This window comes from Xiphophorus maculatus, chromosome 10 (genome assembly GCF_002775205.1).
Source record: "Xiphophorus maculatus strain JP 163 A chromosome 10, X_maculatus-5.0-male, whole genome shotgun sequence".
NCBI lineage: Eukaryota > Metazoa > Chordata > Actinopteri > Cyprinodontiformes > Poeciliidae > Xiphophorus > Xiphophorus maculatus.
Window position 1 is genome coordinate 19,688,808 of NC_036452.1, and position 66,912 is coordinate 19,755,719.

The 66,912-nt window shown below is 41.3% G+C and overlaps 1 protein-coding gene and 1 long non-coding RNA gene across 2 annotated transcripts; both read right to left on the minus strand.

Annotated features, from left to right (window-relative positions):
* Nucleotides 1-670: 670 nt before the first annotated feature.
* LOC111609935 lies at nucleotides 671-51,824 on the minus strand. The gene is made up of 3 exons (XR_002753407.1): nucleotides 51,428-51,824; nucleotides 48,158-48,226; nucleotides 671-789 (listed from the first exon to the last, which is right to left on the minus strand). It is a non-coding gene; the product is annotated as an uncharacterized LOC111609935 (long non-coding RNA).
* LOC102227711 (protein Tob1-like) lies at nucleotides 42,202-46,437 on the minus strand. Its single transcript, XM_005809612.2, has 2 exons — nucleotides 46,198-46,437; nucleotides 42,202-44,341 (listed from the first exon to the last, which is right to left on the minus strand). Exon 2 carries the CDS (start codon nucleotides 44,215-44,217, stop codon nucleotides 43,201-43,203), a length of 1,017 nt encoding a protein of 338 aa, XP_005809669.1. The 5' UTR covers nucleotides 44,218-44,341; nucleotides 46,198-46,437; the 3' UTR covers nucleotides 42,202-43,200.
* Nucleotides 51,825-66,912: the final 15,088 nt, after the last annotated feature.

A 66,912-nucleotide genomic window follows, 5' to 3' on the forward strand; every position in this document is an offset into this window, starting at 1 on the left:
ATCAAAATGCTTATTATGACAAGAAATGTTCACAATAAATGATAAACGATACGATAAATTCCCACCGTAGTTCACCTAATGTACAAAAAACATTCTAAAAGCAGGAACAGTTTCGCAGGCAACTGTAATCAGAAAAAAAATATATGCAGAAACCGATCTTTGCTAAAATATTTCTGTGTGTGAATTTCAAAGAGAGCAACTGATGAATATAAGCTCAGCAAAAGGCAAACACACACACACACACACACACACACACACACACACACACACACACACACACACACACACACACACATTTAGCAGCTCCTGATGATTTACTCAACTCCCCCTCACGCCCCATGCTATATTTGGAATTATCTCCAGGCTTCAACTAAACATCAAATTGTGTGTGTGTGTGTGTGTGCGTGTGCGTGTGTGTGTGCATGTGTATGCGGCGGTGGGGATCGGGTGTGTGTGTGTGTGTGTGTGTTGGGGACATGATTACATTCACAGCTGGGGGACAACTGCTGCTGTTGCCGTCACGCAGAGAGCGTGACATCAGCGGCCTCACGTCAGCGCCGGTGTTCTCTCCGCTCACTTTAACAGTGGAATATTTGTCGGGACGCCGAGCGCCTGGACTCCGTCTCCAGCATAGCAACAGCAACGTGGACTTCCTGTCTGGGCGACTGGAAGCAATAAAAAAGGATTCTGATTGCGCCGCACGGCGGGGGGTTGATTTTTAATCCAACAGCCACAATGTAGGATGAAGTGCCAAAATAAGCAACTGCCTTTGTCCGGTCCAAATTTCACCTGTATTGAAGGAAAGAGGAAAGAGTTTTATTTTTAACACCTGCTCCTGCTTGTCAGACCGTAGCTTAACCCGAACTCTGTACAATACAGACAAAAGCATCTACCTCCTCCGTCCCGCTGCGATCCACTGCTCTCTCATTATTTCTTCAATCTAATTGAATGCTAATTCTTTTTTTTTTTGGCTGAAAGGCCAAAAAAAACCCGATGTTCCTGTCAAAGAATTCACTTGAAAGTCTTTAGAGCACATGTGTCAAACTCGAGGTCCGGGGGCCAAATCTGGCCCGCCATAGTTTTCTTATGTGGCCCTCTGGACTTTAGAGGGACGAATAAATAGAACCGCCCAGATAATAGTGTGCTTAAATATTATTTTATCAATCAATTCAAAACAGTTTTTATCAACTTACTGCCCGATTACATCAATCAATTCTGCAATTCTTGCAGGAGAAATAAAAGGATTTTCTAACTGTTTGTGCAAAGTGACACAGACTCCACATATTAAAAGTTGTGGTGAACTCATCACGCTGTTCATTACCTTATCCACAGACCCCTAAACTAAAACAAACTACCACATAATTAAGTAGTTGTCAAAAAAAATCATACATTTAAAAAGGTTTTAATATAAAGAAACAAAAAATGCTGGTGTTCATTTGCACTTTATTCTGTTTATTCATACAACCCAAAGCAGTAGTCACCAAATGACTAAATCGTGTCTATTTTTGTTTAACGTAACCTCAGTGTAAATCCCTGCATACATCCTTGCATTTTCTGAGGATGTGAATACTTTTGCAAAGCACAAACCAGTGGAAGAAATGCCTTCGCCCAGGCCTGAGCGGTGGTGTTTTCTTTGAATGGTAATAACTCAAACGAACCCTACACCTCAACGATGCATTCAAACCCGACGTGTGAAATGGGATTCCATGAGACTTGGACTTGGTTGAGTAAAACAAACAAACAGCATCTATGCACCACAAATTTGGAACAAACTTCCAGAAAACTGTAAAACAGCTGAAACACTGACTTCTTTTAAATCTCAACTGAAAACCCACCTGTTTAGAATTGTATTTGAAATGTAATCAATTACAAATTTATTGATGTAACTTGACTTAATGATTGATTCTATATTGCATTGTGTTTCTGTGTTTGTAATGATGTAAAGCACTTTGAAATGTCTTGCTGCTGAAATGTGCTATACAAATAAAATTTGATTGATTGACTGAAACAAGAATCCAGACAGTTATTCCATATGGATGCAGCAACTACCGTCTACCGATCTCTAACACCCACCGGGAGCGAGAGACGGAGGAGAAAAATATTCAAGGGCAAGTTTCCACCAATCGATCGCCGCTGCATGAAAAATGCTTGCTGCTTAATTCTGACTCATCATTTCATGTGGGAGGAAGACGTGCCCACAAACAAACGCCTAACGTGTTCGGGACGAGCAACAAGCTGCGGCGTGACATCAGGCGTTCTCCTTCCTTCCTCGCTTTTTCTGCCGCTCTGAGATTTTCCTCTGAGTTCATGGCCATCAGCGTCGCTTGTTACGCAGCGAGGAGCGGTGCTGACATCACAGCCGTTATGCAATTCTGTCTCTAACCTCTGAGCGGGTAGAGGGGTTTGGAAGAGAGGGGAGGTAGAGGGGCTTTTTTTAGCAACCGCTCAAAGAAAATGTGCCGTTCAAGCATGCACATCTGTCCTGAGAGAGAGTGTGAGGGTATGTGTGTGTGTGTGTATGTCTGGACTGGAAATAAGCACACATGGATGACTTTGTCAGCTGTATTTACCCGGAAGATAGTGAGTAAGAGTGTGTTTGATGAAGGGGCCACAGAGGATGGAGGAGAAAAATGCAGCAGCCCCGAGGGTGGCTTGGTGATGAACGTCTTGATTCGGACACAGAGAAGATAACCAAGAAAAAACTCGCTGTTGGAAGAAAATAAAAAATTTCCCCACCAACACACTTCTTCCATTTGGACTATTTTAAAAATACATTTAAAGGGGCAGTATTATGTATTTTCTAGCCCCATTGTGACATTTTATAGCACAACCCAAGGCAACTATCCTACCTTCAGTTGATATAAAAATGCTGGATATGTTAAATGTGACTTAAAATCAAAGTAACTTTGCAATTTAACACCTTGAAATTGGACCTCTATCTCTTTAAGAAGCTCCTGCTCTTTCTGAAATTCAGGGAGTCATCACAACATGGCTCCCCTATTAACCCTTTAACAACGTTTTTACCAGCGTTGCTCTGAAAAGAAGCTCCTAAGAAGCTCAGCAGACGCACCATTCCACCAGGTGTTTGCTAATTGCTGTAGGCTAGTCTGAAGGAACCGAGTGTGGGAGGGCTGCTCTTTGATGTGGGAGCCCGGAAGCTTGGAAACTGCAGCTCTGAGGAGGAGCTGCGCCTCGAAGGTCCCAACAAGCGTTTTGCCCAGCTGAATGGTTGCCGCGGGAGATTAAAAGATTTCTCAAACATGCATGAAAGAATCAAACCAACACTCATGAGGGAATAACATTATAATATGACATAAACCTAAAAAAAAGAGTTGATTTTACACAATACTGCCCCTTTAAATCCTCTCAGAGCATAAAGCGGTTGGTAAAAACGAATTGGCCCTTTCGCAGGTCATAAAGTACCTGGGATTAACCACATTTTTTAAAAGCTGAGTTCAGGATTAATAGGGGACTATAAAATCCAGATTTAAAAAATCTGGTTTCCTGATGCTGCGTAGAATTAATACTCCACATCACATTACATTGCTAACACACTTTTATGTCACAAACCAACACAAGGGAGCAAATAGCGACAGCCGAGATGTGCAACAGACTCACTGGCTTGTGAAGGTAGAGAACATGGATGGGAGACGATTGGTCTGGAGGGAAAAGTCTGTCATTGAACAGATCATTAAAACATTGGGTTTTTTTACACACTTACAGCTGTCACTAAGTGGGCAAGCTTGTTAGAAAATATCACTGTATCGACCTTGTTAGGTCAAAAAGGCGACAGCACAGCATTTTCAGCTACAAGTCACTTATTTAAAAACCTCTATGAGGTCGAGTAATTATCGACAGAAATGATGTTGGGCTGTCGTCATTCGGAGCATTCGGCGTGTCGCGGCTAATTAGGTCAACAAGTGACAGCGCGGCGTTTCTGCTACTAATTACTCACACGTTCATTGGTGTGGCAGCAATCTAAGATTTGATTATTTGTTCACATCCTCTGCCAACCGGGACACCGCTTCTGTCACGGACACACACACACACTTCCTCTGGCGTTAAAGTCACCAAACGAGATGCAGTGTGTGGTCACTGGAGTGAAGTGGTGAGCCTCCCTAGGTTCAGTACCGACATCCAGGAGGTCACAAAGAACCCCACGCAAACAGATACAACACTGCAGGCCCCGAGCTGCCCTAAGTGAAGGTTGGTGTTAATGATTCATCTGTACTGTACTGCTGATCTGAAACCGTTTTGCTGCTTCAGTACCTGTCCACTGATGAAACCATGAGTTCCAGCATCAAATCCTGGAGGAGAACGTCTGGGTGTGAGTTTGTGACCGATACACAGCATAATAATGACCTAAATCACACCATCAAATCCACCTTTAAATGCCTAAAAATCTCACAATTAAAAAATTGGAGTGGCCTAGTCAAAGTATGGACTGAAATCCAATAGAGACGGCATGGCGTGACCTTTCCTAAGAGGTTAATGCGCATTAACTCTTCAATGAAAACAGTTCTGCAGAAAAGAGTGGGCTGTAATTTCTCCATAGCAATATAAAAGACTAATTGCCTGTTATCATAACAGCTTAATAGCAGCTTTTGGATTTAGATGGTAATTATTTTTTTCCAAATAGGGCCAGGTTGATTTGATTTTCTTTCCTCAGTAAAATGATTATTTAAAAATTTTATTTTGTATTTTCTCAGGTTAAATTTGCCCGATACTGAAATTAAACGAAATCTACGTCTTGAGTCACAAAAAACGAAGAATAAACAGACAAAGATTATTTCTCCTTTTTTAGAAAGTATGAAATTTTAATTTTCCAAAAACCGGGATTGATGCACACATTTCCCACCAAATAGGGCTGGCCAGAACTACTCTGATGTTTGAGGGGTGTGACGGCTCCATATATTTGTAACCTGAACATTCAGTGACACATAAAGACAACTATAAAGTTGGCCTTCTATTAACTGAAGATTTCTAAGATTAAAAGACTAATGTCCCGACTAGACAAGCAAACATCCAGTCATAATGCAGCTCCAAGATTGCAAAACCATACAATCTTACCAAGTATTTTTGTTTCTAAGCTTGAATTAAGACAAAAAAAATAACTTATCAGCAAGATATAGAAGCTTGTTTCAAGTAAATAAATCCTTGATATTGATTAAACAGTACTAGTTCCATTGGGAGATTATTTTACTTATAGGGAAATTGTCTTATAAGTAAAACTGTCTGCCAATGGAACTAGTACTTTTTCACTAATATTAAGGAATTATTTACTGATAACACGCTCCTATATCTTGCTAAAAAGATACTTGGAATTTAGTTTTGTCTTAATTCAAGTGTAATAAGATATTTGCACAAGCAAGTAGAATAAAATTACTTAGTAAGATATTTATTTATTTATTTATTTCCAGTTCCCAAAACAAAACGTAGGAACAAGTTAGTCTTAGTGCTTATAGAATGGCTTCGTAATGCGAACCTATAAAATTATGTTGCCACTGTCAGCTGTCATGATTTAAATCATCAATTATGTCCGCTATGACTTCAAACTCCACTCAGACCCACAGAGTGACTAATTCACTGCATCTGCTTCAAAAAGGCAGACTTATATCTATTTCCATTTGCTGCAGCCTAAGTAATTATCAAGTGTGAAATCCGAGCCAGATTAATCTTTCTGAAGGTGTCAAGAGAGACGTGTTCATTATACGGCAGGGCTGCATCGCAAATAATTTACTCACCATTAGTGACCCTTTGGCCTCATTAGCAGATTTCTCATTATTTTTGTCTGAATCCGTCCAGGATGCAAGACGGTTTTCAGACAAATAAACAGTCTCTGCTGGGTTAGTGTCTGACTTCTTTAATATCTCTGAATGTACAAAGAAGGGTGGGTTTTTTTTACACAGATCCTACTTTAAAAGAAATAATGTATCCTAACTTTTACTATCTTAAAGAAAAAGCTTCTAGTGTATGTGTTTGTTCTGAAGTCAGATGTTTGTGGCTTTATGATGTTTGTTATCAGCATCATGTTACAGTCTGTTAAAGGTGTACTCACATCCTGCTAGTTTATACTGCAGAATGTATTTTCTCTGTCTGGGAGTTGACATCAAATGAAACAGAAGATAGCTGTTTGAGTTTTGGGCGTCGTCAGGTGGAGACAGAGCAGTCAAAGCTCAACAGGGATATATTCACGACACGCCTATGTCAGGAACACCGCAGGGATGTAAATATCTTGGACATTTTTAAAATCCTGGTAGGATTAAGCGTGGAAAGTGCAGCACAGACAGACAGAGCTCCTTGTGGTGCCTGAATGACACTGTAACATTAACAGTGTTGGCAGAGAGGCTGCCAGAAAAGTAGTTAGTTTTGGTAGCTGTGACAGAGGAGAAAAAACATAGCTAACAAAAAAAACAAGAGCTGAAACCAAATCTTTATTTGGTGTTCCTGTCAATCGTTAAGCTAGGTTTAGAACTGTGGCAGCACAACTAGCCACTTCAGGAAATTAGAAAAGTGGCAGTTCAAAACGCCAATGAGGCTAAGCCTTAAATAGTGGAAATCTTTAACAACCACTTGTTTTATTTGCCATGTGGCAACTATTTTGGCAGACCACTATTGTAGGGAGTGTTTTTAAGACTTTTAATGCTGGCAATTAGAGGCCAATATAATAAGAAAGACCAAGGTTTATTGAGGCTAAAGCAGAACTAGTAATGTGGATGTAGGCCCCATCAGCCTGGTTAAGGCTGTCAACAGTCTGTCAACAGTCTGTCAACAGGCGGTCACCTATTCTGGAGGATTCATTTTGCTAAAGGTCCATTTCCATTTTCACCCCAAGGTTGATCAGGATGTATTACTACACAGGAGTACCATAATATACTGTGCGATACCTTACTGTACTATACCATACCGTACCGTACAGTACCGTACAGTACCGTACAGTACCGTACAGTACCGTACAGTACCGTACAGTACCATACCATACTGTACCATCCCATACCGTACCATACCGTACAGTACCGTACAGTACCATACCATAATGTACCATCCCATACCGTACCATACCATACCATACCATACCGTACCATACCATACCATCCCATACCGTACCATACCATACCATACCATACCATACCGTACCATACCGTACCATGCCATACTGTACCGTACCGTACAGTACCATACCAAACCATACCGTACCATACCATACCATACCATACCATACCGTACCATGCCATACTGTACCGTACCGTACAGTACCATACCAAACCATACCGTACCATATCGTACCATACCATACCATACCGTACCATACCATACCATACCATACCGTACCATACCGTACCATGCCATACTGTACCGTACCATACCATACCGTACAGTACCATACCATACCATACCATACCATACCATACCATACCATACCATACCATACCATACCATACCATACCATACTATGGTACCAAAGGAAACTGTACCATACTGCATCCTCAAATGCAGTATGGTTGCAATCTCATAAATCTGATAAGTCTGATGATAAGTCTAGTTTTTAATCCACCTGAAAATAATTTTCATCTTAAATTCAGAATTTCTTTGAAAAGTGATATAAGCGGAACCTCTTCGATTCAAGACAGTGTTATCCTTTACTTCTGTAAAAAAAAAATAATAATAATAATAATAATAATAAAGAATGTGACAAACTATTTCAAATGTGTTCTAGCTATTGAAAAAGGAACATTCATCAAAGATTATTTGCTGAACATTTATAGTTGTTTTTTGGAGGGGTAGTTGGGGTTTAAATTTAAAAAAGGTCAAATTATTATTTGAAAAATTGGAAAAAAATGTTATCCTATTTTCTGCCAGTACTGAACTCCAACTGCACGGAGTTGTAAGTGAGTGCCTTTTCTAATTTAATTAGTAGGGAATCAATAATAGCTCTTTGTCTTTTAAAAGTGTATTTTGTATTGAACTTGCCCTGCATAAATAGCACCAAACTGAATAGAAATGAATTTTTCAAACCATTATTGCTTTTGCTAAATCGACATTCAGATCATTAAAATTTGTCAGACAAGGCAGATGTCTTGCAAAATTAATTTGGTGGAATTAAGGAATAGATTAACTGGCTTGTATGCAGCAACACATAAAAAAATAAGACAAAAAAACAATCTTCCAAATGTTCAGTAAATCAGCTATGGAAGTTATTATTCAGTAATTGCCAAGAGGGCTTTCCTTCCCTCATTAAAACGGACTTAGCTGGATCAGTGATCAGAAATGAACAATGTCTTAAAAAGTCATCATTGGGATTTTCTTCAAAGAAATTTTGGCGTGAAATAGTCGTCAATTAGAAGAATGTTTAACAAAACTAATGTAGTGTCGATGAAAGACTAATTGACAAACAGAGACTCTCTGTGAGTTCAAGTCACGGAAATGTTTTAAGGCACTTAAGTTGTACTTTAACACGGAGTATTTGTCATCCCCAAACCCTGAAAAATCCTGTCGGTGCTCTCTCCTCTGCGTGATGAAGAGATTCTGTGATTCTGCCAGCTAATAAATAAATTAGAATTTGATCGTTGGCTCATTTAGCAGAATGGGGGTTCTTGCTTAGCTGGGAGACAATTAAGGCCAATCAGCTATGAACACAGCTTCATAAATCTTATTCCCCAGCCCTGCAGAGTCCCAAGGCTCATTCCAGGCTTACTGAAACAAGGCCCCTCTCCCCCTCTCCTTCTTCCTGCTTTTTTTCCCCCTTAAAGGAAGTGAGAATATTGATTTTGCTGAGTGATAATTATAGCTTTCATTAACAAAGCCTGCAAAACAAAACAGTCGCCTCTACAAAGTCATTTTACCCCAAGGACTTGTTTGTAAGTTGTTTCTCCCAAGTGCGATAAAGTGGGACTAATAAATGATAACTTATTTGATTTGGAGTGGCTGCTAACCGGATCAACTTGCCTCATTTAGCTAATAAAACAGAATATGAGTAACAAATCCATGGCATTCGATAAACTGGATGCATGTACAGAGGGCTTCTGACCACAAATAGAGCAATTTGGTTTAATTTGGTGGTGGTCATAAATAAAAACATCCAGATAAGTGTCCATGGAATCTATGAAGAACACACTAGAAATTTCTTGTGATACTTAATAACAGACGGGGAAACCGATGACTGGAGTTAAATTCAGCACATGCTTGGATGAAAACCTTAGTCTGTGTAAGTCCTGACACTGGGCGGTGGTGGTGGTGGAGGCGGAGGCGGTTGATCACCTCAAAGCAGTACAATGACCCCGAGCTACAAAGAAATGTTTAGATGAAAGCATATTCATCTGGTAAATGGCCCGGTCAAATCCCAGACATAAAACCAATTTGAAGGCGAAACTTTTAAAATTGATTTCCACAGACGCTCTCCATCTTATCTGACTAGCCATGAGCTATTCTGCAAAGAAGATTGGGTGCAAAGGTTTGAGTCCCCAGAGGTGCAACGAGACATTCTGCAAAAGATTTACAGACGTAAATCTGTGGAAGTAAAAGATGGTTTTAGAAACAGCCGACTCAGTGGGACTGAATGCAAATCTAGCCATGCTTTTCTTCTTTTTCTATTTGCAAAACATTGTGAAAACTCTGCATTGCTTCCCGTACAATTCACACTGATGCACTACTTTCTGCTTAGGCCAGTCACATAAAATCTACAAAAAAAAACTTTGAAGTTCGAGACTGAAACATTGTGAGATTTGGAAAAATTCGAGGCTTGTGAATACTTTTGCGAAGCATGACGCATTTCCCTCGTTGCTTTTTGACTCCTGCATGATCAGGCACACAGATTCATCTAAACCAGAGTGTAGACTGTGGGTCAGGTTGAGGTAGACGTCGTCAGATATCATGATCTGACGGTGCAAACATGGCAATGATTTCAAAACCCTGAAGCAACCAGACCAAATGCATAATCTTTTTTCTTTTTTTACATTTTCTACCTAAATAAAGGCTGAATATATTAATTATTTAGCTGACAAATCAGCATGTATCTAACACCTAGCATCAGCGTTACAGACATAGTGGCATACGGATTTCAGATCTTTGAACGGAGACTTTCTAACACTGTAGGGACGAAGCCGAGCGGAGCAGAAATGTAACCCTCTGATTCACCAAGATGTGGCAAAATTATCCGCCATTCAGTTCAGCCGTGATGTACGGCGGATCAAAGGGCTAAAGGTGACAAAATAAAAGAAACACACATTTATTCAGATGAGATGGAGGGAATGGAAACGCCTCACAAAAAGAACAAATCGCTAATCAGTTGAGGAAAAGGTCAGAGGAGTAGCAAGGTCGTCTGGATTCACAGTGAATGCTAATGATGCTACGGTCTGAATATTACTTGTCCGCATAAAACTCTGACTCTCAGAGTGGAAATGCATTGAATATAACTGAGATGTTTCAGTTGTGCATTTAAATATTAAGTTTACAGTATAAATGCTACCCATTTGAATTAACTTTCATGATACTAACACAGCCAGGTTTTACCGTGGGGATGGTGTATTGAAGCTGCAGTGTGTAACTTTTATTAAAAAAATGTTTTCTTACACATTTGTTAAAACTGTCATCATGTCCGAAAGCCTATATGAGATAGATATTCTGCGAAAAGATCAAGACGTCTGAAAAAAATGCACTGATCAAAAACAGCCAATCAGAGCCAAGAGGTGGGCCTTAGCGCTGTCAATCACGCTCGTCTATGTGCTGACGGCTGAGAAACAGCTTATTGTGGCAGGAAAACTGTTTATCCGCTGTCATCTGCGGCTATGCTAACTAGCCTTAGCACTCACGACAGGCTGTGCTATCAGGAAGAAGCTGTAGCACAGGAGAGAGTAAGCAGATATCAGACACATGCTTAACTTTTCCGATTTTTATTTGTCAAACATTTTTAAAATACATTCATCTTTGTCCTTTCACTTTGCAATTATATATTTTGTATCCCTCTGTGAGATAAAGTGTCCTCAGAAATACAATGAATGTTGCAGTTGTAATTCAGTAAAGTGTGGATAACTTCAAGGGGGGAAGTTTGTTCTCTGCCTTTCAGTACATAGCGTGATTTAAAAGCTACACACTTATATTTTCCTCAAAGTGTTTGACCTGTTGATGTGCAGAGTCTGGGCTTCTGCCGCTGTCATCGACACCCACTCAGAGCCACCAAATTTAGCCACTAAGTCTGTGACGTGCGGTGCTGGAGTCACACTTCTTCATGTCACACTTGCAGTGGGAGCGTGGAAATGTGTCTCTCTGTCTGTGTGTGTCTGCATGGATTTTTGCTTCTGTGAAACTGATGTCCAAGTCCATGAAATGCTATGCTATATCCTTTTGCTGTGGCTATTATCTGTTGAGTGCAACCTAAAAGACAGTTTCTTTCAATTGGTGTACCTTCATGTTATCCGACAGGCTCTATGAAAGTGATTTCTTGATTCTATTAGCAAAGAGGACACTTTTTGTTTTCACAAAGGGAAAGGCTGATTTTGATAGATTTTTTCTTTAGTATATAAATTCATTATTTGGGCAATGATTTTTGTATTTTCTAAGGCTATTTTGTCTCATAGTAAGGATTCATGTCACTGATTTTGTTCTTTAACGGTATTATTGGAGCTCAGAGCTAAGCCATAAATTTTAAAAGGCGATATTGTTATGCGGCATCAGGTTCCAGCTTCTGTAAATTTGTATTAGTCTGATAGGGATCAGTGCTAACTAGCTAGCATGCTAACTTCAGCAGATGTCAGTAAGAAAGAAGTTAGTACATATTTTTAAGAAATGAATTAGGCTGATGTGTTTAAACCCAACTTTCACAAAACAGTTTTAGCTTCTTTGTGTTGCTAAGAAGGCAGTCTGGCAAAGGATGACAATGCTAACCTCTTTAGCCTGTCACTGAAATCATAAACCAACTCCAGCATTACCACACAACACCACTGTTTTTGAAGTTTTTTTGTTGGCATCAAGTTGAAACCACTATTTGTCCCAGTCTTTCCTTGAGTTGTGATTATGAATGTCTATTAAAAGCTTATCGTTATTTTTATGTCTTTCTCTTGCCAGGCGCCAAACTCGGCTACCGTTTCCATCGTTTTAACCCTCGGCTTGTTTTAAACATCTGACCCTGCCGCCATGTGTTCAGGAGTCTCGGTTATTTTTTCCCTGGCATCAGGTCATGCAGACAGCTGGGTTTTTGAATTCGTCCCCATCATGTGATAAGTTGGTGTTGGCATGGCTGCCAAAGCAAAAGGTTTCTGGCAATGAGTATTCGAGTTCTTAACCCTTTGGAGTCTTGGGTCTAAATGGCCGTTTTGGTCTAATTTTGAACTTACCCTTATATTTTCACCATAAAAACTATTTACCTTACCTTGTTTGGTATCATTATTTTCAGAACATCCTAAACTTTGTGATTTTACAGTGTTTGTTTCATTTTGACAAAATTTATTATCACATTGGAGCAAAAAACACACACAGAAACATGACGTCATACCCGCCACAGGGCGGGCGTCGACCTTAAAAGGTTTTAAAAAGAGGTTCAATAGACGTCTGAAGGGGGATGAATGTCAATCACAATCCAGTCCCATATTTTGATTGATTAACTTCTTAATAACGTTCATCTGGATTTTAATGTGGTGGACTGGATTCTTGATTTTTTAACATCCAGAACGCAGAATGTCAGCGTAAGTGGATGCATGTCTAGAGAGAAGTGCCTGTCTACTGGGTCCCCTCAAGGCTGCGTCCTTTCCCCTCTTCTTTACTATTTGTAAAGACGGACGACATGATGATAGGTTACTATTAAAATTTGCAGATGACTCAGTGATAGTTAGCTTTCTACATGATGATGAACATGCCCATGCCCCTGTGGTCGATGAATTTGTTGACTGGTGTGATAAAACTTTATTTCATTAAATGTACAGAAAACAAAGGACATGTGCATTGATTTCAGACAAAAACCCCATAACACAACACAAACACTAATAAAAGGTCAGACAGTGGAGACAGTAGAGAACGACAAATATCTATTTTGGATAATTAGTTCAAATTTACCTGCCATTCAGAAAACCTACAAAAAAACGGGCAGCAAAGATTATTTTGTCTAAGGAGGCTCGCAAAGTTTCAAGTTGATAAGTCAATGATGATCCTATTTTATAGATCATATATTGAATCTGTGTTGACTTTTTTCCTCCTCTGTTGGTTTGGAAATCTTAGTATTAGAACAAAAAATGCCCTTAGCAGAGTAATGCATACTAGCAATAAGATCTGAGGGGTTGAACAATGCTCACTTACAGAACTATGTAAAAAACAAATCATCGGGAAAACTAAAGCCATTATTGCTGATACTTTTCATCCTTTACATGCTGAGTTCCAATTTCTGTCTTCTGGCATCAGGCTCAGACTTCCTTGTATAAAAAGTAACAGTTACAAGCTCTCCTTTGTTCCTACAGCAATATCTTTTTTTAATGCAAGACAAGGTAGGAGGACTTGCACCTGATTTAGTGTTTGTAGCAACTGTCGGTCAATAATGAAATACACTGCTGTACTCTTCCCATCATGTGTTGATTTGTATTTTCTGTCCTCTTGGTATGTTTTGTTGTTTTTAAAAAAAATCTTTGATACTTTGTCCTTTAGTTTTTATACTTTCTGCAACATCAATCGCCCAATTTGGGATACGAATGAATCTGAAATCTGAATTTCTAATGTGGTCAACCCCTTCTGTGAGGTTAGGTGTACGGCTTGGTGTTATGATGTGACTTAAGTATGGGTAAAGTAGGGTAAGGAATACATTTGTTAACAAGAACAACTCTCATTTCGCAACTTTGAGACCCCACCATATATTTGCAACTGACATGGTGTCAACAAGCGCTGGTAAAATGTGGCAGCACTGATCCGGTGATAACCTTACATAATCTCATGCTATGCTCTTTAGATGCTCTGTCTGCATCGATGGAGATGTACTCACATCAGCATCGTGAATGCTCGAACTGAACCACCCTGACATGCTTTGTGATTAATTAAGATAATTTAACCTCTTGGATTTTTTTTGTTGAGAACTGAACCTTAATCCGCACTGTCAGTTGATGCTGAAATACAAAACAACAAACAAAAAAACAAAAAATGGAAGGTGATTTTGCAACAACACTAAAGTACACCATCCATAGTGTTGTAGTTAAGATTGCTAAGACCTAGATCGATTCATCACAAGTTAACTCCCATAGTCATCCGTCCATGTAGCCCACACACACCAGGCACCATGCCCTGGAGAGGCACAACTTTCTCAAATCGAATCCTAAAGACCATAGCAACAATGATCAAAAACCATCCATGTTCTGGTTGAATTTGTTGTGTCTTAATGTGGTTTTTGTCCATTGTGAGCAGGATAAAAACAGTGAGAGTTATGAAATATTAGTCTTCAAGGTTATAGCTAACAGAAAGTGGGCCATTTGTCTGAATATTAGTTAAATTCATTGGCTAGTTCAATAAGAGATGTGGCTCTATATGTGAAGTACATGCGTGGGTATTCCTGCTACTTTACTCAGTCCCAAACAGTGCCAGGTTATTAAGACAGAGGAACTTTTATGGTAGTCGAGTAAGATTAGACTGTTAGTATCAATACATTTACTCAAATACTAGAATCGAGTACTTTGTCCACCATTGACTATTACTACTAGTCTACCAGTTCTAGCCCTGGTGACGGGTTCTCCCAGCTGAGCCATAGATTTCCGCAGCTCCTCCAGAGTTATCATAGTCCACTAATGAAATCTCTCCTTGCCTGCTTCCTCAGTTTAGGTGGACGGCCATGTTTGGGTATTTGACATTGTCCCATGTAACCTAACTCAGCTTTAAACCTCGACCTTGACCTGTCTGCTGTGTTCCTTCACCTCAATGATTCTCTGATGACTACTTTATGTTGGTCTACCACATAAAATCCCGTGTAAAAAAAACAAACCCTTGGGCGGTAGGAATACCATTCCAACCCTTGTACGTGCGTTACTCGCGTTGACCCTGAGCCTCGCAGCGCCTGCTGTGTTTAGTATTCTGCAGGTATTCCAGTCAGCTGCTTCATCTCCTAACCGGGAAAAAAAAAAAAAAAGACGGACGACAAGAACATCTATTTACAACCTGAGCCCTGGCATCCAGTTAATCACCAGGCTAAAATTAAAAGGAGCCACTTCAGCTCCCAAAGTAAATACAAAGAGGGAGTGAGAAGGGAGATGAGAGGAGGGGAGGCAAGGCGATGTACAGCTGATGAAGATGGGTAGATGTAGACACATGAGCAGACTAATGTAATACCCACTGCTGACACACCGCTGACATTTACCCCCAGATGAATTCATCAACAAGGGGGTCGATAAAGGTGCCCACTTATTTTTGGACTCTGGCAGAGACAGAGGGGCAAGCGTGATGTCCTCTACCTCCAGAAAACTCAGGCAGAGCAACAACAGATATCCGCAAACACACACACACACAAATATTGAGAAGGCCCCTGAGGCTGGCATCGACTCAGCCCTCAGGGTACAAACTAATTTGCTCACAATCCAACTCCCTGCAAACTCCTCCTCTGGACATAATGAGATAGTTTGTTTTTGCGAGTGTATTAGTTTCTCTGCACCTAAGCTGCAGCCTAAGACATGAGTGAGTGTGTACGTTTCTGAGCTAATCTTTTGCCGCTAGGCCAGTTTCTCTTATTCGTGTTAGTTTAACTTTCTCATTAATGTTTCTTGGAGTCTAGAGCGGACCAGGAGCTCATGAAAAAGTACTGGTCTTTTAAAAAATCATCTAACCTCAAGCTTGGGATTGTGAATCATGCAATGTCTGAGTGAAGAAAATGCTAAAAGATAAATAAAACATTTTTGGTTAAAATCTTATTTCATCGAAAGGCAGTTTTTGATATGGTAGCAATTCTTTAATATAAAGATGGGTCATTACTACTAATAATAATAATGATAATAAATGGAAACTAGTAATGATTCTAGGAATGTATAGCGTTGAATACAATTTATTTCAAACAAAGTTGTGTTCCTGAACCTCACTGTACTTCTTTTAAAACAACTTAAGAGGAAATGTATCAACCCACCTGATTAGTCGTCTCTCTAAAACCATCAATACTTTTAGATTTTTTTTGCACGACAGCATGAAAGATAGTACATTTTGGTGCAGCAGAGCCACATAGAGCAAAATTGTAAATATGAATACGGTGAGAAGCTTTTTGTTTGTGGGGAGAGAACTGATGTTTAAGAAAAGGACATGAAATCCTAGAAGTGAATTGATGTGAATCAACTGATGGGTTAAGAAATTGGCATCGAATAAAAAAAAGCTGTCTCGTGTGACAGAGTGAAAAATATTGAATACAGTGTCCATTTGAGCTGCTAGCAGAGATTTTTAGTTAGTTTTGTTTCAGATGGCGGAGAAAAAAATCTGTTAGTGGAACTGATTGCTGTCGCCTGGAGGTGATATACTGAAATATCTCAAATAATAAGCAAACATCCTGTCCCATCTCTACCGTCACCCCATCTTCAATGAAAACCTTTCACTTTTCAGCCAACATGTGGTCTGTGCATGTATTTACGGCACCTTTTCAAATCCAAAATAGCCCATTTGAGTCACTAATGCCGTCATCGCTTTAGGTCATCATTGTTTTCCAAGTCTTGTTGTCAGACAAAGCGCATTACTGTGGCAAATTATTCCGATCAGGTTAAACAGCTATGAATTCTTGCTGGGGCTCGGCCAGGGCACGTGACACAGTCGGCATGCATGATGTCACCAGCTAAAAATGTAAACAAATAAAGGGGCCATGGCAACGACGAGGTGCAATCTGCCTTGTGTCTGGAAAGTCTATTTAAAAAAAGAGAGCAGATCTGCTGCCTGATGTTTCTCTAGGTTCCGCCATGTCGTCATTGAGTTCATTCCTTTGGAGCGAGTTGTCGAGATTTATTGTAAATAAATAAAAAAAAAAACAACAATAAATCAGTCATACCTTTTCTTGTCAGGAAAACACAAAAGATCCAACCAGGACTGACGTTGGTTACAATGGCCTTTAACCAAATGTTTTGGTTGATAAGGGAATGCTGGTATTAAAGACTGCCTAAAGTGGCAGAAGCACAAAAGAAACAATATTAAACTGACTACTAAGACAAATGAGACTGAATCCGTCTAACATATAATCTTTTGTGAAAAACGTTGACTAAGAAGCACATTTACTGGATGAGTTTACAAATGAGTACAATGTGCTGAGCTATCCCAAGGGAATGGGTGGATGACTTCCTGTGACGATCCGTGATAAAGCGTTGCAGCATATAGGGATCTTTGTCTATGTGGATTCTATTCTGACTCACATGGGTGAAAAGTAACAGATAGAAAAGGAAGATGTGAGTCTAACAATGGTTCCAGTGGACTGAGTCGGAGAGATGCTTTACCTCCTTGAATACCGAACAACCTGCTTAGACAGGGTGTCTCATTGCAGCACGGTCCTTTGACGGATGGTGAGGTGTGAGTGGAAACACTGACCCAATCAACCTGAGCCTGTGAGCGTCTGTTCTCCCCCTAGTCTCTGGTTTCACTCCAGTTCACCTGAAACCGGCTGTCAGTCACCGTGACAACAGCAGCTAGCACATGCATGATCCCCACATGTTCGGCCGCTCCATTCATTCCAATGTAACCTCCACCACATCCTCCTTTACTCCGAAACATCAGGGTCGGCTTACTTTTTGTTTTCTAGTACGCGCTGCTCTTGAACTTGGCCTTGTTCGACCTCCGCAGCAGTAACTGAATCAGCAATATGTGATCAGCCGTAGAACGTCTACGTTCAAGCAAGGAAGAACAAACTGTTTTGTGTCTGAGGGCTGGATCTCTGCACCTTCAAAGCTTTTATTTCTCAGGAGAAGGATTTCATGTGGGATGACTTAGAGAATCTTAATTTCCATAATTATTTACAGCATCAGTCAAGTCTGCCCTCAGAAGCTGACATGCTCGTAAATGTATGTTATAAAATGTTATGGTGGTGGTGTAAAATACTCCGGGACTGTTTCTACCATTCAGTATGAATGGAGCTGTGTGAAAATGTCTGCCCTGGTCACGTTAGCTTACAAAACCTACCACAAATGGCTTCAGCATGAACCGAGAAAACTATTATGCATTTGCATCACAAATTGACGACCACTAGGTTTGTGCAGATACTGAATATTCTCTACAACCATAAAAAAGTATTTGGCTTCTTACAGATTTCTTCTGTTCTTATCATTTTGGTCGTAACTATATATATCAGAACATTTTAAACAAATAGATAAATTGATGAGCAAATTAATTAAGGGGAAAAATCTATATAAACCATAAAATCATGACTGAACAACTGACCATGCCAGTAGGTTCTACGATTGGTGCCCGACCTGCAGAATGAAGAACTCACTTAAAAGAACCTGACTGACAACACGAAGCAGGCTGGCAGATCTCAAAAGGCAACTCACCATGGGCCGATCTTAAGTAGTTGAACAACAGAGCCATTTCTAAAGCTCCCCTGAACCGCAGTCAAAACTGTTTTTCACAACCAGGAGAAAACATCGAATAATGGTGAACCTTACCAAAATTACTCCAAAAGTGCATGAACAACTGATCCAGGAGGTCCCAAAATGACTAAGGACAACATATAAAGCACTGCAGGCCTCACTTTCCTCTGTTAAGGTCAGTGTTCAAGATGGCCTCCTATTAGAGTCCCAAGCAAACTGCTGAAGTAAAAGAAGACAAAGGCCCATCCTCAGAGATCCCGTGTACAGAAGAGAAAAGTGGGGAGGGCGTTTGAAGGTCTTTGTCCTATTACAACTGGCATAAAACTAACAGAAAAGAACATCACATCGACAGTCAAACAGAGTGACGGTGGATTGAATTCTGTTCCCTAGAAGAACATCCTGTGGAAGAATGTCCAAATATTGGCTTGTGGTCATAAGCTCAAGCTCTCCTGGGTTATTCAGTAGGACAATGAGCAAAAGTTCACAAGCAGGTCTGCCTCTGGAAAGTTTTGGGGGTGTTTTAGTCAATGTCTGCACTTAGTTCTTATTGAGATACGGTGTCATGACTTTAGAAAGTTGTTCCTGCTTAAATGTCCTCCAATGTGGCAGATTTGAAACAATTCAGCAGAGAAGAAATGGTTGAAAGTCCTCCCCAACAACGTCAAAAACTCACTGCCGATTGTAGCAAGTAGCACAAGCAGTTATTTGGTACAGAGGACAATCACATTTTCACAAAAGACCATGTTGGATTAGATTCCTTTTTGCCATAAGTAAATGACATCATGGTTTCTCTTACGTACCTTCTTGATGGAACTACTTTTCAACAATCCTGAAATGTCACCCATTCCTTATTTGATTCATCGCTTGACAACCAATTACTTGTTTTGAACTTGATCTATTGCTGAAAAGTTCAGTAGTTATGCAAACTTTTACCAGCCAGCCACAGCACTTTTCAACAACATGTCCAATTCCCCCATGCTCACACAATCACACACCAATTTGCAGACAGGCAAAGGGTAATTCAGTGTCCTGCCCAAGGACACGCAGGACAGGTTAGAACCAGGAGTCCAACTAACAACCGCTCTTCCCTGCTGATCCACAGGCATTCTAGGTGTTTATATGAGACAAGCAGGGAGTGAGGGACGGTAATAGCTGCTAAGACCCTGTTCGCCACACATCAGTTGCACACGGACCTGTTTAATACAGCTGCTGGCAGTGAGAAGCGTTGAGGGTTAGTAGTGAAATAGCCTGAGCACATGAGCTGTTTACTTCGGGCTGAGCTCAGCAGAAGGATTAAATTAGGAGCAGTGAGAGGCTGAGTGGGGCTAATTGGAAGAGACAGGACCTGGTCAATGTCTCCGGGTCCAGCTGGCTGCAGTAACACGGACAACTCCTCTCACACTCTGCTAACTTTCACTCGAGTGGTGTTGACTGGTTGTCACTGAGCCACCGAGTGCCTTTTTGTCGTTTGACAGCTTTTCAAATGCAAATGATGTTGAACCCGTAAATCTTCTATCGAACTGTTTGACCCCCCAGGATTTCTCTTGAGTAAAGCCAAGTCACTTTATGAAAACTTTTGCCATTAAAGCTTCAGTGTATAACATTCATAACAGTACGTTTTTGACATATTTGCTTATAAGTATGTTGCAACAAGAAAAATGGAGGATAGCATTGTGCTACGTTGTGCTACTTAACCTGTTCAGTTTAGCACAATTTCTGATAAGGAATATATGTTTTACATGCGAGACATTTACAATGTACAGATGAAAGCACATTCGATGACATGCTAAAATCACAGTGCCATCTACTGGCCTGGCATGACAACTACAGCTGACTCAAGGTGTCTTGGAATTGCCGATCAAAATCCGAAAAAACACATCAGTTTCCAGGCAGCGGTCTTGTAAAAATCAACCTCAGATCTCTACTATGTGAAGAAGTTATGGAGACTAGATAATAACTTTTATTACTACTTTAACAATTCTTCCCTTTTGAAATTCTGAACTATTCCTTTAAGAGCTGTCCTTCTTCCTTGATCCCTTTCCCACATGTGTCCACAAGTGGCTCCCCCTGTTTACATGTTGGTGCTGAATCCTAATGAGGCACTGTCCTGTGTGAGAAGGAGGAAGCAGGACCTGACCATCAATTTCAGGCAACAATGGCATCCATAGAAAAGTCAGGAGAGAACGAGGGAAACATCTTTCACAAGCAAAGCTTGCCAAGTGGAGAGGAAAAGTCTGCTGTAATGTGCAACATAACAGATCGGGCAACACATTCCACATGAACAGAAAAACATTGTGTGGAAGAAGAAGGAGAGGAAGGAGGGAAGGAAGCGAGGCGCTCTGACCTGAAGCGGGCCGATTCTGTTTGGTGTGTTAATCATCCAGGTTGATTGGCCGCCGTTGGGGCGGGCCACTTCTCACACACTGAACGATCCCCGACACCAGGCAGAAGCAAACATGAGCGGCTCGAAAACTCTCCAGCAAGACCGGGGAGATGATGCAAACAATCCACTCTCTTACCACAGGTGGGACCGAAGGCCCCGACACCAACCGTTACGCGATCCCGCCGAGCTCTGCTTGGTGAGGATTCAGAGTCGGCGTATGGAAACAAATCATTCCCCAGCTAACGGCCAGAGGTTCAATTAGATGCACTGCCTCGAACGGGCCAGATAGAATTCAATTATGTAAAGAACGAGTTACGGTTGAAGGATGGAAATAAACAAGGTGCTCTGATGTTTTATTCATCCCGCACTGCAAAATGCCTCCTGCATTAAACAAGAGCAGCAGGCGAGCTCTGCCTTCAGAGTCTGGAGACTGATTTGTTTAGCTGTTTGCCTTTAGGTTGTCACATTGGAGGGGAAGCAATTTTCATATTTGCATTAGTTTGCTGCCGAGAAGCTAAGACACTTCAGTGGTAACGGGGACAGGATAATACTGCGGCTCCTAGGAAAAGACGCAGAAGACAGTGAGCCTTGCAAATGTGTTTATACTAACTTTTATAAAAAATATCTATATTTGTTTTACAAATTTTTGTTAAAACTGTCACTATATCGTTGGTATATTATGAGACAGATAATCTGTTAAAAGATTATCTGTCTCCTAGCATTGACTACAGAATTACTGCTCAGTCAGAAACAACCAATCAGAGCCAGGAGGAGGGTCTTAGCGCTGTCAATCACCTCACATCCTCCTCTTTTCTGTCTGCTATACCACACCACAAAGGAGTCTGCTGTGAATGCTAAGGCTAATTAGCCTAGCCACCGATAACGGCAGAAAAATGTTTTTCCTGTAACGTTAGTTTGTTTCTGCGCCATTAGCACATTGAGCAGCGAGTGCACGAGATTGATTGACAGCGCTAAGACCTTCCTCCTGGCTCTGATTGGTTGTTTTTGGTTCGGGAGCGGTGCGTTTCAGTAGCTCAGGGAGGAGGTGGAGGAGATGGTGGAGGAGATCGATCTTTACACAGATCATCTGTCTCATAATGTACCGTCACAGAACAGTGACAGCTTCAACAAATATGTAAAAAAAACATTTCTCATAAAAGTGATATACTGCCTGGTTTAAGCCAGCTGAAAGAAGTGTGCACCACTGTTTACCCTGCTTCCAAACAAATAGTTCCAGACAGCTTGGAAAAGTTTACTTCAAAGAGGGAGAGAGGTAAAACACAACAGGACCATCAGTGTCAAAGGTACCATCAGGTGACGGGTTCAGTAGACCGTCATCAATCCGGTTATGAGTTTCACTCTCAAAGTTTTTCTGTCGCCCAGAGAAACGGGAATCCAACCTGAGCTGACCTTTCCCTGAGCGCTGGTATGTGCTGACCCTCACAGCCTGTGGCATCAGTTTAGCACGCAGAAGAAGAAGCTCTCCAAACACCCACCGCCAATGAATCATACACACACACACAGCATTTAATCTCACCCGCATCACTTACAGCTCTTTTGTTTTACACTCCATAAAGGCGTGAAGTGCATTGCATCAATAGCAAACACAATCGCTTTGCTAACACGCTCACAAATAAACACTAAAGTTAATCCTAATGAATGATGTGCGGCTTGCTCTGTAAATCCTCATGTTTGTGCGTATGGACGGCGTGACTTTGGTTTAAGTGCTCGGCAGCGGGAAGGAAGCAGGTACGCAGCGTTGCCGCCGGTGTTTCCCCGAACAGGTCGACAAACATTCAGCAGCAACCGACTTCCTGCACGGAGCTCAGCAGGTTTATCGAGTCGCAACCTTAAATAGAAAAAAACAAAACAAAACAAAACCAAAAACGATGAAACGCCAATGAGGAAATGAAGAGGAGAGTTTGAAAGAAAAACAATTAGACTCTGTTGTTGCTTAGGTGATGAGATATGTTTCCGTGCCAGTCGCTCCATGGAGACCGTGGGAGTTTTCTGTCTGTTTACTGTCATTTTTATAGACTGATAGAAGGAGTATAAGTTGCTCCTGGTTACATAAATTCTGTCTGTGAGCTGACGCACGGCTGAAGAAAGTGAAAACCTTCACTTTCCAGGCTCTTTTAAATGACTTCCATTCATTCTACACTATGGAAAAGTGAGCTATTGCTGTGAAATCTCAGTTTTCCTCCCAATCTATTCTCAAGAATCAAACATCATGTATCGCGAACCAGATGTATCTCTACACTCCTAATTGTGACCAATAGCTGCCAAGCACCAGACGGTCAACTCTGACATTTTAAACCTGAACCTCGGCTAAAAGAAACACTCCAGTTTTTCCTTTGCTCTCTTATGAGGCTTTGAACGCAGGCTGTCAGAAAAGGCCAAAAGAGCAGAAAACACGAGCCTTGATTTCCCCACTCTTTAAGCAGACAGAGCCGCAGGTTGAGTGGCTGCCTGTATGGAGCGAACCAAGGCCTTGGGTTATGATTGAAACCCGGCGGTTGACAGAATCACGAGAGGAGTGACCTTCTCTTTCCTCGATGCCCCCGGTACCTCAAAGGCATCTGAGCGGTCGCACCTGCTAATAATTTATCGGCCTGATGAATGAAAACAACACACACACCCACACACAGATAAAGGAAGGCAGAGACAAACTCGTGTATACGGAAAGAAAGATGAAATGTAAAACCTCCTGACACTGACCTCTGCTACACTGATCACAAAAGAAGGCTGACAGTAAGGAGGAGGAAGAGCAGGATGATGATGATGATGATGACGACGATGACGGTGGATTACAGACGGGAACACACACCTAGCCGCGAGCCGCAGTAAGCGGCCACGTCTCATCTCGCCCGTGTCACGGGGCTGATGTACAGATGAAAACCCAATCCACTCCGTTGCACAGATGTCAGCAGCTGAACGCTCGCTCTGCAAGCCGCGCCAGCAGAATGGAGCTCCATTGATTTGCTGCTGCAGGAGCTGAAGGCTATAAAAAAATAAGGAGAAAATATCTGTGGCCCCCGTGGAAAGGCCAGCTCATTTCAGGAGGAAAGGAAAATAACAACAGCTTGATGAAAATAGTTGATATGCGGCGTGATGTCAGCAGGCCGAAGGAGGGAGAGCGGGAAGTGAGCAGATAGGAGGAAACGTGGAGAGGTTTGGAGTTTAGTCTGGTATAGTAAGTATGGAAAAATAACGTTAGGAAACATCCATCCATGCCTGCGAACAGGGATTGTCTTTTGCTCAACACTGAAAGCATAAGAAATATTTGTCTGAAATAAAAATTGAACTTTTTAAATTGTTAAAATAGACAGAAAACTAGAAATGTGAGTTTTAAAAGGTACTGAATTTGATTTGAGAGGAATTAAATCTATTAAAGATCTGGATAAGTAAGGAACAAAAAAGTAAAAGTTAGGAAATCGGCATCCATCCATCCATCCATCCATCCATCCATCCATCCATCCATCCATCCATCCATCCATCCATCCATCCATCCATACATACATACATACATACATACATACATACATACATACATACATACATACATACATACATACATACATACATACATACATACATACATACATACATACATACATACATACATACATACATACATACATACATCCATCCATCCATCCATCCATCCATACATACATACATACATACATACATACAAAATAAATCCATCCATCCCAACAGTTTTTCCTTTGTTCAACATTTAAAGCCAAACCGTTTCAGAAATATTTACCTCAAATTCAAATAAAGCTTTTGTTTATTCTTTAATATTGGACAGAAAATTGGAGTAATTTGAGTCTGGAACGGTACTGAATTTTAAAAACGTGCCCGAGAAATCTTCCCAGCTCCACCGTACGGCAGAGTTATACTGTACCTATTTGGAATGCCGCTCACATTTTGTCTTTATCCCTGGCAACTTAGCAATGTTAGACAGAGTATAATGCATGAATGCAGACTGAGACCTTCATCACTGTCACCATGGTTACATAACAACCTCACCCCCTTACCCAACGAGCCCACCTGTCTCCGCCTGCCGTTTCGCTCCGGCCCTCTGGGGTCCATCCTCTCCTGTCCTCACATTGCCCTTCTCGTCTCTCTCTCCACTGTATCTCAATGTCCATCCCTGATCTTCTACACTTCCCCTTCCTGCTCTCCTTCCGTCTAGTGTTAGTCTGTGTCTGCTCGCCCACTGCCGATGGCCTTTGAACCAGACGATGAAAGATACTCTCTTCCATAATGAGAGTCTTGATACCAAGAAGCTGTTCAGTTCCAACACACACACACACACACGCACCCCCACACACTAGCAGGCTCTGGGTGGAGGAAATTTCCAAGTGAAAAGTTGCTTTTCAGAGCACAGTAAGTGCTCGCAAGTAAACAAGCCACACATGTGTGTGTGTGTTTGTGTTTGCAGAGACTGTAAAATAAGACTACACACACATTAAGTGTGACAAAATGCTCTGTCATCACAGGGACTGTTACTTTACCTCTGGTATGGACAGTGGGGATGCACCAGAACTGTAGTCTTTCTATAATTCAAGAAGAAGTATCAAGATACATCTTTTTGCTTCAATAAGACATCCTTTATATCCAACCACTGAGAATGAAGGCGTGTTGGGCATCTTTCATTCTCAATGGGAGAACACTTAAGATATTGTGACCCCATTTTATTTTTGTTTTGGTTTCAAGCATCACCACCACTGGAAAAACTACCACCGGCTGAAGTTTAGAGACGTGTCGGAACACTTCACCTCAACCTGTTTGAATCGTCTTAATGGCAAGTCATGGAATTGGTAAAAAAAAAAGTTGGTTGTACACACACAGCCTATCTACAGTAACTGTATTCAGAGAAGCAACTAAAACAGAATAAACACATCCTAAATACAAACTCTCTCTTATTTAACCATTCAGTTTGACAGAACTTTCCTGTCAAACTAAATTAAAGAAACTTGACTTTGCATTGATGTTGAAAGCTAGCAAAGGTGCTTTTGTCATGATTTGAGTTTTTCTGTGTTCATTTTAAGTTTCTGTGTCTTCTGAGTCTCCGTGTTGTCCTGTCTTCCCCTTGATTGTTCCCAGGTGTGTCTCGTTCCCTGATGACCTCCTGTGTATTTAATGTCACCTGTGTTTCTGTGTCTTTGTCGGGTCCTTGTCAAATGTGTCGTTCGAGTCTGTCTGCATTGTCCATTCGTTTACCAGTGTTAAGCCTTAGCCTTCCGCTCAGCTGTGCTGCCTGGATTTTGGACTTTGTATGCCTGGAGTTTTCATTAAAATCATCATTTTCTCACACCAACTTGGGTCCTCAGCGTCTGCCTCACCACTCACACCGCTACTCCTGACAGCTTTGATTTAAAATAATAATAATAATAATAACAGCAGATCTATGACCAGATTGATAATCTTAAAATCAGTTGCTTGGTTACAGTCCAGGACTGCGTGACCTCTGATCCCAGACCAGATACCAGTTCCATAGACTATCAGGCAACTGGGGACCAAACTTTCAACATTTGCTACATAAACGTTACATTATTGCATTCAAATGAACCATAAACTCTGAAAAACCTGTCCATCACTTCGCCTGTGATGGTGCTGCACCAAGAACCACTGAAGGAAACGACACAAAAACTTCCAAAGAAGACGTGTGAGCGCAACTTCATTCTCCAGGAAACATAAATAGAAATAGAGTTTCATCAGATTTTATCAGCTGTAGTCATTCATCAGTCATTTCTCCCGCTGACTCCGGTCCGCTTGGCGTTCAAATATGCATTCGAACCGCACCAAATTCCCCTCAACCAAAACCAAGACGAGGTTTGTAGGTTTGCGCATTAACACCTCATCAAACTGACCAGACTTATAGGCAAACAAACCAGACCTCCATTAAAGCGGACCAAACAAGCCTGGTGTGAATCCAGTCTTAGACTGTTTCCCTACAGGGGGAGGAAAACCAACACCACAGTGGGTGCAAAATGGAGGGGTTTTCTCATTTATTGAAACCAGGAACAGGGTATATGTATATATATATTAATACATGTTCACAAAATACCCCAACGTCACCTAGAGGAAATCTCTAGAAATGGTTTCAAATCTATTCACAAAGCAATAAGGCTATATTCTCAGCAACAGAATGAAAGACAGTATGTCATAAACTCTATATTGTAAATACTGGTGTCTCTTGAGTGTGAAGCGTGTTAATCAAACAGATCCACATCATTCTAAGACATGAGCAGCATTCCTTAAACAGACTTGTCTAAACATCTTATCAGCATTACAATCATTCTGGTGATAAATTGCAAAACTAATAGAACGGGAAAGCGGGAGCCCACTTGGGATTTTCTTACTGCCATTAAATATTGGTTTTCCATTCACTATTATGTGACCAGACTCACAACTCTACAGAGCCTTGCAAAAAAATCCATAAAAAACTTCTTTTTTTTAAATATACAAACAGGAACCTCAGTATATTTTATGTAATATACAGACACATATATGTTTAGTGACCCCATTTCCTGCCTATTCTGATTCCCATGAATGAAATCCAGTCCAACAAGATGCTTTAATAAGTCTCATAATTTGAAATTAGAATCCACCAGTGAATAAATGAATAGTGGTGTAACTGAGCCAGTATGCAAAGAAGAACAGGCTATAAAGTAAGCACATCTAAAGCCTTGGGAATTAACTCAAGGAGGTTTAATACACATAGTCACAACACCTTATTTGGATTTTTATTTGAAAATAAGTTGAATCCCAAATATTCACTCTTCACTTTGTCTATCAGTGAATTCATCCGAAGTTGTGAAAAAGTTGAAGGAGAAATATTTTTGGAAGACAAAGTACATAAATAGGGCTGCAACTAACAATTATTTTAGCAACCAGTTATTCTATCAATTATTCTGACGGTTAATTGATTAATTGCGTTTAAGAAACTGGCACGTTCTGCAGATTTGTTAGGATTATTAGAAATGTTTTATAAGATACAAATTTACGAATACTTCAATTTCTTGTTTTTAATAAGACGATAAACATTTCATTGCATAAAACACAGCAGCGCAGCACCAGTGTCATGTGTATGGGTGTAAAGTAAAGCATCATCAGCGGTGAGTATGATCAGAAAAGCTCTGTAGAAATTTAGTCAATTTGTCTGTTCAACACGGTTTTATGAGTAGTCGCCCGATTTTTGTTTAAAACAAGCTTTTGGAAAGAATGGGTTTTGTAACAAAAGTCCAAAGTGTAATGAGCACGTTCACCTGTTGTGTTTCACTTCTTATATATATACTGTATATATATATCATCACAACCCTTGGCTGGTTTCCAACACCGTGCCAACGGCGGTTTGTTCCTGAAAGGAACTAATGAAAACCGCGTGGGAGGAACAGCGAGCATCAGCCTTGAATGTGTGCCGTATTTTGACCGCGTCGAACCATCCGCCTTAATGAATGAGGGGAATGCGATCAGCTAATAGTGAAACTGTTGCTCTCACAGTCAGAGGTTTCAGGTCCCTTTAAGGGAAACAAAGGAGGAAGGCGGAGGCCGCATTCTTTTCTCGACGTTTCTATTGTGGCCCGATAAGAGACAAAAGCGTTATACAAGGAAGCATCTGTGTTTGTCTGAAGGCTCAAAGTCCGCCCATTATCGGCTGCAGTGACATCACGATGCTCTGGATGTGTTTTGTCCAATCGGACACAGTTGAAATGTTTTGCAATAGTCAAAGCATATAGGCAGATTTTATTTCTGGAACTCTAAATGGGCTGCAAACCAAAAAACAAAAAAAAAAGCAATAGAAAAAGAAATGGAATGGGTCAATATTGGTGTGAGTACCGTAATGAAAGCTCCATCGACCCGCAGAGCACTGATCTAAGCCCTGCCTTCAGTTGACAGATTGCCCAGCAGTACTTGCTACTGAGGAGTCCTAAAAATGGCACAGATGCGAATCTTTCCATTCCACCTTGACCTTTTGCTGAATACCGCGTAGCGCATCAGAATGCCATTACCTCTCCCCAGCTGGTGAAATATTTAAACGGTGGGAGAGGACTGCTTAACGTGCGGCACTGAATCCTCGGCTTGTCTCTTTGCCGAAAGTGAAATAATAATAACGGCTGGAGCCCAAGCCGGCTGCGGCGCGGCTATTTTGATGTGGGCCATAAATGAAACATGACGGCGGTGGCGGCGCGGTGGGACCTCGGCGTGGTCAAACAAAGATGACCACCATTCATGATTTAGGACGTCCGCAGTCAAAACTTTAGCTGCCCTATCTGATCAGCAAACACCAAACACGTTCGTCTTCTGCGGCTTTCACTCCTGCTCTGTGTAAAGCTGTCTCTTATCTGCTGCTTTATTGAACAGGGACAGCAAATGTAAGAGAAACGAATCATGGAAATGTAGTAAAATTCTTTCATTTAATACCATAACAATTACAAACTCCAATGTGTTTTTATCAGATTTTTGATCTAGGCTTCATTTTGTACCTCTACATGTTTCTTTCTTCTTTTTTTTTCAAATTAGCTTAGCTGTGGAAATTTTCTGTGAACACGAATGTTCAATTCTAAAATTTATGTCTCAACTCCAGATCTTCCAATCTATGAATAGGCTTTGGTTTGAACCATATTGTAGCTCTGGCTGTTTAAAAACCCTAAAGATCTCGGTGGAAGGTGACAATACTCACAATACTTAAGTACTTTTCTTCCACTATCAGGTTTTCTGGGGGCTTCAGGGTGGTACAGTTGGTTGCCTTGCAGCAAGAAGGTCCCAGGTTTGAATCTCAACCCGGGGTCTTGCTTAATGGAGCTTGGATGTTCTCCATGTGCCTGCGTGGGTTCCCTCCAGGTTTTTTTTTTTCTTTCGAAAAATTTTATTGTTACTGTAAACATTTAAAAATTTACATTATTTCAATTACCCAGAAATTTTTCAAGAAACTTACAAATTCATCAATTTAGGCTAAAAGAAGCTAAGAACAAGAGTATAAAACAGAAAAACTCTGTGGGTTAAAAGTTGAGCAGGACCGGGGTGACTCCCCCCCAAATCCGGAGCCGTCTCGACCTTCCAGACAGTGCTGGTGCCCAGAGGGGATCCCGCCCTGAAGCTCCTTCCCTCCTGCCTCACCCGGAGAGCCAGGCTGCTGCTGCTTGGACCTCTACTCGTGTAGCGCCGGCTCCTTCGTCCACGGAGGCGCAGGCGATTCTTCTTGGTGGCTGTGTCCTTGGCGCGCCACCTGCAGCCCTTGATGTTGCTCTTGTTGCTTCCCTCCAGGTACTCTGGCTTCCTCCCACAGTTCAAAAACACGACAGTGGTGTTAATTGGTCTCTCTGAATTGTTCTTAGGTGTGTGTTTCTCTGAGGGATAGGTGACCTGTCCCGGGTGTACTGTTCCTCTCACCCAATGACCTCTTGAGATAGGTATTCATGATGCGGTTTGTTCATTATTGTAGAACATCTAGTTTAATGAGTTTTTCTTACTCAAAGATGACTTCTGAAGACAGTTGGTTGGATTAGGTAGGGATATCAGAGTGATACGTCACAAAAAAAAAATCCAAAGTAAAACAATGAGGTTTGTGTTTAAGCGGTATGAATGCTCAAGCAAGGCGTTGTTGCATTGGTGGATGCTTAACTTGTGTTTATCAGACTCAGGAATGTCTGACAGTGAGTCATCTTCGGGTGGTTCCCTTTTTCTGTATATTTACTCAAGGCACGCAAAAAAGAATTAAGCAAGTGAGAGATCAGAAACTAAAACTCCACCCATATTCCATGTGCCAACATCGTTTATCAGTCGTTTGAGGACAGACTTCAAACACACAATTCTGATGATGAAGCTTCATGTGACTCGGCCAACATGTTGGACTAATTGATCTCTCTAAGCTGCCCTTAGGTCAGAGCGTATACGTACATTGCTGTCGTAATCCATGATTGGTCACCCCTCCATGACCAATTGTGGATTAAGGCCAGTATAGAACTAGATGTATGACTGAATCCTGGTCTGCTACTGAAACACCTCTGAGTGACGGAAAAACAAAAACAGGAGAAATCTAGAGGGATGCAGGTACGTTTTCATGGTGTTACAAAGACCATGGTGACAGAACGAGGATGCTACAGCCCAATCTGGTTACCCCTTTTAGGAAGTAAAAGTACAAAATACCAAGGAATTTTTGCTCATTTAAATTAAATAGTGGAGGCACTGCTAGCTAAAATGATTGTTGTACTAACCATAAATCATTAATCACAAACATTAGTTCTTCTAACATTCTACACCAACACGGTAGTTAGCTGAAGCTAATGCTAAAGCTAGCGCTGTTGATACTCACCATGTTTCACACCATGTTATACAACATGTATTATAGTACATCACCCTCAGCGGGGTTAAATCTGTTATTGCCCATGATGCTTTGGAACAGACATTTCACTCATTGTTTCCATTTTATAGTTGTTGATTCTCGCTAACTATGTAGCAGATGTTGCCTAATTGAGCTCGGTAGGGCTTCGGTCAGGAAGCACGAAGGGTGTAAGTAGACTTTAAACTGTTTGATTTGAGCTACAGGTTGTTGTTCTACAGCAATGCATTCTGGGTACATATAAAGTGTAATTTGTCAAGCCGCGTCACAGGTGGAGAATGTGAGGAGGGGAAACAAAACTGCTAACAGTCTTCACCCACTTCAAAGAGCAAGAATATACACGACTTACTACTTGAAGAATATTATATTATATTAGAAATATTAAGGGAAAGCTAGGTGCGCTAAACGTTTGTAAAGTTAGCATAAATGCTTAAGTGCTAAACAAAAAAATGGGTCAGCCCTACGCCCCCTTTTCTGGACGTGAACAAAAAAAGAGCATGTAAAAGAGAGAATGAATCCTAAGCACAACTCATTAATCACAGCAATATCAGAAAGGATAAAACAAATACTGTAAGGTGGATTCTATTTACAGTTCTGTGTCAACTGAGAAAAACTGGAGCACGAGGAAACCTCGTTTGGAAGAGTTGTTTTTTATTTTTTCCCAAATAGGCCACATCATCAGTGTCACAATGTTCCAGACTCATCACAGAGCTCCAAATGCCAGCTGAGCTACTTCCAAACACTTTGATCATTTTAAGTCCTCTCTCACGTTTCAATGCTGTGCTTAAACTCCAGCGATCGAGCGTGAGTTTGCGAGCTATCAGTCTCCAGACAGGAGGACAACAGGAAGGTGCGCTCTGCCGCAGTAAACTCGGAGGTCCTCCTCGCAGAGGCCATCCCTCTTCTGAGTCGGCGTCACTTTCACAGCGTGGGAGAACGAGTTCAGAGAGGCTGAAACAACTGCGGCCTTATCTCTGCGCCGCAGAGGCAGTAGTAGCTTGCGCGCCAACATTCACGCACTGAGGCACAGATTACAGAGGTGGCTGTGCCTGGGTTTCCTATTATTAGAGGAGAGGTTTATGGTTGGGGAGAGCTGCAGGGAATCACTGAGATTAAATTACACAGACAGGGAACATCAAATACCGAGAGAGATGGGGCTCGGGTGAGCTAGGAGTAGAGCGGATGAGGTACGGCTCAGCTGGGTAGGAGGGTGTATTACACCAAAGCCATCTCCTTATGGCTCGGTCGTCTTCAAACAGCCGGAGCAATGTGGCCATGAACGTTACACATATCCACCATGTCACAAGCTAAAAAAACATTGTTTAGTCGACACTGGCTTGCCAAAGTATTTAGATTTTTCCTCCATTTTTCATGTTACAACCACAAACCACAGGGTATTTTATTGCAGCAGGTTATGTGATAGACCAGCAAAAAATAGCGCATAATTTTGAGGAGGAAAGAAATAAATACACGGCTTTGAAATTTGATGAGTTCAAGAGTTCTAAATTTTAAACCTGGAGATTGGGTCTCTGTCTCTTTAAGAAGCTCTGCCTTCAGGAAGTCATCACAACATGGCTCCTATGTTAACCCTTTAAGAACATTTTTAGCAGCGTTGCACTGCGAAGTAGCTCGCATAATGTGCTCAGCAGATGCTCAGTTCCACCAGGTGTTTGCTAATTGCTGCTGGCTAGTCTGAAGGAGTTGAGTGGGGGAGTCACAGTAGAGGGTTGCTCAGTGCGGCAAAAACTTGGAAGTTGTAGCTCAGAGGAGGAGCTTTGTCCTCGAAGGAGGGGCTAGGTCCACCCAGGGCGTTTTGCACAGCCGAATTGTTGCCATGGGAGATTAAAGGATTTCTCAAACATGCATCAAAGACTCAAGGTAATGCTCCAGGTTTGTTTTTGGAGTCTGATGGTCGACCCATTTGAATTAAAAAGTTAAACAACCATGCAAGATCTGAGTTGATCACTGAGATCTGGGGTGTGAAGAAATCTTCATCATGCACTCTTCAAGCCACAGCTTGGTGGTGGCAGCATCATGCTTCACTGTTTGACTGTTAATTTTCAGCAGAGACTGGGAATTTGGACAACGCTGATGAAAGATTTAAAGCTACAAAAGTCTTTGTTGCAAGAAAGAAAAGCGCTGCATGTGATGGTCACCAATTTATTGCCCTGTGCAGCCCGAGGTTTTTACTGACGAAAATTATTACGGCTTCTGATTTCCTTGGATCCCTGGAACGCTCACTGGAGAGTCCTAATAGCACCCGTCTGCAGTTTAGCAATGGGATAGAAGCGCTCAATAGTTTTTTAGGAGGTGGAAATGGGATCCTGGGGACTTGTGAGGGTAAATTGAAACAGAGGATGCAGCAGGCCATAAAAGCGAAGCAGGACGTACAAATGGGACAGTGTGGTTGTTTGAGGGGTCTTTAGTATTAACAAACAGGCTTCCCCCCCTTTCTGTTATTAAACCATAAACATAAGTGAGGGGAGGTGAAGAAATCTATTCGCCATGATGTCACAAGAGGACGACATCAAATCAAGGAGTGGAAAGATGAATGAACAAAGAAAACTCCTCAGTAAAAGTGAGTAAATCCTAGCAATGCTAATAGAGGTGTGCAACATTGTTATAGTGGTAATCTAGCTAATGTTGCACTTGACAAGAATATTAGCAGCGCATCATGTCTGTACTTATGTATTGTAATGCAGTTGAGATGTACATGGATAAATTCAAAAAGATATATCCACAGCTTGTTAAGTGAGGTTGAGTGGAGCACTTATAAACATTCAGTGTTTTACCTCCAGCTGTTCCATCGTGGAGTCTAGCAAAAAGCATCTCAGAGCGGGGCTCTCTTCAGAAAAACTTTTGTCATCTGCAACTAAGAATCTTCAAATGTCATCTACAGAAAAGTTTTACATTTTGCACTGTTATTGAATCAGACAGCTATGCTAGCTATGCTAGCTGAAATGAGGCAACAGTCCGCTTTGCAACGTGGCGTCACACAGAACCCTGTGCACAGTTCTGATGCAAGTAGTCCTTTCCACAAATAAATGTCGTATGTAAGAGTGCCAGTGTGAAGATTTACTACCAGGTACTGATTTAACCTTAAATGTGCACATTGCTTTTGTTCCTTTTCTAAATAGAGCACGCATATTGGAATCAATGGTGTGGAAATCATAGTTCTACAGTATGGCGTTTTTGTGATGTCAGCATCTTGTTTTATCTGTGTGCAAATGATGACTGGATGGATAAATTGTTATCTGAGCATATGATGCGATCTGGTGTAATGGCAAAGGGAAATGAAACATCAGAAGCAGGTTATCAAATACCAAGTTCAGTCAGGACACTGCACATCAGAATTCTGATATGAGTGAGTTTGGACAGAAAACCAGGAATTGGGCTGGTTTTAACATTGTTATGTTACAGTAAAGTGCCCGTCTTATGGTTTGCATTTGTTTCATTTGATGAAATGTTATAAAATCATTATTTTTCTTTGTCCAATTAGAGTCTTATCTCCATACCATGAGAATACATTTCTGATATCAAACTTGTACCAGCAAAGTTTGCATTCAGGTAAGTTACGGTACTTTTTTACAGAGCATAATTGTGAGGGAGAAGCTTGCAGCCAACCAGCCAAGTCGCAGTATCTGTAAATTACCACTCAAGAAAATGAAGCAATGGACCCAACCTCAGACAGGCCTCGATATGTTTTATAACTTCAATGTTTGGCGTTGTGCTTCTTCTATGTGAACATAAGGATCATCACAGTAAACCACATAGTTATTTGGGTGGAGCACACCTTGTGTGACCATAGAGCTACGTTCCTGTGTGGAAACATGCCCCAACATGTTTGTGTTCAAGGGATGTCAATGGGAAGAACACAAAACTAAAAAAATTTTAAAAAATTTTTAAATGAGTCATTTTGAAATGTAATATAAATATATGTTAACCCTATAAGAATGTGCTAAAATGACAAGCTGTTGAGGTTTTTCACTCTTAGTCACTTTAAAACACTGGTTTTGGTGTATTTTATTGGGAGTCAATGGAAGTTATGCTGAAATAGACGTCATGATAAATTTGCCAGCGCAACCGTCGTTTTAGCATATTGCTTGTATTGTGGGTTTCGCATTTTGTTGAGCCTTCTGAGCTGCCATCGGATATAAAAGCAAGCCACACCTTTCAGAATTTTGAAAAGGAGAAAACCATATTTTCTTTCCACTTCACCATTATTCACTATTCTGTGTTGATCTATCACATTAAACCCTAATAAAATATGTTTATTGCTCTTTAAAACGCAACAAAATATAGAAAAGATCAAAGGCTGTGAAATACTTTAACCAACTCACCAACTCATTTTAACCCCACTTTCTCACCAAACCTCTCATTTTTTCATTATTATGTGTGTAATAGCTATTACTTGAGAGACTCTGTAGTGTTTTCATAACCTCCCACATTCCAATAAAACAAAGTTATTTCCGCGGCAGGTTATGTTTTATATACCTTTGCTCAATTTCTAGGGACCTAATTCAAAAGCAGTTGCGCGCCTTTCTGCTCCAGCGAGTCATTGTCGGCATGAAAATGTGATGGAAACGTGTTGTCATGGCTACATTGCTTGCCATTAATGTAGCCTGGGAAAAAAAGAAAGAAAAAAAAACCGTTTCTGTATCTTCTTTGTCCCACTTTTTTCCGTCACACGACCTGCCTGCTTTTCCAGCTTCCCTTCATACCGCGGACATGAGAGGCCCACGAAAGCGCGCGCGCGCGCTCGCGCTCCGAATCACTTCAAAGGACCCACCCGAGCTCAGTCCTCCAAGGGGCGCTGACGTCACAGCGCGAGCTACGATGACTGGCGTACAAGTGGCTCCTCTTGCGCACTCAGCCGCGGCGCGCGAGGAGGAGAGGATTCTCCCGCGGTGACGCAGGAACCCTGCGATTTCTATTTTTAAACCTATTCAAGTGTGCAACACCCTTTCGGTTCGGCAGCCTTCAACTGCGCCTTCAGACCAAAACAAACAAGAGAGCGGGAGTGAGGGGGGGAGTGCACGCTGCACTGGCAGCAGCAGCAGCAGCAGCACGGTTATAGAGTGGCAATGAAATATGGATTAGGAGTCCATATAGTTGAGACGTGCTGCTCTTAGGCTGAGTGACGGTACGGCTCCAGAAGAAGAGCCGGATCGACCAGATGATCCCCTGTAAAATGAGTTGGCAGCGGTTGAAAGCGGCAGCTGACTGAGGTTCGGCGTCGGCCAAACACGGCGCAGCTTGATTTCATTAGGGCCTCGGCTCGGGGTTTATCAACAAATAACACAGAGTGGATGAGACTCGGGTTTTTTTTTTTTTTATCTTCCCCACTCTGTTTTTTATTTTCCGACGCCGGGCTCTTCTGCTTGACATGCGGACGCGCTCCCCGCGGCCCGTGAGCTCCTACCGTGGCCTCGTAAAGGTCACCGCCTCGGTCAGCAGCTCGGGAACAGGTGCAGTCCTCGGTTTCAAACAATGACAGCAGCAGCGCTGATCACAGGCTGGGAATAGAACTGGGGTGTCGATCAAGGTCGCAGTCTACATTCAGGACACACGTTCCCTATTATTTCAATTTCTGTTTATTTATATAGCGCGAATTCACAACACACATGGCACCTTACAAGTCACTTCAATCCCGTCATACTTATATTGCAGCTGATCGTACTTATCAAACCGCGTCAAGTTCAGCTTGATTTGCAGGCCTTCGCTCTCGGAAGAGCATGCAGCGACAGTGGAGAGGAAAAACTCTCCTTTCACAGGAAGAAACCTCCATCTGTCGCGACCGAGAAGACAGAGCAGCCAAAAAAGAAATTGCAGGAGTACCATCTGTGTAAATGGAAAGCACTATAGGAGAGGGAGAGCGTAATTCAAGAAGGTATTCAAGCCAAACAGAATGCCAGACCAGGTGTAGCTTCAATGGAGCGAGAAAAAAAAAACCCTGAGAAAACATAAAAGCTAACGTTTGAAATAATAGCAAATTGTAGAGTAGTAGAAGAAGAAAGTAGCAAAGTAAGGAAAGCAGCACGTTTGTCCTCCTAAGCCTATGGCGACAGAACTACACAGGTAGCTACGGATAAACCTAAACCCCTTAAAATGAGGCATGAGAGAGGCAGAGAAAGCGAGAACCGTCTTTCCAGTCATCATTTGAAAGCAAATGAGATCCTGCCTTTGCGAGTGTAGGCTTGAGGAATTGGAAAAAGACTCTTGAGAAGTTCTCAGGACATGCGAAAAGTCAGCTGCACATCCATGCAATGAATGTCTGTGCTCAAAAAGGGTAACGCCGTAGCCTCAAAGCCAGACAACAGGAGGAAGCCAGGCACGGCTTGTCAAAGAATGTGGGCTCTATCCAATATTTAGTTCGGAAAGGTTTGGCTCTACAAGAAGAGTAATCTGTCTCAACATCTCAAAGAAAAGGCAGAAGACAGTTGCCCCGAGGGTATAAACAGGTGCCCCTGCAAATGGCCTGTTTCAGCAGTTTAGGAAGGGCCTTGTGGTGGTAGAAGCAGCCATAGGAGAGCAAGGGTGTCTCAGCAGTTCTCTTCAAAGAAGGACACAGACTGTTTCTGCTACACAGGCTGCTGTTTGTGATGTTGACTCTACTCTCAATGGCAAAAGAAGTGATAATGTCTTCCAAAATCTTTTTGAGAAGGCACCTTTTGATTTAGACAATAACATTGCCAAGAGTTCGACAACCACCCAAGTGCTTTAGTGGATACTCAAGTAGTTTCGCTCCTAAAACTCCTACTCTACAGATAATTTCCCTGCTGGAAATAATTTCCCTGCTGGGATGAATAAAGTAATTCTATTCTATTCTATTCTATTCTATTTGAGTTTTTTAAAGTACTTGATGCTATTCACACACAGCTCGCTGAACGATTCCAGCAGGGCGGAGAACATCTTGCTTTCTGGAAGTATTGACCCTGTGGCTCATGACTACCCAGCAATGAATGACCAGCAGCTGGAAATCCAGGTTCCCAAGTTCAAATGTAATTGCATGTACAGTTCCTGTGAGGAGGCTACAAATATTCTCGAAGGTTTGCTATAGAGCTACAAGTTTTATTCACTGAAACTGAAACTCTAGTGGGGTTTCTCCTTGTGGCACCAGTCTCTTCCTCTGAGGCAGAGAGGAACTTTAGTGCTCTTGGATGATTAAAGACTTGGTTATGCACATCTACGCCACAACAGAGGCCGACCCATGTAGCAGTGTGTCACATCCATCGGGACAAATTGGACTTCTTAACAAGGAAGTCAGTGAGTTCACAGTTTATTTCTTTAACTGAGTCGCAAACAGGTGCTTGGTGCTTTTATTTGAACGTCCCACGGCAGCTGCAGTCTGATACCGTAATGTGTGGTATAAAGATAAATCTACTTTTGTATTTATGTATTTTGTATATTCAGAATCACGGTATAATGTGCACTTCGGTTTGCCATTGTAATTTTTGATGTATTGAGTGCTGTCATGAATTGTCCATAAGACATTTACTGTATATCTTTGAGATCCTGTATTTTTTTGGTATCAGATTGAATACAAAATATGCGGTTTGCGGTCACGCACCTCTACATAACTGCCAGGTATGCTATAAACACAACTCTGAACTTATGTTTTATTATCTTATGTCTTACATTGTCTTCCATGATTGTTCCTCACAACATGGCCATTCCTATCAGCCTCAAAACGCAGCATTCTCACTGGCATATGCACATGAAAACAAAACCAAGTCCAACACGTTTGTTAGGTGTGTTAGGAACACAGTATGATGTGGACCTGTGGGGAATGTGTGCGGAAATTTCCCTTTGAAGCAGAAGGAGAGCGCGCTGTCTGCAGAACAGACAAGATGGAGTCACAGCAAGGCAACACCTCACACCCTGGGAGTCTCCCAGCTGGTGTGACTCCAGACCATCTGCAGGCCTGTTTATCGCAGGGAGCTGAGGTGGTCATGTGGAACTCGGGGTCCATGTGCCAACCTGCGTTTGGTGTGTTCTGCATATTGTCGTCCACTCTGACGGCAGGGACCGCTGCGCTCACGGAAAAACATCCATCTGAGCTGCAGCGGGGGGGAGCTGAAATAGACGGCCGTAAACCACTTCCAGCACGGACAGCTTAGAGTTCCAGAAATGCAAAAAAAAAAAAAAAACTGACTGGATAAGCAGTTTTGACTCTTCGCTGATTCTCAATTTAATGCCCTGGAATGCTGACAATAAACCCATAACGCATAAGAGTTATAAGAGCGCAAAAGATTTCTACACAAAAGAGCTGACGCCACTGACTCTCAAAGTGAAATTGTTTTTTTCTTTTCTTTTTTTCGGTGTGACTACGGCTCACAAGGATGGAATGGCAACAACCAAAGATCACTTCTCTGTCTAATCCTTCCTACAAGCTTCTCTCCTCCCCATGAGGCCCACGGGAATTCATCTGCCACGCCAGGGATTTGGAGCAATTTATTTGCTACAGCAATCTGAGGCGAGATTTGGATTTCATCAACGCAGACTGAATCCAAAAGCAGGCACAAAGCTTCCCACTCCCATGTTGTATAAGGGTTAGTCTGTCACTTATTACTGATGGATGAGAAAACTGACCTGAAGCATCTGCACTTTAGGTGTGCCACAATGCAGTGAATCTCTATGTACACACTCCTGTTGAGATCCCCGGTTTTTATGAAGTAAACATTTTTTTCAAACACACAACACATCACAATTGGAACTTTAACACGTTCCTACATTGATTTTTACATGTCAAACATTTAAACACAACTGTTTTTTTTTTTTTACATACAAAAGTTCCATCTGGAACCCTCGTACTCACGCGTTTCCGGTACGCCCGTAAACCTGACGCACAAGCAGCAACTGCGAATGACAGCAATGGATGACAAAGCTGCTTTTCTAAGCAGTTAATTTTTAGGTTTTGCTTAAAAAAAACAACCCCAAAACGATCTGATGGGACGCTGGAAAAGACTGCTGTTTTTGTTGTTGCGCTCAGGTTATGCTAAAAACGAGTTAGCATATCACAGAAGCTGCTCGAGCCTAAAATAGCGTCACAATGTTAGTTGCAGCAGCACAGACGTTGTATATTATATATGTACATTATAAATATAATGTATCATGAAAAGTGAATCATGTACAATTCAACTGAAAAGTAAAGAAATCTGTTAGAAAGCTAAATAGAAGCTAAAATTGTGGTAAACGTTCATGCTGTGACTCCATCCAGAGATGACATAAAAAACCCCAAATGATGATGCTGCCACCACCAAATTCCGACATTCATGTTCATACACAGAAATTGCTTTCCTGGTTTGCGACTTGTTGTGGTTGTTAATGCCGTCTCAGGAGCAACATTGTGCAGTTGCATGGTTGGGACACAACTTGTGTGACAACAGAGGAGGCACTGTGCTGAAACATGTCCCAACATGTTTTGGTCAAAAGGAAGTCAATAAAAGAAGAAGAAGAAAAAAAATCAACCTTTTTGCAAAAGTGCCTTGTAAGTTTTCAAGTGACTCACATTTTCTCCTCTGTCACATTTCAAACACACACTTCCCTGCATTTCTTGTGATTTTATTAGTTAGAACGACACAAAATAGAGTACAATCTGGAAGTGGAAGACAAATTATAACCGGTTTCCAGACCTAAAAAAAAAAAAAAAGTAGGATTTGCATATCTACAGCCTCTTTTAATCTGTTGCTCTTAATTAAAATTCAGTGAAACAAACTGCATCCAGTTTGTAAATGGAGTCCCCCTGTGCTCAGCTAAACAAGATTTATAATCTTGAGCATCTCACAGAGATCAAGCCATCTGCAAACTCTACAATCAATAGAGCCATTTTTGACTTCAGACCAGCAAAAATAAAGTTTGTTTAAAGCCACAAATCTTGACATTTTGAAAAAAAGACCACTTCCAATACCTAATAGAGGAATTTTATGTCATTTCTAATAGACACCAGCACACCTCCTGACCACATTAGGGACAAGGGTGTTAAAAAATAGATGGATGTCATTTCTAATGTACCGTCATTGTATTTTGATGTTTAGGTTTAAGAATAGAGAAAATTGAAAACTTTTACAAAATAGTAAAAAAGGATGGGACATATTTTCTTCTGATATGGAAAAATTTTTGAAAAAAAAAAAAAAAAAAGAAATACAAGCTAATGACAAGAAAACTATATGTAACTCGTACTTTGTTGTAGAAATAATTATTCCATTTTTAAAAATGGGAAAACTCCAGTAAGCTGCATTCATTATATCTACATACGTTTTTATTTTTAGCCAGTAACAAAGAGCTGCAGATTGTTGTTTTTTTTCCAAAGAAAACCAAAGAGCAACAGAAAAGTCAAATTTAGAATACTTTGAAGCAAACCTGAAATTTGACTATTTTGCAAAAGGACTGGCACAAACTTGAACCTCTAGATATGTAAAGCTGGTCAACGACTCAATACAAAAAAAAAAAAACCACCTTTCAGAATGTTTAATTTGAAAGCAAACGCTACTTTTTTGAGGGCTTCCATCAGATAAAACCACAGTAAGAGGGGCATAAATGAGCCTTTTAGACCGGTTCAAAGTTAGACTTGGCATCTTAGATTGCATAACTTGAGTTTATTTTTAGACTTTGAAATCTTGGCGACTCACTGCCAACACCTGACTAATGTTCAACTTGCTCCAAGGTCGTTTCCTCTCAACTCCAAAATCCAGAGCGTTTGTTGATTTATCTTCCTTACAATCAGCAGGAAGACGAAGACAAAGTTATGTAATGCTCTGCCCTTTACAGAACAGCTGATAAATGGATTTTTATTGGCCGATTCAGATATTTCAACCTGCAAATCCCCAGAGTCAAAGTTTGGCACAAATTACGGCATGTTCCTTATCTGCCCGATCACCTATTGGAAAACTGTTACAGGTTAAATCATAAGGGACGTCAGCGGCAATATAAAAATAAAATAAAATAAAAAAGCCACTTCAACAGGATCATGTTCAACTGTAGTTTATTTTATTAAAAAGACCAGGGTGCAAATATGAAATTAAAAAAAATAAAGACAAGCATATCATTTTTAAGCATTTAATACAAACTTAACAATATAAACTATTTCAGTCCCTCTTGACATGTAAGACACTGACTCAAAATACTTTGTTATACCGTATTTTTTCTTTATCAAGTATTGCACAATGTAGGTACAAAATTAATATTCATACGAGTACATTTTTTGTCCATAGTATAGCAAAAATCTTAAACCTCTCAACAGAAAATACAATTCATCTTTCAGAAAAAAGCAAATATTCCTACACTTCAATTCCACCACTAAGGTAACTTTGTACACAATCTTCTGAATATTAGATATTTTTTTGTCCTTTTTTTTTCCAAAGATGGATTTCTTTAACAATTATCCTTAAAAAAGGAAAAACAAAAAATAATGAAAAGCTGCTGCAGCCATCACAGATCACTGGAGTAGTAAAAAGATATAAATGCAACACCATGTCATAGAAACAATATATACTCTGATATCTTACAAACTCTGTACTAAATTAAATTATACAATTAGAAAAAGACCAAGTAACCCCACTTAGTAGTGCCAATTTGTAAAAATCAGCCTTGTCTTACCATCTGTAAAATACTGTAAGAGGCCAAAACTTGAAGCGTTTATTTTTTTTTTTATTCTTTTTCTTTTGGAGTAGTTCCTCAAAGTAAAAAAAGAAAAGAAAAAAGTTTGTGCTTGGTTGGCAAAAAGGAAAAAGAAAAACAATGATGCATGTTGAATTCAAGCTCGGATGTGTTTGTACAACAAGCTTTCAGTAGAAACTCAAAGGGGCTCGGTAAAAACACCCCCCACCCACCTGGGCACATGCGCTTCACTGCTTATTCAGCTAAATCCTTCAGTCCAGTTGATAGGTGTGCGTTTTTCTTTTAGTTGTTTTTCCCTTCTCTTTGAGCCACCATCATTCATAAATAGCATATTTGATGATGTTAGCTTAGTTAGCCATGACCGGCTGGAATTGCTGGTTAGAATACTGCATGTTGCTCAGGCTGAAGCTGAGCCCGTCCATGAGCGACTTGTCGTTCAGGCTTCCGTAGGCCGTGAACACGTCGAAGGCATTGTTGTACTGCAGGGGGCCGAGCCCCAGGGGACCGTCGGCGGGGAATGCGGCCCCGGGACTGGACTGGCCCTGCAGGCTGGGGAACACAAACTCCTTGGCATTGGGCGACAGGGCGGAGGCCTTCTGCTGCTGGCCCAGCCCGTACAGCGAGTGCATGGAGGTGGACATGGCTTTCTGCTTCAGTAGAGTGTTGACATTCAGACCTAGGTTGTTGGTGGGGGAGGTGCGGGCCGCCTTGGTGCTGCCGCCGCCGCTGCCTCCGCTGGCGGCGGTGCTACCGTTGTTGTTGCCGCCACGGCCGCTGCTCTTCATCTTGGTGGAGCCGAACTTGGTGGCGGCAAAGGTGGCGGTGGTGAAGGTTAAGGGCTGGGTGGAGCGCGGCATGAACGACGGGCTGACGGCGGCCGACTGGCCAAAGGGAGGAGATGGCGAGCTGGACTCCGAGGATGCCCCGACGGGGTCGCTGATGGGCATGAACACCTGCGCCTCGGGGTTAAAGCTGTTCTTGATCTCCCGGTCCAGCTCAGAGCCGTTCTCGTTGTTGTCGTCCACGTACAGCACCTTGACGGGGCCCTTCTCCCCGATCTGGTAGGAGACCTCGAAGGGGTCGATCCAGACGCTCAGGTCCTGGGGCAGGTTGTTCCGGACGTCCGCGATATCCAGCCCGCTCTCTTTGGCCGCCTCCTCCACCACGGGGTCCACCTTCTCGCCTACGTGGATGCACCGGAACCCCGAGCCTTTGTACGGCTTGTCCGGGTACCAGTGGCCTTCATACTTCTTCTTCAGCTGCCTCTCAAGCTCTTCGCCGAAAATATTCACACGCCGTCTTGGGAGTTTGTTGTACAGGTAGGAAATGATGAAGTTGAGTGCTACTTGAATTTCAAGCTGCATAGCTGCTTCGACTTTGCTTCGACCGTCACAGTTGCTTTATCGTGGCGTTGCGAGCCTCCAAAGCAGCCAGGATCAGTTGGGAACTTGAAAAATCAATATCCTTCTGAGAGTTTGGTGGAAGATCCTGAATCAGAAAGAAAAATGAAGAAATTGTTAGCTTGTTCAGCCATCGGGCAAGGACTGATTTCTATAGCCAGGTATACCGCAGCCACAATTAACAAATCCGCCTACTTTCTGCTGCATATTGCTGATCGGCTGGCTAACAGAAAATGCTTACTGTAATTACAAGAAAGACAACTTTCAACTGTGTTGAAATATTTCCAGCCTGAGAAACATGCCCAGTCATGGCGTGGAAGCTAAAGGAGCAACACCCAGTCACTCGTTTTAGCACAAAATCCGTCTGAAAATACAGATAAACTACCACTAGCACACCTGTTAAGCAGCCAACATCCAAAAATGATGTAATATGGCCAGCAGGGGGCGATGATGTCAATGCGAACTACATAAAAATGCAAAAGGAAGAACACCTTCAAAACCAATGCTACAAGAATTTGTTTTTCCTTCAGCGAACTTTTTAGTAATGATGGAAACTAAACTCAAACAAAGATGAACACCAAAAATTAACGAAAAAAAACAGCTTCTGTGTTTCAGAAAACTAAGACGGCCTAGTCCCAAAGGCATGGTGATGTTTTTATATTATCATCTAGTTATTCAGTGCAAAACAACACACTATGGAGTTACTAAAAATTTCAGTTTGTCACCAAAATCATTCAGCGTGTGGGCAGTAGAAGCAGATTGAGCAGAAAATGTTTGTTTTTGCTAAATATTTATGTTATTGTAAACAAGATCTGAGCTCGTTCGTTTCGTGTTCCTCTTTAAAAAGCACAGCAGCAAAGACAACCATCTTTTACAAAACACCTAAAAACTCATGTCATTTATCAAAACAAATGTCACAGTAGGTCTCACTATAAGTGTAACCGGTATATTAGATTATTTTTGCATGAGCAGCAGCTATTATTACTAGAAATATCGCGATATTTCCACCTCAAGGTGATCTTACATTGAGATTCTTACACCTAGCCGTCCCCACTTACTCTGGGCAGCCTGGCATGCAGCTTGGATGTACAATAATCGGGAGCTATAAATAAACGCAGTCCACTGACTCAGACGGTGTCAGCAGTGCGTGTTCCCCAGCGGTTCACTGTGACAGATAAACTCTCGTGTGGCTGACCTCCGGGGGGCAGATGCCAACTCTAGGGAGGTCGGATTTGCGGCTACCTCATATTGGACACACGGACATGTTCGTGCAACCCAGCCCCTCCAGAGTGGTACTGAGCAGGAGAAAACGTGTTTTTGAAAAATGCCTCCGACCTGGGCTGTTCCTGCGTTTTCTCGCGCGGCTTGCGCTACAGTTGGGAAGAGGAGCACGTAGGAGCTCGCGACAGGAATTGCAATTACATAATCATTATTCAGGGTCCAGCCGTAACCGTTAAAACAGACGCTTCATCACAAAAAGACCCTTTTAGAAAAACTGTATAGACAGAGAATTACTAACAGAGCTGGTTTATCGCCACTATGCGCCCCGTCAGTGATGAGCAGATAGCGCTCTGATGCCAACTTAAAGAAGGGTGTGAACACAAATGTAGGAAGCTAGCCAGCTAACCCTCAGGAACTGTTAATGTTTAGCTCGACCAGCTGCTTATCTGCGCTCTTCGCACTAATGCAAACTAAATACGACCACACAGAGAGAGCAAAGGGCTCAAGTCCATGTCATGCGAACAGAAGAAAGAGAAACTGGTTTAATTTGAACCGACAGCCAGCTTGACGGATAGGAAGCTACGTAGGATTTTAATAATCTAGCTGTTTAAAGAAATATTCGACAACTACTGTCGCTGTCGAGAAGCGAAATGGCTAAACAATGCGCGACTTTTTCCACCCATAAACGAGCATTAATTTAACGTTACATTAATATTTACTTACCTAGAAATTCACAGCAGGCCCTTTCTTGCTCAACAGTCCCGTTCCTGGAGATGTTAAACTTCGCGCAGCACTACTGTAGCTGTACGAATCAAATAGAAATTTGTTGCCGACGTAGTTGCTGTAGATCCAGGCGGTGTCGTATCTGTGGGATAAAGGATGAGTCCGGGATACAGGCGTCCACAAGATAACTCCCCTTCAGCCTGGGAGTTTTTACAACTCTGCCCTTTAAAACTTGGGCTGGTTTGTTTTTATATAGTAGTCCTCCGCCACGGACATCCAGGAGATGGTGATGCGGCTCAGATAGGACGCCTACCAGATACCCCACTCCTATTGGTCGAACCCTGCTACGTCATTGTCACCCCCCTCTAAACTGGAGCTCTGATTGGATTACCCAGTGTTCAGTCAAGAGGAGGTTTCTATTTACGGTAGTGGCTTGCCTTTCAAGCCTTTTGGACTACTTTATTAGAACAGATTTTAAGAGTACACATTTTAAAAGCTTTCGGTCAAAGTGGGATCACGCACATTTTAATCAAACGTGAACATGATAGACTGATAAACGTTACGTCAAAAGTTAATATTCTGTTTTTATGTTTTATTAGGCTTTTCTTTGATCAGATGTTATCCTCAGCAGTTTTTGACAACAACGGCCATATTAGATTTCTTTTCTGATTATTATGGAGAGTATGTTGAGGTTATGAGGGCTGTACAAAATATGCTACAGTGAAATAAACTCAACATTACCTCCAGTCTGTTCACTTGAGGGTTAAACAGATCTCCTCTGCGGCGGAAGGATACACCTGTCACCGTTTGTGTCCCTAGCTGTTTCCAATGACATTTTGATGTTCCTTGAACCAGCTGTAAATGTGTGTCTGAGCCTTCCTTAACAGCCTTCCCTCAGGATGGGAGCCATACTGATACAGCTGCATTCCCAGCACATTTTGAACACCGTGTACCTCAGAAAATGCTGACAGTTTACCTCCTCTGATACAACTCATTGTAGTGTGCTCCGAATACTGACTATTGGTTCTTAGCAGTTGTGCAGTGCAGAGGTGTATGCTCTCCCCAGTCATGCCCAAGGTGTATGACGCCACAGCCTGTTCTTACCTAACATGGGCTCCCTCGCTCTGTTTGCACAACAAACCCAACACATGTATTATACAGCTGTGAGGGAGGCAGCAGAGCAAGAGAAGAGGAAGATGGTGAGGGAAGAAAGGCATTGTACCCTGAGAGCAGAAAGATGTGAGGATGTTTTTCTTTTAAATTGTACTTGTCATTTAAAGGGACAGCGTGCAACCTCCATGACGTAGCGGTGGTTAATGAAAGCCTTCTTTTATGAGCCGTTGAACCACTGTCATGTTTGCATCGGGCAATTGTTTATACAGAAGCAGAGGACTATTGCTTATTACATTTTACATGCTCGAAATGAAGAAAGATATAATTGAATTATTCACACAGAAAATAGAGGCTGGAGGTTGTCCGACATCATTAAGCTTCCCTTGTGAAACAGATGAAAACATGTGAAGCATTTGTGGTTAGAGTAGCAGCCTGAAAATCTGAAATATTACAACCAAAGCAACTTTTGCAGTCTTAAAACAACTCAAATCTCATAAGCACCGGTGCAGTTTATGCAAGGAACATTTATGCAAGGAACATTTCACCTTGGGTGGCTATTTGCAAAGCAACAAATTATGCTTTATATGGTAAATCTGGCCATTTGTGTGAAAGGTGGTACCTGGTATAAACGTAAACTGATATAACAAGCAAAAATATTGATTTACATGAATAATGCCGTTGGTTTTTTTATTATTATCTTCATTTAGTAAGAAACCAAGTTAGTTACTCATAGAGGCTAAAGCTTAGATGCTCCATGACCAAAACAGACTTCTAGCATCTTGAAGCAACTCCAATCCGTTTGTGCAAACACAACTTTTTGCCACAACACTTGAACCTGTTTACTTACACAGGAGCTGATGATTATTTACAAGGGAAATGGAAGTCGGAGGTCGTGCGTCACCAATGGTCTTCCTGTCTGAGAACAGAGAACAAGATTTTACAGGTTTGCATGTTTTAACAGACAAAGGACTCCATTTATTGATGTGTGTCTTTCACAGCTGATGTGTGTCTCCTTCTACTGTGACCACAAGTGCTGTACATGTTTCATACTCAGTATGTGTTTCACGCAGTACAATCATTGCAGGCACACCACCTCCTACCTCCATTACACATGTAAAATAATCATCAGATGCTGTAAAAACAGCCACATAATGCAAATGTAACGACTTTTCTAAGATAACCTCCGGCACGTACAGATTATGGAACATGTAAAGCATTTACAGTCACAGCTTGGGTAGCTTAGCTTATTTGGGATTCACATTTAGCTGCAGCAATGTCTATATAAATGAACAACTAAACAAACAAACAAACAAACAAAAACACACGGAAGACAACATGAGAGAATCCAGGTTAAACACACAATTAACTCCAGTGCAATATATACAATTCACAACCAGTGACTCATATTCTCTGCAGCTTACTAAAAATACTATTTTATCTGTCGTTTAACATTTTTACTGTCATTAAATACTGCGTAAGTTAACATTAAATTCCAAAAGTGCTGACCCACAGAACAGCACAGTTCTTTCTGCATTAGTTATTATTTTTGGCAAAAGGCATCTCTTTTGAGTAGCAGGCTTAGTAAAATGAAAATGTGTATTTTGGCTAAAGGACATATTTTGAAATACAATCACAGGTGTTCTGGAATAAACAACATTTCTGGAAAAAAAAAATCATAAGTAGCGAGTGGCTTAATCTATCTTTAACAGAAAGCCATCCTGACATGTCATGCGTTTTCCAGCAATGGTAAGCACACACTGACAGTAAGACGCCATAAAAATACCAAATTCTTCTTAATCTTCTTTAATCAAACAAGCAACACGGACTAAGTCAATCTTTTTAGGAATCTGTCCTGTGCAGACACCAGCCCCTCTGATGATTACTCTGACACGGTCCGTTCTCAGTAAGCGTTTCCATCTGGAAGAATATTGGTCGCGGAACTTTCTCACTTTACTTCCATGACCCGTGTGAATAATCATCCGCGTCCGAGTGTGAAAAGTTCTTAGCATAGTGTTTGCATAAACCGCTGTGATGTTTTCGTTTTAAAACGTCAGACGTTTTGATTTATACTAAAAGAAGACACCAAGAGCAATCTCCTCTGAAAGTAAGACATTAGCTGCTTAATTGTGGACTAATTGTGCCTCAACTCAAAGCATTTTTCTTTTACATTTCCTCCTAATTACCCCATGTTTTTAGGTCTTGACAAACACGAACTCGTATGTGTGCATTCAGGCCGTAGCCACCGTTGAGAACCGCAACCCAGTTACCATAAGCAGAGGGTTATAAATGAAATCCGATCTTCTAGAGGGCTGCAGGGATCAGGATGCTGCGGGCACAATGGAGACTTCTTCCACTCTCCAGATTGAGTCTCAGCAGGGGTGAGAGATGAGTCCCACCCGCCCAGCCTCACCACCAACACCACCGCCGAGAAGCTTGTGTGATGGATGACCCTTGCACAAACTAAACACACTGTGGGGGCCTGGGAGGCACACCGAGGCCACTAGCGCTGGGCTTTTTTGCACCCAGAAAGCATGTGACAATGACCAAATGTTCAGATGTGTCTGAGCACAAAACACGGGTTCAGCAGCAAACATATTAGCAGCTCCGACAGAAAGGTGCCCAGTCACAATCAAGCTGTGTAAACTCACTAAGTATATGTTAGTCTTGGTGGAGTAATTGTCCCATTCCGCGGTTAAAACAACGACGTTATTGTTCTCTTACAGAAACGGTGTTGGCTGGAGAAGGGGAAACACAGCTAACGAAGTGAAAGGTTTTAGCATGATTTCAGGTTTTTCAGGTTCATTTTTATGTTCTTATTTACAGTTTCTCACACAATCTGTTGTGGAAACATTGTTATTGAAGATGAAGACGAACAAGTAAACCGATGCCAACTTTACTCCCATGCTAGGGTCATCGTTCAAGTCTTACAACACTCAGGACGCTCGGTCAGCTATCTGTCGCTACACGTAGCTCTTCGTGTATGGGGACAGAATAACCTAAATGACAGATTAAAGACAACAAGTATTTCTGTTGTTGAGCTCATGTGGCTCTTTATTCAACAATTCAGGAGCAAAAGGTGTTTTTGAATTGAAAGTGCTTATTTAAATGCAATCAATCAATCGTGGACTGTGTAATTAACTTGGTTAAAAATGGCCCAAACACTAATAATAATAAGTAAAAAAAACAAAGCATATTGTCTTCCTTTGAAATGACTGATGTGCCAGTAGAGCGGCGCTGCATGCAGTCTGACCTCACTCCACTTCAGCTTCTACAAACAACTTCTCCCTTTCTGAATGCCAAGCAATGGGATTTTTTTATTTTCCCCTTTATGTCTTCCCTCTGGTGTTGACTGGAATGAGGCGGGTGCTGTTTGCGGCTGCCCTGCAGGTGCTTGCGTGGTGGAGCTGACTGGTAGGAATGGGCTCATTATAAGTTTTTCTGCCTGGCAATTGTATTTGCCTGAAGTAGCGGGGTGACGCAGCAGTTCTGTGGGGAATGTCGTTTGCACTCGAAAGTCATGGTAATGGAATAAAACGACCGGACCATTTTTTTTTTTTTTTTGGCTCAAAAATCATCACTGAGAATCTTTGGTGATTAGCCATTCCGGTACTCATAAAATGACTTCCATGTGTTTTATGTTCGCCAAATTTTCCCGAAACCTACACAGCTTTTCCGATTTAAGGCTCTCATATTTTACTGCGACACAATAAGTGTCTTTTATGGGGAAACTTGATTAAAAACTTGAATGAGCTCCACGAAAAAGGAAAAAAAACGGAAAAGGAATCTGCTCCATTGCGTGTGTGTGTGTGGGACTCTTGTTTTTATGAAGGTAATTTTGTCTTGCATAAAAAACAGCCAAACTCCAAAATAAATAGAAATACTGACCATTACTCGTTCTCCAAGCGACAAATGATCATAGTAGTTCAGCTACTAGCTTTAGATTTCCCTGACGTGGAGAGGTTGTTTTACTTTAATATAACACCATAAGGTTCCAGCTCTTGGATTTAGTGTTTTGGCATCAGTTTCTTTAGGACATGCTGAATTAACAGAACTGCCACAGGAGCACTGCTCGGTGCTGCGTTCATTTCCTTTTGATTACTGACTAACAGCGAAGTACCTCAGATGGAGTTATTAGATCCCTTTTCTTTCGGCTGGACTTCAAAGTCCTAATGGCGCTCAGAAAGATGACTTTGCTCCCCGCGGGCGCTGCTTCGTAATCTCGAGTTCTGAAATTTTCACCTGGAAGAAGAAGAAAAGAAGAAGAAGAAAATCAGCTAGGTTTTTATTACCCTTTTCAATTTCGAGTTATGGCAGCTCCTTTCTTTAAGCGGGTTGTGTCTTTCTGCGGAAGATGAACAAGTGTAATTTAAACACCAGGCCAGAAATGAATAGGCTACCGAGACAAATATTCGCTCTCATCTGTCCAACAGTTCTTTATTAAACCCCGCACCCTTCTGCAGACAGACCCTCTTAATCTTCATTTTTCATATATCAGTGGCTCCTGACCTCTGGCCAAGCGCAGCACCATAAATCTGGATGTATGCTGCAGTCGGTAACAACAACCATAACACGGTATGCTCATTTTATAGCAGCACAATCAATATTCTCTTCTTGTTAACGGCGCATTACTTCGCTTGGAGCGTGGACGGTGTCTCGTGAGGGTTATCGGTTCCTCCCGTGTCGTCCCCAGTGCTGTAGTGGGATCTTAGCTCATGGTTGCGTTTTATGACCTGCTGCTAATACCGGAGAATTTATTTTTTACATTAAAATAACGGTAAAATGTGGCGTAGATATGTTCAGATGGCAGTAATTAAAAGCAGTGGATCTCAAACTTTTCTATGAACGATTAGGGCCACGCTAATAAAATAAAAAAAAGATAAAGTCATAATATTGTGAGAATCATAATCATAAGACGTCACTGTAAAGGTTATATAGGTCGACAGTAGCTTCCAAAGTCACATAGCATTAGCTACTATTAGCTGCACTATGTAGCCCCTTCTACATAGTGCAAGTAAAGGTTTAAATAAACTTCTATAGTAGACTATATTGAATGGAGTTTACCAAAAGTATGAATCTTTCATTATGTTTCAAAATGGTAAATGAAAAATAAAGCCTGTTTTTAAAGTATGAAGTACAACAACAGAAACTGACATGACTCTGTGAGGAAAAGCAAACTTAGCTCCAGTTAATTTCAGTGGATAACATAGTTGCATATTATGTAATCATAAATTTTCACTGTAAAAGGTCAATATAGCTTCAAAGTAGCATATTGGCTACTATGTTACTTAGCTATGTAGCTACATAGCAATGTAGCGTTTTGAGCTACATAGTTTAAGGAAAGGGGCAAATAAACTTCTATCCTAGCTCATAGCTCATTTTGGAATGAATTTTCCCAAAATTCTAATTATTCATGTTTCAAAATGTTAAATAAAAAGTCAAGCTTATTTCTAAAGTATGAAGTACAACAGAAACAGACCGTTACAAAATATAGATTTGAAAGCAATCTTAGCTGAAGTTAATTTCAGTGAATTACATAGCTGCATGTCATCTGTAAGTATCTGTAAGTAATCATAAAACTTCACTTTAGAAGGTCAATATAGCTTGACAGTGGCCAGTAGCTTCTACTGGCCACTACTGGCCACCTAGCTACTAAGCTAGGTAGCATACTGCTACCTAGCTTAGTAGCTACTATGCTACATAACCATGTAGCTACTTGGCTTTGTAGCTTCTAGAGCTTCATAGAGTAAGCAAAGGTGTAAATAAACATATATTGAATGGATTTTACTAAAAAAAAAATTTTTTTTTCAAATTGTTAAAGCAGAAAAAATAGATTTAAAAGCAAACTTAGCTGCAGTTAATTTGCAGTGTCAATCCTCTCTGCAAACAGTTCCCCCCTGGCCGGTTATTGCAACAGGTTGCTTGTGCAGAAACTGTATTTCAGTACCACAGAAACAAACGGCATTGTGGGTAGAATAGAAAATCTACAGCCCAGTTATTTAAAGGCAGGCATGAAATAGCGTCTAGAATTGCTTTGTAGTGATGGCAACATGATTAGGCAGCTGTCTGGATGATCTTCTTCCTTCAAATTTAAAGAGAAAACAGACTTACAGACAATTGTTATAAAAAAGGCATGCTGATAATGATTTATTGACAGCTCCAATGTTTATACAAGAAGGCTGTACTAAGGTTTGGAAAATGAGCTGTGGTACATTCTGTCTGTTTGTCTCTGATGCTTCTGCTTCCTTTTGAGTTGGTTAAAAATGCTGCAGCAGGCAGAAGGGAAGGCCAAGTGAAGTTTTCTTTTTTTTTTCTCACCGGTGTCAGGAAGGTCACTGACACAAGCAGTGGTAAAACCTGAATTAACAGAAATGCCTTGAAAACGTATTCAAAAAGCTTCAGAGTTTCCCTCACTCAGCTCCTTCAGACTGGCCAGCAGCAATTAGCAAACACATGGTGGAACTGAGCCTCTCCTGGGCTCATTATAGGAGCTACTTCTCAGTGCAACACTGGTAAAATCATTGCTAAAGGATTAATAGATGACTTCCTGAAGGCGGAGTTTTATAAACTTTCTTAAAGAAACAAAGGCCCAATTTCAAGGCGTTAATTTACAGAGCAACATTTGTTTTGAGTCATATTTCATGTATACTGCATTATTTAACAACTGAAGGTAACATAGTTACTTGATTGTGCTATAAAATAGCACTATGTGCCTGGAAAACACATGGAACTTTCCCTTTAACAGCCTAAAACTACAAGGAGGTTTGTGGTTGTCGTTTTGTCTAAAGGTCTAATGGCGTTGAATACTTTTTCACCAGAATTTCACTGTGACCCCTGCATGTGAGTTTACATTTCCAGAAGGGGGACTGAGTGGTGTTTTCATATGAAACACTGCACAAAGTCACGCCACGATGCTTCTCCCAGCGGCTTCGTGTCTGAGCCTGGCGCTCTGACCCCTGGAAAGGTTTTGCACCAAACCATCTGGAGAAGCAGGAAGGTTACACAATAGGAGATCAGCTGTGCTCCTCCTATTTAAAAATACCATTCTGCCCAGCTATCTGGTTTCATGTCAGAGGATTATGTTTAGTACGCCGGCTGCTGTGTCATGAATCAGACAGCAGAACAGAGCCGGGTCGCGTTAAGCCTAATAGCACCGCCGTGGCACGGAGACAAGATCACTCAGTAGTTGTTTTTGTTTTTCCTGTCCCCGGTTCACACGTCGCTCTACACGGCGAAGCTGAAGCTGCGCCCTCGCAGCCAGGTTGACTGATTTTTGTTTTTGTTTGTGAAAAATTCAATTACACTCTAAAATGAACAGCCAGTGCTTGTGGATAGCACTGGGGTTTTAGAGCGAGAGCCATCCACCGCTGTAGGAATGTATCACATATCTATGAATACTGAATGGGTTGTGCTACAGTTGGCAGGCTGTCCCCGTCACTGGGATAAGTATTTTACCCCCCACTCCCCTCACTCCCAGTCTTCTCATCTTCCAGTTGGACGGCAACCTTCTTCCCCCGCACCCGCTGTACAATCCTTAAAACAGATTTCTTCTCCTCTCCTCTCCTTTGTGGGGGCGAATTCTGTTTTTTTAATTTATTTATTTATTTTCCTCTCTTGGCAGCCGCTGCAGCAGATGATGTCAGATTATGTGAACATCACGCATCATCGTGAAAAGATATTAGCGGAAACCTTTGCATGTGGACACTCAAAACATTTTGTTGTCGTTTCTTTGCCCCCCCGCTCCTCCCTACTTTAGTGTATGCATAGAGCTGGAGTTTGCATAAAAGAGTAGCCGCTATTGAGAAGCCCGGAACGATGTCAGTGTAGTCATGGCAACGATTCTTTCACATTAGCCCATGTTCTTCACACAGTTTGAGTAGCACTCAAGTGCTATTTTTCTGACAAATGTCAGAGCTCATTTCTTAAATGGCAATGGGGCTTTTTTTTTTGTTTTAAGCTGTTGCTCCTTTTTAAAGTAGAGCAGGAAGTGTAATATACATGTGACACAAAGCCAAAATAGAGAGCTGCTCCTTTAGTCGTTTCCTTATAGCTCTTGCTAATGATAGGGAATTCAGGAGGCACTCTCTGCTTGTATAGAATGAATATTTATTGGTCAAGTAAAGCGGTCGGTGTTTTTAATGAGACATAAATATGAGACGTCGCTCCGGTCTGTTGTCTGAGGGCCGAAACGCTCGCAGCAGCACGGTGCCGGCCGGAAGTCAGAGTCCTTTCTGTTTCAGAGAGCTGACATAGTGCAGTTGGAGTAACCAGAGAAGCTGGAGCAATATTTCGCTGATAGATGTCCTTTGATAGAAATGCAGAAAGGTGATAGGCTGATAGGTGATGGGGTGGGGGGAGAGAGTTGAGGAGAAGGAAAACAAAGAGCTTGAGAATACAAAAAAGATCCTTGGAGTTGGAAAAACAAGTGTTTCAGGGACCGTTGTACCCCGCGCGACTGCATCAGCAGCTCCATGCTCCAATCTCTGGGGGAGACGGAGAGCGAGAGAGAGAGAGAGAGAGAGGAAGGAAAGTAATTGTGACATTGCTCTTTGGCTGGGAATTGCTACTCAGTGCAATTTAGCCCAGTAATCAGAACGCGTTAAGGTGAACAGTCAACGCGGTCAGTTCATTTTTATTTGGTCACCTTAAATGAGGGATGGATACGGCAGCGCCTACCTGCAGCATCACCGGATGATAAAGGATTTCCTTTGAGGCTCTGCCTGCTATCGTCCAGATGAGAAGGGAAAAAAATAATGTTACTGTTATTTAGGACATACTGTCCCAGCCCTGTTATACCTCTCTAATAATAGGACTGATTCTATTCTGACTGCACATTGGGCAATGTATCTCTAAATTGATGCTCTGGTTTGCTTGTTAGTAATAATGATGTACTGTACATGCTGTTCTTTTTTTTAAAAATGTTATTTAGACCTCAAGGCGATGTTCCAAAAACATCCCCAAATACACAATTAGAACCAATCCGGATTGGGTTATATTCATAACCAACTCCTGTTGGTTATGACCCCAACTGTTCACACCTCTCACTTGTTGTGGAGCTGCACCAAGAACTACCAAGAAAACGTCTGAGGAAGACATGAATACAACATCCTTCTTCTTGGAACAAAAATGGAGAGGCATCAGAGCTTAGCAGTTGTAGGATTTCCCTTTTGCTGATGATAAAAGATCACAAATGGTTCTTCAGCTAGAGCTTAACTCACACATTTGTTTTGGTTGTATCTACCCGGAATCCCCTGCGCTGTAGTCCGCTTCCTGCTTGTGGAGCGATCTCCGGTCTGCTTGGTTCACATATGCGTTTGAACTGCACCAGAGTTCACTTCAACCAAACAGAGATCTAGTTTTTTAGGAGGACCAGAGTTTGCATTTTTGGTAGGTCAGAGTTCAATTGCATGTTCACACCTCTGCAAACAAACTGGACTTTCTAGGCAAACTAACAGGAGTTTGTTATTGGCTACAAAGCCAATGTGGTGTGGCTATCAGAATCTTGGTGGATCTACCAACACTCCAATCTAAAAACACAGGAATATTTCCTCAAAGTTAACGGAGTTGTTACAGAGTAAAAAAGGGAAGCCTCAGTGAGTCTACCCATCTCTCTGAACTGAATCCTGTCAGGGGTTACTTTACAGTCTGTTATGACCCACAGTGTGGGTGGAGGTGGCCCTGAGCAGGGATCAGGCCTGGAGGAGAATTGAGGGATTAGGAAGAACGTAACAGAGAAGTGGTGGGTGATTTCATCCAGGTATGAAAAACTATTAATCAAATAAATTCATGCTAATTGACAAATCAAAACATCTTTCTGCTTCCTCCCCCTACCCCTGATCTTTGTCGTTTCCATCTCTTCGCTCTGTGAAAAAGTTTTGTACTTAGGTATGTATTCTTTATTCTACATTTACGTTTATCCACCTTATCTGTCCTTTGTTTCCCGTCAAATGTTGCGTATTTTTCCTCCGGCCTGCCCTCGGCCTCAGCATGAGCAGCCGTAGGTTGGAGCACGGCCAGTGCAAACAGCTTGGGCAAACCCGCTTTCACAGCACAGTGCGTCAAAGCATTTCACCCTCACTGGCTCACAGCAAGGGGTGTGTGTGCGTGTGTGTGCAATTCACATGACTGATCCCGGACACAGTCCTGTGTGTCTGCGAGGTCAACATGTCAATGGATTGGAATATTCCTGTCTGTACGCATGCTCTCCAGTTTGGATCAATGACTTATTTTCACATTTTGATTAGTTTGGAGGAGGTTCGCTCTGCAGTGAGTCTGTAAACATAAGCAAACATCATTGGATCAAAGACAAACAACTTCACAAAGTAGCTATTCTCATGTTTGAAAGCCTGGACGGCCTCTGTGCTCGTACCCTGGGAAACACAATCACTGAACTAGTTTTTTTGTCTTATTTATTTAACTTCACTGGCCTTTCCCTTTCCTTCCCCCCCCACTTCAGGGACAACTGTTTGTTTATTGCTGGTTTGCAATTATCTGACTCGAGTCTGAACTCTGACCCTTGGTTTTAAGTGGATTCATAAAGATTTGGAGAAAAACCAGCAGACCTAGCATCTATATGGAGAAGTAATTTTGCAGCAGTCAGATATTTCAAAATCCTCAATAGCAAATAGGTCAACACGTCAGTCTCAATATGACGAGTGTGCAGCATACAGTTCAGTCCGAGGCCATGTACCATGCAGAAGCATTCAAAACCCTTGACCTTATTTGGTCATGTTACGGCCAAAAAGCTGCGGTACACCAACACAAAGTAGTGCATAGTTGTGAGCTGAAAGGGAAATAAGAATTGTTTTCCCTTTCAAAGAAAAGGGAAAAAAGATATATAAGATATATAGTGTTTTTATATCTTAAAACACTAAGATATAAAACACACATCTGCATTAGAACCCCATTGACTCCTATATACCTAAATAAAGGCTAAAGATTCGACTCAAAATTCCCCAGGAGGTGCCTGGATCAAATTGACTAAATTGCTACATTATTGCATTTTAGGCAATAGAAGGTTCATTTTTCTTATTTTAAAAAGTTGAATAGTTTGTTTATTCATAATTTTAATGCATTTCTAATATTGTACAAAAGTCGACAGAATGTGGCAATTTTTTTTATTCGATTGACTGATTAATTGTCAGATCAATAGAATAACTGATTACTAAAATGACCATTGGCTGCAGCCCTAGTCTGTCGGACAGCAAGGTCTGACAGGCAACTTTTCCACTATCCGGTTTTTGTATCTCGAGAAGCCACAAACGCTTTTGAGGAAAGTTTATTTAAAACGCTAAGAAATGACGTACATTTGTGCGATTCAGTTTAAGCGTAGCCGACTGCTACAATTAGCAAATTCAGTCCATCAGTGTTTGATTTAATCTGGAGCCGTTTGGTGAAGACCTCGGGTGTTTGAAATTTCCTCAGAGAACAATCATGAAAAAGCATCAAGGAACACAGCAGACAAGTCAGGGAGAACGTTGTTGAGAAGTGGGAGAATAGGACTGCTAATAGTTGTTCAGCTAAACAATAATATTGTCACCTAGCAGACATGTATTTAATTTACTTTTTATCTTGATTTAGAAAGTAAGCGCCATCAAGATCACCAATCTCGCACATACTGTTTAAAGCAATCCACACCAAAGCAATGCCCAGCCGGAATGACCTCACAGTTGGTCTGTAACTTTCATTTTTGGTACTCATCACTTATTATAAATTATAATTACAAAAAATACAGTAAAGATTTTAAATCTCTAAGTGACGTTACCAGCTGAATAGAGCTATTGTTGCTTTTGAGAGTCTTTTAAATCCAGCATTTGGCATTTGTTCCTTTAGTTTTTTCTCTCTAGTTTTCTTGCACCAAACCTCTGTCTTTGTTTTATTGTCTCTACAGTGGGATTTTTTTGTTTGTGTGTGTGCGTGTTCTTAGATGCAGTTCGCTAAATTACTCACTTCCTTTGATGGATTTGCAAAGACTAAAAATATATTGCAAATTAACTGATTGCGTTCTGTAGTGGAAATGAGTTTTTTTTCCCCCTTAGAAGTCAAAACTCTTTTCTCCGAACAAACGTCTCCATCTCGAGTTGCCTGTTCTCTCTCAGGAAGAAATAATTACTAGAAGCACATGAATGCAGCTTGGGAGAGGACTGATCATGCTGAGCAATCTGCAGCTCATCATTAATCCAGACCTGCATCTGCGCACCTGGATGAGGCAAACTGCTGTTTTGTAATGCGAAATAGGGAAAGATATTATTCAGGCAGCTTCCAGCCATCTCAAACAGCAATGAGTCATCAAAGCAACTCTGTGACTCCAGAGAAAGAGCAACTCTGAGAGAGCAGAGGGGAGACTTTCATTACAAAAAGAGGCCATTAACTCATAGGATTTTGAGGCTATACACAGTCCTGCAGTTGTTAGCTTTTGTTTCATGGCAAGAAAGTGATGGGTTCTAAACCCGGCCTTTGTTGTTTTCTTTTTTTTTTTGTATACAGTTTTCATGTTCTGCCCAAACAGGCATGGGCTCTCTCCGGCTGCTCTGAAAAACACGTCTATTTTGGTCAATTTATCTCTCTCAGTTGCCCAAAGGTATAAGTCTGCATAGTTGTTTGTCTCTGAGTTGTCCTGTGATGGAATGGTGATCCATCCAAGCTTTTGTTCGAAACAAAACATTTAGTCAGTACCGATCTATTTATTATTGAGGGTTAAAAAATGTAATGTCTGCTCCAAAATTACTTTGTCTAATTTATTTCCATGTGGATGCTAGCTCTGCTAATTTTCTTCAACCATTTATTAGTTTATTCTGGTTTAGTCTGGCACGCAAGTTTCAGCAAGCCAAATTTAAGACCTCTTAAGACCTGTTGAATGCCACCTTAAATTAAATGTAAGATTAAAAAAAACTATAAATACAGTGGATGTTTGGGGGATCTTACTGTATTACAATCAAGAATAGCAAAAAGAAAGAAAGAAAGAAAGAAAGAAAGAAAGAAAGAAAGAAAGAAAGAAAGAAAGAAAGAAAGAAAGAAAGAAAGAAAGAAAGAAAGAAAGAAAGAAAGAAAGAAACTTCTTGGATCTGTTTGAGGCTCTTGACACCAGCTTTATCCTTTTCACACTGCTAAAGGCCCTCTGCAGCCTCACCTTTTGTTGTGCCAAGCTTAAAAGATTTTTTTACACAGAATGCACCTAGCTTTGTACGGTTTAGCAACAAAAGTGAGCCTGTGCACAAAGCGAACGTCGGCTAGCCAACTGGTGATAAATTTGCACCTAACCTTCGACACCTAGAGGTTAGCTACCTTTGGTGTCTAGCTAGCTTTAAGTGCCTAGCCAGCTAGCTTTTTGGTGTTTGTCCTAGCATGCTGCTTGCTAGCTAGACAGCAAAGTTGTATTAGCAGCTAGTTATGGTAATGTTCCTGCCAACATTTTGGTGTCTATCATGTATTAGCAGCTACTTACCAGGAGCATAACTAGCCTTGCTGACTAGTTAGTAAGGCTGTCTTTACATCTACAAAAAACTACATATTCAAGATCAATCCTGTAATTAACATATTTAAGTCTAACTTAATTTCCAAAAGAATTTAAGATATTTCCATTTCTTAATTTGAGAAACATGAATTTTAGACTTTTTAAGAATAAGCAGACACCCTGGATATAATGGGAAAAAAGTGGGGGGAAAGGGTTATGTGTCGTTTGATTTGCTGTATTTAAATGTCTCATTTTAATCACAAAAGCTTTAAACATAATTTCATAAAGTAGAGCTCGTGGTTAAAATTTTAAACATTCAGTTTTTCCATGTTGCTGCCTGAAGGCAATCACAAGCTGAGAGCTGTTTCTCCCTCAGAGGAGCCTAAACAGTAGAGATGTTCTTAAGTTTTTATGCTGCAGCCAGTGTTATCATTCAGCCCGCAGACTTTTCATCAGGACAGTGGGCAGCATATGCAAGAAGAGCTCCGCTTTCTACAGCAGCTGTTATCATCAAATGCTAATTCACAATCCCATCTTGTGTTTGCCCAGCCACACACTCATTCCTGGCACAGGAACATGGCCGAACATAGGATCATAATTGTGTGCAGCCACTGGAGCTGTAAAGGATTTCAGTAGAGACGCTGCCCTCTAAAGCAGAGGGGGAGCCGAGACGCCTCAATGCGGTACTGTTCTACTCTGTGCTGACGTGAGCTTTCCTGTTATCCGCTTTCACCTCACAGCATTGATAAAATGTGGAGGGGTTGCAAAAGGGGAATCAATAATATATTTCAAGTGGGAATCAGAGGATACGTGAGGTTTGAGTTTCACCGGGGCCAGACCAGTGGATGAAACTCCACTCCAGTTCCCCAGTCTCTGTGGGAATGAGGCAGAAGCGCTGCTGAGTGCTCCCTATTCACGGTTTAAATCCATGTTAGCCGTCTGCAGCCCAGGGAAGACCTGACAGCAAGTTGGGAGGAAAATAAGTCTGACACAACAGCTATTACATCATGTTATGACATAACCTTCACTCTATAACCTTCACTCTCTTCCAAAACTATTCAAACTTATTGAACTTTTTCACATTTTCTCACATGACAGACACAAACATCAATGTTTTTTATTTGGATTTTGTGCAAAAAGTGGCAAAAAAAAATGTCATTGGAATCCATAAGAAGTCATGTGTGACTGTCATAAAGCATGTAAGGTGCTTTGCTCTCATTAAGACGGGGGACAAGTTCATATTTAGCAGGAAAACATACTTAAATTTGCACTCAGCGCTACAGTGAAATGGTTTAGATTGCAGACGATTCATGTGTTGGAATGGCCCAGTCCAAGTCCAAGCCTAAATCCAAAAGAGAACCTGTGGCAAAACTTTAAAACTCATGCTCACAGATGGCCTCTCCCCAAACATTTTGACTGAGGACCAAATGGATGTCAGTCTAAATAGCTAATTTGGGGTCATAGAGTTTGTTCTAAATAAAAATTATTTTCAAACTAAAAAATTATTTTGAAACTGAATTTCTTTTTTCAAAACTACTTTTCAGATTCAAAGGTTTTTTCAGTTTGAATTTATTATTTTTTTTAATTACTTTCAATTTTTTTTCTTTTGAAAAAAACTTTATGGCCCCAATTTAGTTCCATACACGTCCCACATGTTAGATTTTTTATTATAAAAATCTTCTCCCTCTCCTTAAAAAATTTGTGCTTCTGGTCAAATAAAATCATAGTAAAATACATTGAAGTTTGTGGTTTTATCAACCCTTGAACAAAAGCAAAAGTTCAGTTTGACAAACCCACGGGTCAAACTGAACAATACTCCAAGAAATTACAAAAAAAAAAAAAGAAGAGAGAAATCCCAGGAGCTCGTCAAGCCTGAGCTAGCAGGTAATTCTCAGAGTTCCTGATCGTCCAGGCAGAAAAAAGACAAAATAAGTGTTGTTTGTTTGGAGGTGTTACAAGGAATAGGGGATGTTTTTCCCCGTAATTAGAGTTTACAAAACCAAGTCTAAAGCAACTGTGACTCTTTTAGAATAGAAATTCATTTCAATTAAGTTCAAAAATACTCTATTTACCTTACAGGCCTAAAATGAAATGTAGTAATTCATATCATCCACATATTGAGGTAATAATTTAGGTTTGTTTTCAGATCTAACAGAAGATGCTAGGAACAAACTGGGTCAATAAACGGGACAGCGATCCCAAACACAGCAGCAAACCTACAACACAATGACTGAATGAAGGGCCAGTATTATGTTTTTTCTGGCCACATGGTGCCATTTTATAGCACAACCAAGAAACTATGTTATATTCAGTTGTTATAAAAATGCTCCATATATGAAACATGACTTTAGAGAAATTTGACTTAGCAACTTATTCATTGAAATTGGGCCTCTGTCTCTTTAAGAATCTCCTGCTCTTTCTGAAACTCTGCCTTCAGGAAGTCATCACAACATGGCTCCTCTATTAATTATTTAACAACGTTTTTAGTAGAGTTTCACTGAGAAGTAGCTCCTATAATGAGCTCAGAAAATGCAGTTTTCAACCAGGTGTTTGCTAATTGCTGCTGGCTAGTCTGAAGGAGTTGAGTGGGAGAGTCGAAGGGAATGAGGGTCTGTGAGGTGGAAGCTCAGAAGCTTGGAAACTACAGCTCCGAGGAGGAGGCGGGGCTAGGTCCACCCAGCCGTTTTTCACAGCTGAATGGTTGCCACGGGTGATCCAAGGATTTCTCAAACATTCATAAAAGAATCAAAGCAGGTCTCCAGGTATGTTTTTGATCAGGAAATGTCATAACATGATGTAAAGCTCATTTTACATAACACTGCCCCTTTAATGCAAAATGTAGTTGATGAAGTCATAACTTACAACAACAATATCCAAAGTTGGGAAAATGTGCCGACTCACACCAGTCAGTATGTGTTACACATGCCGATACCTGCTCATTTTCTTCCGTTTATAGAACATAAAGCCATTGCGACATCTTTCTTAAGCAGTATTGGTCAGTGAAATATCAATGACTTAATGACATATAAACAAGTAGAGGTGCCTATAAAGTTTATTGTTGTAAATCTCACTGCTTGCCTAGTAAACAGAAACTTTGGGAAGTAGTCTAACAGGAGACTGGTTGTGCAGTTAAGAGATCTGAAGCATTACTGCAGCTCTGAATGCAAAAGGTGGTTGAAAGTGGTGCTAGCAAGAGGCCGGTGATGGTCTGTTATGGTTTCCATGATCCTCTGAGGCACCCAAGTCCCTTAGCTTCCAAATCCTCACCAGCTTGCTTCGAGTTTTGGCGCGGTGACCTTTGCTGCATTCCAGATCTTTTTGGATAATGAATCCTTGATATTAACTAGAAATGGGTCGTTTATTACATTCAGATTAAGTTCCCCTGGCTTCACAGTAATCCTCTCTTATAGAGCAATAAAATAATCCCCACTGTTTGAACATTTAAGTATACTATTGTAGGACAGACAGCAGCAGAGTGTTTGCATGCGTCTGTGTGTGTGTGTGGTTTTGATACAGAGAGAGAGAAGGAGAGAGAGAGAGAGACAGTGAGTAACCCACTGAGCTCCTCTCTAGTTTCCATCCTGCTCAGTTTCGCTCTATTTCAGAGTTGCCTAATTAATCATGCATTATTGAAAGACAGAAGCTGGGGGTTTAATAGCCCTCACTGCAGCCCCAGCACAATACAGGAGCAGTTCTTAATGGTACCGTGTGTGTGTGTATGCGCGGGAGTGCGTGTGTTTTTTGCGAGGTTCATTCAAGGTCAGACGGAGAATAACTCGGAACTTTAGATTTTTTTCCTTTAAAGTGTTCCCCTCTTTTCCAGCTTCCATTCATTTTAGGAAACCATCACAGGCTGGTTCTGTTCCCACACACTCGACCGGAATTAGCCTTCTGTGGAGATCAAGCCCCGTTGGAATGAAGTGACTGCGACAGAGCAAGCTAATCCCTCTTGATCAGCAAATAGAGGAGCGCCGGTTCGCCGTGGTTAGCTTTGCGGCGTCACGGGTCACCTGCACTTTCACTCCCTTATGCTGATAGATTACCAGGTCTCTGTTGTGTCCCTCCTCCTCCCTCTGCCTTTCTTGATGTTAACGTGGGCCAGCGTGCACGTGATGTACAGAGCTGCAGCGCCTCCCCTCCCCTACCGCTCTGCCTCACTCACAGACTTTCTATTTCACCCCCATCCCAAATAACGACACACACACACATACACCAAAGTCTGCACACGTTCTTGGCAGGATGAAGACCTTGCTTGTGTGGGGAGTTTAATCAGAGGCAAAGGGACGCTCCTCTGCCAGTGGCCGCTCTGAGAAATGACACGCATTGAGAGGCGGTGAGGTGCAGCAGTCCGTTTTGACGACGCGTTGAATACTAATCGAAGATGAGGCAGGGAATCTTAATGTATCTGAAGGGATGCTGAGGAGCCATATGCCCATTGATTAGCTGGACACCTCAGAGATCTCGTTCATCTCGGATGCCGAAACGTGGCGTGCATATCAGAGATGATATCGACTCAAGTGTTGGCTTTCGTTTAAAAGAAAAATATGATTTCCAGATGCCTGTGAAGCACAGTGGTAGCATTTTGCTCCGACTTTCGTCCCATGTTTGAATGTTTGACCTACAATGATCCATGATCACTAGCTCTAGATCTGGTCTTTTTGGAATAGAAAAAAAAGAAACATTGATGAAGGAAAGCCACAAAGAGACCCGTTAGGGTGCATTCACACCAGACATGTTTAGTTCGCTTTAATCAAACTCTAGTTTGTTTGCGTAGAAAGTCCGGTTTGCTTGGGGAGGAATGAACTTGCAATCAAACTCTGATGCAAACCAAAAAAAGTGAACTCTGGCCCACCTAAAAACCTACGTCTCGCTTCGGTTGAAGTGAACTCTGGTGCAGGCTGGAGACCGCTCCAAAGACCGGATGAAAACTACAACACATGGCATTCTGGGTAAATACAACCAAAACAAATGCGAGACTCTAGAGAGAAATAGCTCGTGGTTTTGTGCCATAGACAAAAGAGAAATCCTACAACCGCTAATATCTGACGAAAGTTCACTTTTGCTTACATTTCGTGAAGAAAGAAGTTGAGTTCATGTCTTCTATAAAGGTTTTTGTTGTCGTTTTCTTCAGTAGTTCTTGGTACAGCGCCACCACAGGCGAGGGGGTAAACAGGTTTCATCAAAGTGTTCACTTCGTTTGACACAGGGCAATGTTGAAGCGAGTCTATCTGGTGTGAATACAAGTCAAAGTTAAAGTCAACCGTCAAAGTCTTTCTCCTGGCACATTTAACCGGAGAAAATGCTGTCTTGACAAAAAAGGGATATCATCTGGCTATTAGTAATGCATCACTTTATTTTAAACTCTTTGGATGAATGGATGCCTTAAAATCCCATAAAGGAATCTAATCAGACAGGAGCTTCTAGACAGTTATCTGTATATATGAGCAAAATCTTGGAGTGGCAATTACAGCCCCTTTCTTCAACAATGGCATTTTTATGAGCAAGACCATATTTAACAGTCTATTTTTGGTTCCTCCATCATTCACACCTACCAAACCATTTTTAACAAGCATGACGTGTCTATAAATGTTCCCGCGTTAATTTGCAAACAGCCATAGTAGCTTCAAGGCAGGTGCCGAACGATTCCCTGCTGTTTTTGCTCTGATGTCTCTTGAACTTTTCCTCATTTTCTCCTGCTCCCAATACAAACTTCAACATATTTTATTGGAATTATATGAGACAGACCGACACAAAAAAGTGCAAATCCTGGTAATTCTGAATCATTCTCGAGTCAAAAGTTCTACCCATGTTCATCAGTTCCTTTTGCTGTTTGCACATATTTTGCATATTTCGCTCGCTGCACTTCCATTGAGCATAAAATTGTGCAAATTGGAAACATGCCAGTTTGGAAAAAACTCCAATTTTTTCATAAGTCTCTGCGCTAGGATGAGGTAGGTTTTTTGGCTGTATCAAAATGAGTGCATCACACAAGTCATGGGATCAACCACCGGAGGTTACTACTGGCAGAAAAGACAAAGAAGACGACAGGAAGTGGTCGGAGAACGATGGCATGGCCTGTTTTTTTTATGACTTATTGCGTGAACAAACTTATTCTTGTGCAATTTTAATTGCGTTACTTATTTAGTGGAAAC

Coding starts and splice junctions, on each gene's coding strand:
- LOC102227711 (XM_005809612.2), bottom strand. CDS start 44,217: ATGCAGCTTGAAATTCAAGTAGCACTCAACTTCATCATTTCCTACCTG.